At 44.5% G+C, this 61,287-nt stretch overlaps 2 protein-coding genes across 2 annotated transcripts; both read right to left on the minus strand.

Annotated features, from left to right (window-relative positions):
- Nucleotides 1-12,843: 12,843 nt before the first annotated feature.
- LOC124703565 (GDP-L-galactose phosphorylase 2-like) lies at nucleotides 12,844-16,221 on the minus strand. The gene is made up of 6 exons (XM_047235776.1): nucleotides 15,981-16,221; nucleotides 15,555-15,658; nucleotides 14,284-14,589; nucleotides 14,015-14,200; nucleotides 13,617-13,877; nucleotides 12,844-13,358 (listed from the first exon to the last, which is right to left on the minus strand). Exons 1-6 carry the CDS (start codon nucleotides 16,090-16,092, stop codon nucleotides 13,026-13,028), a joined length of 1,302 nt encoding a protein of 433 aa, XP_047091732.1. The 5' UTR covers nucleotides 16,093-16,221; the 3' UTR covers nucleotides 12,844-13,025.
- A 17,114-nt stretch (nucleotides 16,222-33,335) lies between these two features.
- LOC124703566 (phosphatidylinositol 4-kinase beta 2-like) lies at nucleotides 33,336-49,639 on the minus strand. Its single transcript, XM_047235777.1, has 16 exons — nucleotides 47,906-49,639; nucleotides 47,299-47,487; nucleotides 47,131-47,179; nucleotides 46,304-46,436; nucleotides 45,629-46,109; nucleotides 45,306-45,386; nucleotides 45,104-45,226; nucleotides 43,523-43,592; nucleotides 42,177-42,274; nucleotides 41,986-42,090; nucleotides 41,142-41,195; nucleotides 35,030-35,173; nucleotides 34,873-34,926; nucleotides 34,717-34,791; nucleotides 34,121-34,204; nucleotides 33,336-34,052 (listed from the first exon to the last, which is right to left on the minus strand). Exons 1-16 carry the CDS (start codon nucleotides 49,637-49,639, stop codon nucleotides 33,951-33,953), a joined length of 3,576 nt encoding a protein of 1,191 aa, XP_047091733.1. The 3' UTR covers nucleotides 33,336-33,950.
- Nucleotides 49,640-61,287: the final 11,648 nt, after the last annotated feature.

Consider the following 61,287-nt stretch of genomic DNA (forward strand, 5'->3'; position numbering starts at 1 on the left):
AAGTTACAAAGTCCGGGAAGGTTTCTAACTCATCCCGTAAGATTACAAATAAGACTTTCTATTACAACTCTAGCTTTCCTTAATAATATCTTGGGCTTCCGAATCTTCTTATTCTTCGGGTAATGGGCCTTCAGTAAACCCCGGGTACTATCTTCGGCAGGCCCATTTGGGATGCCTATGTCACTTGGAAAGGAAAATATATCACTATGGATACATTTGGTAAGATCAATTTTACCAACTCAAATACTTCGAAAGAAAAACATTATCTAAGTCAAGTGCTTAGAAGGAAAATGATTGACAAGGACAATCGAAACTTTCTTTGGCGATTGCACGTGGCTACCCGCTCTTCTTTTTACATCCACTTTATTATTCAAACTAGGCTTGTTCTGTGGATTCTTCTCTGATTTGACTATAGTTGTGTGGTCAATAACCCGCTTTGCTTACAGTTCTTGGCCTGCTTGCGCCATTGCCGGGACTTCCAATCGGAAAATCTTCTGTTGGCAAGCTCGCGTCCAAGAGTTGTTTGCTACACAATAATATGTAATTGAAATGATCCATGTGATAAAATCACATGAGTCTCAAATGGCTTAAGGCAACATACCATTAAGGAGAGTGCGGCAACACTCACCAATGGCACAAGCAAAAGATTAGTTAGGAACTAGTGATACGAAAATGTACTCAAATAACTCATTTTTTTGAATAATATGGACTGGGATAATGTGATTTGAAAGATGTGAATGTGTCTAAATTATTTTGATAGATGGGCTTGACTATAGGTGTGACGCCCCCGGAACCGGTACCATGAGGATTCCAGCGATCCCGCCAAAATCCGCACGATATCGATTCAGAGACGCCCTCCAACACGACGTACGCGACGAATCACACACGTGATGCCAGAGGAATTAACACGAGCGGTAACATTACAACAGGATTACCATAGAGCCCACAAGAAACAGATATATTACAATAACGACTCCAACGAGTCAAGATACAAATATACAATACAAAGATCCGAATCATACAGAAGATCGAATACGTCCGAGTACGGACAAGATACAAATTGGACTAAGAGTCCTGAAGATAACCAGTGGCGTCCATAACCCTGCCCATACCAAGCCGGAAGGGTAACCTTGCTAACGTCGTCATCTTGTACATGTCGAAGTCGGGCCATCGGTTGCCGACAAAAGGGAGGAAACAGAAGAGAAAGAGAAAAGGCGAGAGTAAGTACCAAGGAACGAACTACGGCACGTACTTACCGAGACTAGAAATGGCTATGCTCGCCGGGCGAATATATCACCTGGGGCTATATGGTAGGTTTAGCGGCAGCAAAACTATAACCAATAGAGACACGCTACAACATCCGTCTACTCAGAGAAGATAAGAGAGCGCACAAGGTAACAGATAAATACTACACAAACATAACCCAGCCGATTACACATATCCTCTTCAACAAAGCGAAGAGGCAATGTAAAAGGCACTCAACGGTGGACAAGTTTTATTAGGTATCGGTTGTAGTAATGATATATTACTAAGCAAGTTATTATCAGATTATTAGCAACAAGATAACGGTGTAAGTTGTTCTATGATCAAGATATACAATTCCAAGTCGTCCATAACCGCGGACACGGCTTATCGATAAGATGTACACCCTGCAGGGGTTGCCCAAATGTAACCATACACATGCTCGAACCCACTTACTACAGGTGAAGTCTCACATCAAGACCGTTTCCAATGCAAGAGAAAGTTTAATGGGAGCCACCCAACTAAGCTACCCGTGACGAAGTTCGGCCGTACTCCAATACGGACCCAGAGGTTTGCGACATAGTCCAGGCGGGCACTAACGACCAGGCACGGGATAAGTCTATCCGCGATATGAGTACAGTACATAATATAAACACCCGAAGGCAACAGGAAGTAAATCGTGCATCGTGCATATGGGCAAATAAAACCAAGGTTGTGGCTCCCAATAAACAAACTCGAGGAAAGGTAGTGGGTGATTGGGGTCCCACTCCCCCATGTACGGGTAGAGCGCTCAATCTCGGAACAGATAACAAGAATTCAGGTCCTAGGGGACATTAGCAAGTCAAAGTTCCGATGCTTTCGCAAAGGGGCTCACAGATGCGTCTGCTTACAATTTTAGTTGTTAACAATTAAGTAAAGCATGTGTATCTCCAACAACTGATATAGCATGTGATAACCTCCCAACAACCCAACATATCCCGATAACAGATCGAGATAAACAACAGAGCCTAAACACGCGTACGACTCGCAAGGCTCAAACATCAAGCAATGGCTATGGGTAAGGAATGATACATATAGGATTATTATGGTAAACAAGTGGAATAGGACACGTGACTCGATAAAGAATCGCAACATAAGGATAGCAGTGAGAGGGAGAGCAAAATATAAAATAGGTGAAGAGGGAGGGCTCGCCTGTGGAAAGTTGCAGAAGAACTTGTCGGAGAACTCGTCGTATCTCACATCAACACTTCGTGATCCTATCCGGGAAGAAACAAATGCTGGACAAACAACGTATGCAAACTTACTACTACGAATGAAGAACCGGCATGATCAAGATACATGCATGCGTGACATGGCAACGATGATGCAATGCAACATATCCATATTAATCGGAGTCGAAACCCCGGACAAACAAAATTAGGTTGGAGTTGCATATCTACCGTCAAAGTTAAGTGTTCATTAGCATGGCATAACATGGCAGGGGTGAGCTACTTCAATATTAAACGGAGCGGGGAAACCTTAGGTGGATATCCGAAATACTCCGCATATATATGAGGTGAAATGCACAAACTATCACGGTACGACATGATGCGAGATGCAAACAGATGAATGGATGGCATAATCATGATCCTCATATTTTTCTGATCAATTTTCATATACAACATGTTTTATTCCGAGTTACAGATTAGAAGATAAATTTTGCAAGATTATAACATATTCTGCAATTTTCAGAAAACCAGGGAAAAGAGAGAAACGTTTTATACCGAAGAAGACCTAACCGCAGAGGCTGACGGCGGGCCAGAGATGAGCTGACAAGGCAGGGAAGCTGAGGTGGCTCCTGCAGAGGCTGACGTACGGGACCCACCTGTCAGATTCGGAAAAGAGACAAAAAGGTGGGAATTTTGCCTTTCCTGGTAATTGAACACAAGATCTGATGGAGTCAAGGAGCAGGAACAAACCACTGGGCTATTAATTTTGCAAGATTATAACATATTCTGCAATTTTCAGAAAACCAGAGAAAAGAGAGAAACGTTTTATACCGGAGAAGACCTAACCGCAGAGGCTGACGGCGGGCCAGAGATGAGCTGACAAGGCAGGGAAGCTGAGGTGGCTCCTGCAGAGGCTGACGTACGGGACCCACCTGTCAGATTCGGAAAAGAGACAAAAAGGTGGGAATTTTGCCTTTCCTGGTAATTGAACACAAGATCTGATGGAGTGGGAATTTTGCCTTTCCTGGTAATTGAACACAGATCTGATGGAGTCAAGGAGCAGGAACAAACCACTGGGCTACGATTCAGATCATGGTAAAAGAAAGGCCCGTGGCAACTAGAGCCAGTAGAGACGGAGCTCGAGGAATGCGGCGGCCATGGCGGACAAGATCTGGCGAGGATGAATCTCGCGACACGGGGCCAAACGGGACGAGCACGAGGGCGTCGGGGGTGCGCCTCGCCATGCTGAACCAGAAGGTGGCGGAGCCAACGCCAGGGGATCACCAGAGCCTTGCCGGCGGCGAGGTCCTGCGGAGAAAAATGGCAGTCAACGCCGGCAAGTCGACATAGAGCGGGATGAAGAGAGAGGAGAGGCTCGGGAGGACGGGGATGATACCAGGAGCGTGATGGTGTGCTCGAAAACGGAGGAGGAGGTCGGAGACGGCCGGAATTCGAAGGAGACGCCGATAGCCAGAGTGAGGAATCAGCGATTTTGCCATTGATTGGGGGAGCGCGAGGTCGATTCCTTCGGCACGGAGGAAGAGGCTGATGAGGCGCGTCGTTCGGTGGTCTTGGCTCGGCGAGGGAGCATCCGTGGCGACGCCAGGGTTGAGGTTACTGTAAGGAGGCCATGGTTTGGTGGTTCGTGCTCTTCTCTGTTTCCTTGAGTGAAGCGAAAGATGGTGGAGGGGGAGAGAGTGAAGTGGCGGCGGCAAGAGGGGAGATAGGCTAGGGTTTGCAGGGCAACTGATGGGGATTTAAGGGAGGGAAAAGGAGATGGAGGTGCGGTGGGTGCGGTGTGACGTTGGCCATGAGAGGCTCACGCCTCTCTCGTGCTCGTTCCAGGAAGATGACAGCCACGCAAAGATCTTTTCACCGAAGGGGTACGGGCCAGCGAGGAGGCAAGGTGGACTGGGCCTTGCTGGGCTGCTCGGGCCAAGAAGAAAGAGAAGCCAGGAAAGAGGAGGGCCTGGTGAGAGATGGTGAGATTTTTATTATATAAGAGATATGAGAGGGAAATAAAATATATAAGGTTTATGAAATAATTTTATTTAGTAAAAACATTGATGTTATGTGCATATGCCATGATGATGCATAAAATAAAAGAACAAGCAAAATCTATTATGGGTATTATCCCGGGCCGTTACAATAGGTTTCACTTTGCAAAATGAATCTTGTTTTAGAATAATTAAGGAAATGCATCTATAATGAAAATACTCAAATCCTCAATTTGAATAATTTCAAAATGAACAGTTGAAGTAGCTTAGGAATTGGTGTTGCTGGTTTGGTAAAATTATTATTATTATTTTACCAAGACTAAGGAATTATTTTAAAATGATTTAGGGATTTTGTTTTATGAAAAAAAAAACTTAAATTCTCATCTTTAAATTTGAATATTTGCAAACTAATATAAGAAAGTTTGGGCAGTGATGTTACTGGACATTAATGGGATCCATTTACAAAACGAATCACTTAATTTGGATTTATAACATTTGAACTATATAAACAAAATACTCAAATTCACATCTTTAAATTTGAATACTTAAAAATAGTTCAAATCTTAAATGTTATTGTTCCATTGTGTTCTACACATTTTTATGAAACCAAGGGTATATTATTTTCTAATTTTGGACGTGTAATTGTTTTTCTATATTTTTACAAGATTAAACATTGCGCGGTCTTTAAATAATTTCATCCAAAAAATCGTCAGAAAAAACTGCTCGTATGGAAAAAACTTTCTACATGAAAGTTGTACAGAATTGAATTACAAAATCAATGCAAGAAGAATCATCTAAAACGAAGCTCTAGAACTATAGATATGGAATTTCAAAGTTTAACATGAGCACCATGAGCTAGCACAGACTACATACACGAACCGATCGATCGGTCACAGACCATGCACGTGGGAAAAAAATAAAGGGGGATGGGATACATGGCAGAACATGATATCGCATGGACGCATGCTGCTGATGGTTCAGTTATTAATATAAGAAAACTGGTGGCAGTATGGTACTGATCGAACGACGTGGGACTATCTTACCAGCGGCTGGGGACGGTTACCGTGATCGTCCGTGGTCGATGGCTGCGCTGGAAACTTCACGCGGGCGGCGTTGCCTTGATCTTCAAGCTGGAAACTTCACGCGGACGGCGGCGGAGCACCGGCGGTCGAGGTGGGGGGCCTCCTGTACCGGCCGTAATCGGCGAAGGAGTGGCGGCAGCTGGCGGAGCACCGGCGGTCAAATTCGTCAGCCTGGCAGCGTCTCAGAAGTGAGACAGTGGCAAATGAGAGAGGGGATCATGGGAATCTATAATATCTATAAAGTTCATCCTCACTAAAGTGCATTTAATATTTGCAAGCTGAAATATGGTGTTGCCACATCTCCCCAATTAATTTTCTCCATCGGATTTCAAATGGACGGTCATTTGTTGTCCGGCCGGATGCAACCTGATTCCGTAGCATACTATTTTCGTCCCTATTATTCCCCGAGAAAAAAAATCAGGTACCATTCAGCCATGTTGCCTCGCCTTCCCCACCAAGCCATTCGCCGTTTCATATACGCTACGCATGTGGATTTCTCTGGAAGGTGGCGTCATATTCGGGACTCCACCACGCAGCCACTTTCACGGGAGCCGTTTCTACAGGAAGGGGCATAGAGGATGGATCATGGAGGAGGCCTAGCTATATCGACCACAGCAGGGACGTAGGTGCCCCATGTAGTCGGCAGACCAGCAAGGCAGGAGGACCTCCCCTCATGTCTCTTCTCTCCACCTGTCTCATGCCTTTCCCTCACACATGTACTACCCAATCTGAATCCTTTCATCTCTTTAGTTGTTGCTATTTCACAGGTGACAGGTCCTGATATCTCTATGTCTTCTACGTCTCCCGGCCTTCTTTTTGCGAATCCATGTCTCCGGCCAATCTGCATACGTGCTCCCTGGTACCTTTTCTGTTTGACAAATAGAGAATTTCAAGTACATAAGGTAATGTAACTAAGCACTTTTATATGAGTTTTGCAGATAATTCAAATTTACTTGGCTAATTCTGCCAGTCTAAGTTTCTTCCTGAAACAAACAGTTGGTACATTGGACTGATTTTTGCAACTTATGATGGAACAGCCAGTTGCTGCATTTTACTTATTTCTGCAGCCTACCAGCTTTTTATTCCATGAAATTTCTCGGAGTCCCTTTTTTCGGACCACTACATATTTCTTTCACTGTAGGAATGTAGGATTCACATGGTTACATGCTAACTGCAGCATTTGAGGAAAAATAATTGCAGGGACAATTCAGTTCACTTATGAATCCAGTTCTTTATGATCATATATCATGCCATCTCAACTTCTGAAGTCCTTTAAGGCATTGGTTCCATTAATTAGTCTGATCTGCCTATTGATCTCCTCGGACGTATTCCGCCGTTTTGATGTCTGCTATTTCTATGGTTCATGATGACGAGTATATCAAAGCATTGGTTAACAAGTATTATTAAGCATGTCAAAGTATCTTCACCTTATGAGATTCAGCATAAGAGATCATCCTGGTAGAATTGTCCAGGGGCATGTATTTGCTTGATTCTTCCGTACACTTACAAATTAACTTAGCTATGATGCACACACACTTCATGTATGAAATATTTGACCATGTTTGCATAACATAAGTGTATTTAGTATCTTCATTTTCCTGGTTGTCTTGCAATAAAATAGGCATTGTTCATCATGAAGCGGAATGCATAAGCATTTCCTAAAATTGTAGTGGATTAGCGTTCTTATTAATCTGCAACAACTATGTAGACATATTTTTGACACAACATTAAGAGTTTATCAGTGCTTCTTATGAATAAAAGCAATCCAGTTCTTACATTTTTTTTTGTTCCCGTAGGTACTCATGCTTTTAGTTGCTATTCCTACGTAGATCTATTTATATTATCTTTCTTTCAAATACTATGTGTCCCGCCGCAAAGCGCGGGGTATCAACTAGTTTATAGAGTGGAGCGGCTCGGGGGGGGGCGGCGTCGGAATCGTGGAGATCGTGGGCGAGTTTCGTGGTTGGAGGCGGCTGCGCTGCGTGACTTTTTTTTTTTTGAGATGTGCGCTGCGTGACTTGTTCGGCCTCTGGCCTCTCGCTCGCGAGCGTGCACGGTTCCGGGCTTGTCCAGCCCGGCCGGTCGTTCTTTTTTATTCTTAGTTTTTTTCCATTTTTTCTATAACTTATGCTTTAGGTCTTCAAATGGAATCAAATAAGTTTAAAAAAACCCTCAAAAATAACTTATGCTAGAGGTTGTTGATCTATATCACCTCTTTCAAATTCCTCAAAAATATGCAAGCATCATAGGAGGAGTGGCAGAGGAAGCAAACTCAGTAGAGTCAACAATGGAGGTCAATTTCGTCCATAAGAACCCTAAAAACCGTTCAGGAATAAGACGCTTTTATATGAGAACCAAATATGATCGTTTGGGGCAAAACCAAGCATCCCGTTCAAAGTTGACACCATGACCAGTCAAACCGACCCCCATGCCAACCTTCCTCGTCTCCAACCCAGTGTACCAGCTCCCGAACCGGCCTAGGCGCCGACATCTACCGAAAAGCTAATACATATTCATTTTGGTAAACGTCGGTGTAGAATTAAGTGAAGACCATATTTTTTGGCGCCAAGTTTGGTAATGGTCGGTACACCGTAATGGAAAAGCAAAATACCGGTACAAAGGCCGGTAACCCGGATTTTCCACCGACAAAATATTTTACTTACGAAAAAGGTGATATCTTTTGCATCTGAACTTCGATTTTAGAAAACTTGAGTCTTTTCGAAAGCTAAGAACAAGCTCTATCTAACAGACATTATTAACCCTAAGAAGGAGAAAGATAATAAATACCAAAAGTGGGGAGATGTTAAACTTACCAAGATGAAGAATTGGTACAACCTCCAACCCTAAAAACGCGATGCATACGAATTCTATTTTTTATGAACTTCGGCTTATTGAGAAGATAGAGAAAAGATCAAGAATCTCACACAGAGAAACACCAAGAAGAAACAAAATGGGTAGTTTCAAAGTATACAAAGTGTTGAGCTTACGACATCATCAATTTACTCAACTGAAAGCCTCTCTTGATAGTGCGACTGTCTATTAGTTACTCAACTGAAAGCTCCTCTTGATAGTGCGACTATCTATCAGTTACTCAACTGAAATCCTCTCTTGATAGTGTGACTATCTTTCCTATAACCCGGTATTCCAACAACCAACTTGAGACAAGTCAAAGAAAAACCTAGCAAGACCATATCTTTGCATTGCGCATTCCGCTTGATCTTGATGACAACGCTTCATGCTTCATTCAAGTCGGAGTGCTTCCTTTGAACATTGTTGCTTCAGTAAATCATATCTTCACATGTACATAATTACCAAATGGAAAAAAAATATTGAAGCATATGTTCTTCTTGAGATTCTCATTTTGAACTTGTGCTTCTCAACATTGATAACAATCACCACTTGATGCCATCCACTCATGGGCTATATGAATCTTTTTTTTATACATGCCCATGAAAAGATACATAACCCACATAGACAACACAAAGACACAAATATAATTGATTAGTTCACAAATCATAGTTTACAAAGCGTACCATACCACAAGATCACATGATCGCATGTGGTACATTCTTTATGATTCATGTGTTGACCAACTTGAATCCATCATTCACTCTTTGTATTGGTCAAACTTGTATATTCTCCTACTCTATCACAATATATTGATGCACATGAAGAATTCTCAATTTGATTCCATGCTCCAAGTCTTGGTCACCCATGGATCAACTCATGAGACATTATGACTTCAAGATAGAGTCATATCTTGAATTCTTTTCTCGGAATCTCACTCACGGGATCTTAATCATCCATAGGTTAACACATAAGATAGAGCATGGCTTGTTTGTGTTCCACACAAGGGCTCCATCTTCATTTCTTCTTCTCTAGCATATCATATTTTTCTCTTCAAATTGATGATCTACCTTGAATCCAACGCATGGAATACAAGCATTACCCATGGAATATTCATTATTCATTCATGTACCCCTAATGAAAACATCAGTCCATGGGGATTGTCATTAATTCCCATAACCGCACATAGGATGAAATACCCTTACACCGACCCTATAGATCAGCAACACAAGGTTAATTATTGTTGCGACCTTTTTTGCTGGTATTAGACCGCCTCTTGTGCAAAATATCCTTCAATATTTATGGGATTCGAGGGGATTATATCCAGGTGTATGTAAATCTAGATCTCCTCGCAAATCCGCAGTAATCCTACCCGATTTCGGATGGATATATATTAATCTGCCCCACAAAATCGTAACCAATTAATTAGCGTTTCTTGTATTCACTCACGATGTTAGTAGGGTTTTCATTATTCAAATGTTAATAAGATTTTCATTATTTATTTTTTATAATGTAGGTTGTAAATGGCCGAGGGTGTTCACATCAACGTTATTAGTGGTAGAGATTCCAATGACTAGTGTCTTGTTCAACGTAGAGTCAGACAACCAAAACTAATCAAACTTTATCTTCGATGTCCGCTTAATATTGCTTCATTCACTTATATACTAGCTGAATTATGTATTGCGGACTTGTGTATGTTTATGTTGGAATTATTAAAAAAATTGTCATGCTTGTGTATTTATATGTAGGTCCTTATCATAGAGGGAAAAAAGTTTGAGAGTTGATACAAGTGAAATATATCAATGAACTTTCATGTTTACTATAGATATCCATTGATATTTGCATGATATGTCCCAACATGTTATATATTGATTACAGGAATTTTCGAGAAAGTTCTCTTTTATTTGTTTCTAATGATGCATCACATAAAAACCTTATTCTACGTATTTTGGCGATACGCAGATCTTCCATATGTCAAATGGACCCAAACATTTTGCCACATAATTTTTTGGGGAAATACCATAGGATGAGACGAAGTGCCCGAGAAGGTCAACATGCCTGCTGGTGGGGCCCACGACATGGACAACACCCTAGGTCGTGCCATGGGGGCAAACAGTCGTCATATGACCCCTTTTGTCTCGTTTCTTGATGCCCACAACTTCGTCTTCACCTAAAATTAACTATATATACCCTTGATATTGTGGAGTCGCAAGGAGGAGGCCACAAAATAGAGAATACACGACAGATAGATGAAATGTCAGGGCAACAATCTAGAGTCGTCATATTCTTGGTGTCATGCTAGGGCAATCGATGGAGATCACTGCGCATTAATCCTTGAGCTATATTCGGGAGAGTAAATGGGCCATGTACCAAAGCCGACAAGACCCGCAGAGGAGCCAAGCTTATATTCAAAGTCGGATACAAATGCCAAGGTCATTTCATAGAAATTTATATCTAGATTGTCCATAGCTTGGGTGCTCCAGTTCGGTGCTGACATCACTCTAGCCCCAATTATATGTTCTATGCCAAATGAAGGTGGACTTGTATTTGGAGCTTCTTGGATCTAATATCCGAACAAATTGAACTTTCTGATAAATACTATACAACGATTCTTAATAAATAAAACTGCACAACGAGTTTTCAAGTTTATAATCCAACTAGTAATGCATCTGGGACTTTTGAATCACCTGATTCCGAACTACAGTTTGGAAAATATAGCCGTTCAAAGTTTCATTAATTCTCATATTGATTCTAGGAAAAACTGGGAACATGATGATTTTCTGAACGGGTCGACCGGGCGAATCCGATGCGGATGGCCGTGTTGCTTGCGCGGGCTGCCAGGCTGGGCCACACGGGCCGTTAGGAAGCCGCCGGAGGCCATGTGGTGCGGGTAGGCCAACGGAACTTTCAAAAAAAACCAATTCAAAATTTTATTTAGGTGTAGATATATGGTTTATGGATTGGGGAATTTCTTAGGTACCTCTAGGTAGGGTTTTGGCTAAATGCCCCAAAATGACACATAGCCATGATAAGTTTTTACTAAAATTTTAGAAGAGGTTCTAATGATCAAATGGATGAGATAAATGGTCACTGGAGTGACCAGGTTTGGACTACAGTAATAAAGTTCATAGATTATGATGATCTAATTAAGAAATGGTCCTATTCATGGGTGAGCTGAATTAACGCTATTCATGATGTTTGCAGTCTGTTAAAAAGATGTTTACAGCGGTTAGTATGTCAAGTTCTTGTGCTAATCTATTCTTACATGTAAAGCATCCCACGTCTACTTATCACATTACATGGTATACTACAGGTAATACAGTTAGGAGAAGCAAGAAACAGCTAGCTTTTTTTTTACCTTCAAGAAACTAGATTACTGAATTGCTATAATAATCTGATCAGTTTTCCAAGCAGATCACGGTTCATTGTCCTAAAAATATCTGAGCAACTAGATCCGTCATGGATTACAACGATCTGGATTAGTCTAAGAAGAACACATAAACACAACTAACTAATATACACATTTGTAACCATGACAATTCTAGGAGGAGTGAACAGTAAGGAATTGGTGGTAACGCAGCGTCAACAATAAGGACGACAAATCATGTTCGTTCCATTTTATGAATCAGTATATAAAATCTAAAACATGTTTATTTAAATATTTTTCATGGTAGGAAAATATCACTGAATCTCAAATATTTTTAATATAGCATGTGCATTTCTAAGAAATTCTGGTAATATTTTTTAAAAATCATACTTAAATTAGTTTTCTATTGTTATTATTGTGATTCTGTAACGAAGCACTGGCAGTGTACTAGTATTCTTTATTTCCCGTTCGAGGGAGTCCAGTTTCTCTTGCACATGACGAGAGATGTGTCGTGGGGCCAAACAATTAGTTCTTAGCACAAATCCTCCCAATCATTAGGCTGTTGCTTTCTTCCTTGATTTTCTGACAGAGATTTTGCAGTTAGAAGAACTTTATATCATTTTTTTAGAAGAAGTCCACCGATTAGTACAAAGAGATTTAAAAATTATAAATAAGTCTTTAGATCACTTAACAAAGAGTACGAGCACTAGAGCAAGCAAAGACACGCCGTCGTCCCAGATCCTCTCTCACCGGAGCTGGGCAACCCTTATGCTAATAATACTTGTTGCAGTAGAAACACCGCCTCATTTCATTGACACTTTAAAAAAAGAGAGAGGATGAAACCACTGAGGAGTATATCCTTTTGTCTGAACTACTTGTCTCTACTTGCTATGTATTTGTCTGAAGTTGTGTAATCGAATTTGAAAATTGATTTAACACCTCCTAAAATGCTTCAATCCCTACCAGTTATATGTTTCATCTCACCGGTGATTTTTGTCTGCAGTGGCCAGGTGCAAACGATAAACTTGACAGAAATAGCAAAGCTGGCAGTTCAGAGTGAAAACAAGGGACTGGCCATGAACATCTCGATGCGCTTAATGTAGAAACAAGCCAACCCACATACCTGTGCTTAATAATAATTGGCACAGTATGAACACCAGCAGCTAGCCAAAAAATAATACATCAGAGGCAAAAGTAGCAAGCAAGAGCAGCCACGGTACAATCACTGCTATCACCAGCAGCCACAGCTAGTTTGAACCAAGCGACCTAGCGTCCCGCGTTCTCACTGACGGACGAGGCAGCCTTCCGGTATGTGTGAAGAGGCTAGGGGGACAGATGATGAAGATGCGCAAGGAGACTCCTCAGTGGTTTCCTCCTCTTCACCAGATTCAGTGAGGCCAGTGGCCTGAAAGATGCAGTCCTTCACCTCCTCAAATCGCTCCTCCGACAGGGACACCTCAGCAAGAAGCCTCCAGGCCGAAACTTCTGATGCCTCCTCAAAGTCCGTCCTCCGTTTCAGAACAATGTGCCCGCTGATCTCCCATACCGCAGGGTTCACCTGAGTGTCCAACAGATCCTGGCTCACTTCACCGAGGGCTTGCTTCTCAGCATAGCACTGCATTTGCAACACAAAAGATTAAGAAACATAATCAGGGAGGGAACATACCATACATTTGGGTGAAACATCCAATACCATTACTCAGTTAATATGCCAGTGGTGGAATTTCATGGAGAGGACTAAGTATGTGATAATTTACAATAAATTAAACTACAGAAACTATTATCATGTTTCCAGAAAATCTACCTTGATAATTCATTTCTTGCTAGATAAATTATGGCTGAAAGAAGTGTGTGACTTTGCTGCAGAAATTACCTGAGGGAAGAGGAAGATCCTTCTACCAGAATCAGAGATGAGGACATTGAAAGGAACATTGTTGTCCTGGAGCCAAATGCAAGCGTTTGTAACCACATCAGCCAAATCCTTCAGTGTGTTGCCTCTCTCAAACACCAGCCCTCTCACTGGGAAATTCCTCAGTTTTGACACCTTCACTCCACTCTTCAGCACAGACTTAGCAAGGGGGATCTTCTTGGTAGGCGCCTTCTCAACAGGAAAAGGCACCGATAAATAGTATGCCTGTAGAGAAAAAGAAAGATCTTTGCGTTATCACCACAACTATTAACTTATGTTTATAGCATAGAAGCTATGAAAGGATCAAGTCTTTGATTAGAAATTCAGAACAAAACACATTATTTTCTGGCATGATGAAGTACCTGGAAGTGGAGGTGATTGATAGTGGCAAAGGCACCCAAGCTGTTGTAACCAAGTCTAAAGTACGGGCTTGCAGCCTCAGCTGCCATGTGCAGTGCAAGCACAAAGCTTTCATGATCAATTCGCTGAGGCAGACGGTCAAGCACCCGAGGAATGAGAAGCACATGACCATACTCGATAGGGCTCACCTGCAACCCATTAAAAGTACTAGTGTTAGCAATAGAGATACATAATCTGGAATATAAGTAAATTCTGGTTGAGAGATATGTACATTGATTGCAACTACGTTGGGAACATGGTCACTCTCAGTGCTTGGGGCATTTGCAAGGAAATAGCTGTCGTCGCCACCACCATTCTCAAAGCGGAACAAAACCTCCTCCTGGCCAACCTTGGTGAAGTTGAACTTGGCAGAATCGAAAGGCTGGAGCACACAGTCAACACGGAACTCGGTCGGGCGCTTCTTGAGGTGGCGGCCTTCATTGAGCTGTGCAACAAACCCAAGCTCGCCAGGAATCACCTTGGTCTCACAGGCTGTGACATCATATCGGAATAGGCCTCGGGCCACCCTGTCCTCCCACTAATGAAAACAAAGTCAAAACACAAAGTTTAATAAAGAAACAAGAACTATATAACAGAAAACCTAAAATAACAAGATACTCAATATGAGATGTTTCAATGACTCTTTTTAAGACAAATTTTCTAGTATTTTCTCCAAGTCAATAATTGTTATCTTTTGAGCAACAGAGCAAACAAAAGCATTGTATTCTAAAGTCGACCCTAAAACTTTTTTTTTTTTGTAATAACCAACTCCTAGTGCTAAGAACGAATAATTAGAAGCAATCATGCTAGAATAGAAGCTCTCGCAAAGATAAAGAGAGTGCACTATCATAGAAAAAAGTCACAAGTTCATCTCAGTAAATTTTGGTTTATTCTCTATTTGCCCTGAACCCCAAGTAGAAATGCGATTGTGTTTTTGGTTTCAGGAACTACCTCATTCTAGGATTGGTAGGTTCATCATTGACTCATCTCGTAGTTTTGGTGGGTAGAACATTTCTCATGTTTCCTACTAACCTAATGCTTAAGAGGGATGAGTTGGAAATGAACCAACTCATTATATTCCTCAAACAATAATGGCACAAATTTCTGATAAAGAAAATTAATCATTACAAGCTTGTATTATGTCTACAACAACGGTATAAGGTTTCACTTAAACAGGATGTATGTCATATTCAAATACACCAGATTCAGCTATTTAATTGATCACCTGAATCTAATTAAAAAGCAAAGCAAGATAGCTACCAAACTAAGTATTTCAACTACCAAAGAAAATCTAAGCATATTTATGAAAATCATGTACGATAATACAGTCCTAACAATAAAGCCGCAAGCCATGAGTTATAACAACAAACTTCTCTGACCTTCACAGGAAACCAAAAGCTACCGAAATGCTGATAGTACTTCTTTTAGCAGAAGAACTATCAAGTATCTGAATTCTTTCATCAGTGAAATTGAGTATGCAAACTTTGCCAGTATTTTCCTTACCTGGGCGAGGAGCAGAGAATTGAGGAAGAAGTCAGTAGGGAGCCCATCCTCCTGAGCAGGCTTCTTTGGGTTGGCCTTAAAAGCGTATAAGGGAAGCTTGGAAGCTGCAAGTGATAAACATATAAAATGCTTAATTAACCAAAGGTGCTTAAACCTGCAACTTTCTGTCAGCAGAAATTAAATGTTTCAGAACTTTGTTTGAGTTGTCTAATAAAAAAATATCGCATGCCAAATTATATCTTATTGTAGCTGAAGAAGCTCATGTTCTCATTCATGTAACCAGTACTAACTTGCGGTATAACTGTACTAGAAGAAAACGAAGAAATTGCAGCAGAGGAACCAAACTGAACTTGGAATTGGACTAATTCAGTTGCAAAACTAGATACTATGAAAATTTCCCTAGGCCGGATAGGGCGCAATACGCACCAGGCAAGCAGCAGTCCCCGAGGCAGTTCCTGCCGCAGCCCCCGGCTCCTCCTTCCTCCTGGTAGTTGGAGAGCACCGTGGGCACCCTCTTAATCGTGAGCTTCACCTCCATCGATCTCCTCCAAAACTTTCTAGCGTGTGTAGGGAATATCGTTAGCGACGACCTACTCCTAGCGCGGGTTGCCGCTAGCTAGGGCGCGATCAGGCGAGGAGGAGGAGGCGACCGCCGCCGGCGAGGAAGAGGAGGTCGGAGGGGCTGCCCCCGGCGGAGGGGAGTGCGCCGCGTCCGCCGTGCGGCTCCACCTGCGCAGCGGGGGCGCCGCGCCCGGGCTCTGCCGCGGCAGCCGTGATGCCTGCCCGGAGGGACAACAACCCGGATGGCGCGCGGGGGAGGGGCCGAGCGTCCGGGAAGATTACGGAGGGCTCCGGCCAAGGGAGGGGGAGGGAAGGGGGGAACTTCCCTGCCCGGCTGCCCGCCTTCCTTCCTGGACGACGGCGGACGTGAGGGGACGGCGGCGGGTTGGTTTGTGGCTGGGCTGCGTCGGCGTGGCAGCGGAGGCGAGGGTGGGGGCGGCCTTAAATAGAGGAGCGGGAAGGGAAAGGGTTTGTGTTGTGCGGTGGACGCCGCGGGTGTGTGGCGCTGCTTTCGCCGCCCGCCATCGCGCGGCTGGTTTTGCTGCTTGGGCCGTCCACCGCTCGACCTCCGCCACAACACCGAGCGCCGCAGCTGACTCGGACATGAACATATGGTCCCGGATCTCAAAAGAAACTCCGATATTCTCTTAAAATAATTTGCTCAATTTTTTGTACATACTAGATGTATATATAATTAAAATGCGTATATATGTACTTTTATACTCGTGAGGAACCGAGGCATAGCTCGGTGGCTGGGGTGGGATGATACATAGTAGTATTTTGTTAATTTGTTCGTCTCTTTTGCTACTTCTTGAGTGACCGAGAAAAAGCTCAGTGTGCGGGTCGACAATTGAATAGAGGACGGGATGAAGAGGGAGAAGGTGGAGTCCTCGTGGTGAGGTGACGACGTGTCAAGATGCAAACGATCCGGTCGGTTCAGACCTGTTGCTGGACCTTGGAACCGAGGAGAGAAATTGCAGGTCCAGGTTCGCCCCGCACCTCCTTTCCTAGGGTAAGGGATAATCCTAGGTTCGGCCCTATCCTTAATTAGCACCAGGTTCGGCTCTATCCTCTCTACCTTCCGGCCTGCCGGCGAGACCTACGTGTGCGCGGCGGCGCGTTGCGGCGTAAGGCAGCTTGCTCTGCTCCAGCGATGGGTTGGGGGCGACATGAAGAGAGGCGGGAATGATGGCGTGTAACTCACACGTTCGTTGGGAACCCCAAGAGGAAGGTATGATGCGCACAGCAGCAAGTTTTCCCTCAGAAAGAAACCAAGGTTTATCGAACCAGGAGGAGCCAAGAAGCACGTTGAAGGTTGATGGCGGCGGGATGTAGTGCGGCGCAACACCGGAGATTCCGGCGCCAACGTGGAACCCGCACAACACAACCAAAGTACTTTGCCCCAACGAAACGGTGAGGTTGTCAATCTCACCGGCTTGTCTGTAACAAAGGATTAACCGTATTGTGTGGAAGATGATTGTTTGCAAGAAAACGAGTAAAGAACAAGTATTGCGACAGATTTGTATTTCAGTATAAAAGAATAGGACCGGGGTCCACAGTTCACTAGAGGTGTCTCTCCCATAAGATAAAAGCATATTGGGTGAACAAATTACAGTCGGGCAATTGACAAATAGAGAGGGCATAACAATGCACATACATGTCATGATAAGTATAGTGAGATTTAATTGGGCATTACGACAAAGTACATAGACCGCCATCCAACTGCATCTATGCCTAAAAAGTCCACCTTCGAGGTTATCATCCGAACCCCTTCCGGTATTAAGTTGCAAAGCAACGGACAATTGCATTAAGTATGGTGCGTAATGTAATCGACAACTACATCCTTAGACATAGCATCAATGTTTTATCCCTAGTGGCAACGACACAACACAACCTTAGAACTTTCCGTCACTCTGTCCCGGTATCAATGCAGGCATGAACCCACTATCGAGCATAAATACTCCCTCTTGGAGTTAAGAGCAAAAACTTGGCCAGAGCCTCTACTAATAATGGAGAGCATGCAAGATCATAAACAACAGATAGGTAATAACTTGATAATTAACATAACATGGTATTCTCTATCCATCGGATCTCGACAAACACAACATATAGCATTACAGATAGATGATCTTGATCATGTTAGGCAGCTCACAAGATCCAACAATGAAGCACAATGAGGAGAAGACAACCATCTAGCTACTGCTATGGACCCATAGTCCAGGGGGGAACTACTCACTCATCACTCCGGAGGCGACCATGGCGGTGAAGAGTCCTCCGGGAGATGAATCCCCTCTCCGGCGGGGTGCCGGAGGAGAGCTCCGAATCCCCCGAGATGGGATTGGCGGCGGCGGCGTCTGCGGAAGGTTTTCCGTATCGTGGTTCTTCGTATCGGGGGTTTCGCGACGGAGGCTATAAGTAGGCGGAAGGGCGAGTCGGAGGGCTGACGAGGGGCCCACACCATAGGGCGGCGTGGGCCCCCTCCGGCCGCGCGGCCCTATGGTGGCGGCGCCTCGTCGCCCCACTTCGTATCCCTTTCGGTCTTCGGAAGCTTCGTGGCAAAATAGGACCACAGGCGTTGATTTCGTCCAATTCCAAGAATATTTCGTTACTAGGATTTACTGAAACCAAAAACAGCGAGAAAATAGCAAGCGGCTCTTCGGCATCTTGTTAATAGGTTAGTTCCAGAAAATGCACGAATATGACATAAAGTGTGCATAAAACATGTAGGTATCATCAATAATATGGCATGGAACATAAGAAATTATCGATACGTCGGAGACGTATCGGCATCCCCAAGCTTAGTTCTGCTCGTCCCGAGCAGGTAAAACGATAACAAAGATAATTTCTGAAGTGACATGCCATCATAACCTTGATCATACTATTTGTAAACATATGTAATGAATGCAGCGATCAAAACAATGGTAATAACATGAGTAAACAAGTGAATCATAAAGCAAAGACTTTTCATGAATAGTACTTCAAGACAAGCATCAATAAGTCTTGCATAAGAGTTAACTCATAAAGCAATAAATCAAAGTAAAGGTATTGAAGCAACACAAAGGAAGATTAAGTTTCAGCGGTTGCTTTCAACTTGTAACATGTATATCTCATGGATAATTGTCAACATAGAGTAATATAACAAGTGCAATATGCAAGTATGTAGGAATCAATGCACGAGTTCACACAAGTGTTTGCTTCTTGAGGTGGAGAGAGATAGGTGAAGCTGACTCAACATAAAAGTAAAAAGAATGGTCCTTCAAAGAGGAAAGCATTGATTGCTATATTTGTGCTAGAGCTTTTATTTTGAAAACATGAAACAATTTTGTCAACGGTAGTAATAAAGCATATGAGTTATGTAAATTATATCTTACAAGTTGCAAGTCTCATGCATAGTATACTAATAGTGCCCGCACCTTGTCCTAATTAGCTTGGACTACCGGATCATCGCAATACACATGTTTTAACCAAGTGTCACAATGGGGTACCTCCATGCCGCTCTGTACAAAGGTCTAAGGAGAAAGCTCGCATTTTGGATTTCTCGCTTTTGATTATTCTCAACTTAGATATCCATACCGGGACAACATGGACAACGAGATAATGGACTCCTCTTAAATGCATAAGCATGTGGCAACAATTATTATTCTCATATGAGATTGAGGATATATGTCCAAAACTGAAACTTCCACCATGAATCATGGCTTTAGTTAGCGGCCCAATGTTCTTCTCTAACAATATGCATGCTCCAACCATTAAGGTGGTAGATCTCTCTTACTTCGGACAAGACGGACATGCATAGCAACTCACATGATATTCAACAAAGAATAGTTGATGGCGTTCCCGAAGCATGGTTATCGCACAACAAGCAACTTAATAAGAGATAAAGTGCATAAGTACATATTCAATACCACAATAGTTTTTAAGCTATTTGTCCCATGAGCTATATATTGCAAAGATGAATGATGGAATTTTAAAGGTAGCACTCAAGCAATTTACTTTGGAATGGCGGATAAATACCATGTAGTAGGTAGGCATGGTGGACACAAATGGCATAGTGGTTGGCTCAAGTATTTTGGATGCATGAGAAGTATTCCCTCTCGATACAAGATTTGGGCTAGCAAGGTTATTTGAAACAAACACAAGGATGAACGGTGCAGCAAAACTCACATAAAAGACATATTGTAAACATTATAAGACTCTACACCGTCTCCCTTGTTGTTCAAAACTCAATACTAGATATTATCTAGACTCTAGAGAAACCAAATATGCAAACCAAATTAGCAAGCTCTAAGTGTTTCTTCATTAATGGGTGCAAAGTATATGATGCAAGAGCTTAATCATGAGCACAACAATTGCCAAGTATCAAATTATCCAAGACATTTTAGAGTTACTACATGTAGCATTTTCCAATTCCAACCATATAACAATTTAACGAAGAAGAAAACTTCGCCATGAATACTATGAGTAGAGCCTAAGGACATACTTGTCCATATGCTACAACGGAGCGTGTCTCTCTCCCACAAAGTGAATGCTAGGATCCATTTTATTCAAACAAAACAAAAACAAAAACAAACCGACGCTCCAAGCAAAGTGCATAAGATGTGACGGAATAAAAATATAGTTTCGGGGGAGGAACTCGATAATGTTGTCGATGAAGAAGGGGATGCCTTGGGCATCCCCAAGCTTATACGCTTGAGTCTTCTTAGAATATGCAGGGGTGAACCACCGGGGCATCCCCAAGCTTAGAGCTTTCACTCTCCTTGATCATATTGCATCATACTCCTCTCTTGATCCTTGAAAACTTCCTCCACACCAAACTCGAAACAACTCATTAGAGGGTTAGTGCACAATAAAAATTAACATGTTCAGAGGTGACACAATCATTCTTATCACTTCTGGACATTGCATAAAGCCACTGGACATTAATGGATCAAAGAAATTCATCCAACATAGCAAAAGAGGCAATGCGAAATAAAAGGCAGAATCTGTCAAAACAGAACAGTCCGTAAAGATGGATTTTATTAGGGCACCAGACTTTCTCAAATGAAAATGCCCAAATTGAATGAAACTTGCGTACATATCTGAGGATCACTCACGTAAATTGGCTTAATTTTCTGAGTTACCTACAGAGAATTAGACCCAGATTCGTGACAGCAAAGAAATTTGTTTACTGCGCGAGTAATCCAAATCTAGTATTTACTTTACTATCAAAGACTTTACTTGGCACAACAAAACATAAAACTAAGATAAGGAGAGGTTGCTACAGTAGTAAACAACTTCCAAGACTCAAATATAAAACAAAAATACTGTAGTAAAAACATGGGTTGTCTCCCATAAGAGCTTTTCTTTAACGCCTTTCAGCTAGGCGCAGAAAGTGTAAATCAAGTATTATCAAAGGGTGGTGCATCTACAGCGGGGTTTGGAGTTTTCTCAACCATGCATAGTATATTGGATACATAAGTTTCAGCGTCTCCCTTTTCATTAGTCTTGGGCTTGCTACTCTCATCGAACAAATTTTCAGGAACAAGCCAAGCATAGTTATTTTCTAGTGCATCATTCATAGCTAGGAGTTTACATGGTATTGGTGCTTTGATCTCCCCACCATCATTAGCATTATTAGTGTATTTTATTCTATACATATCCATTTTTTCAAGTGTTCTTTTAAAGTCGGTATAAAAGCCAAGCCTCTTATGCTTAATAAAAACTTTTCTAGCTTCTATAGCTATATCTTCAAATTCTCGCACTAAGACTTTTAGAACAAAATCTCTCTTCTCTCCCCGCTCCATATCGGAAAGTGTAAGAAACATGTGTTGTATCATGGGGTTGAGACTAATAAATCTAGCTTCCATCATGCGTACCAAACAAACGAGAGGCATCTTCATAAGTAGGGACAGCTTTTGCAAGTGGTATATCTTTAAGATCTTCATGCATACTAACATGGGTGAAAAATTCTTCTATATTATCTCTTCCAATTATAGACCCTTGTCCCACAGGTATATCTTTTACAGTAAAATTAAGAGGAAACATGTTGAAATAAGTAAAGCAAATGCAGGTAACTAATTTTTTTGTGTTTTTGATATAGAGTGCAAGACAGTAAATAAAGTAAAGCTAGCAACTAATTTTTTTGTGTTTTGATATAATGCAGCAAACAAAGTAGTAAATAAAATAAAGCAAGACAAAAACAAAGTAAAGAGATTGGGAAGTGGAGACTCCCCTTGCAGCGTTTCTTGATCTCCCGACAACGGCGCCGGAAAAAGAGCTTGATGGCGTGTAACTCACACGTTCGTTGGGAACCCCAAGAGGAAGGTATGATGCGCACGGCAGCAAGTTTTCCCTCGGAAAGAAACCAAGGTTTATCGAACCAGGAGGAGCCAAGAAGCACGTTGAAGGTTGATGGCGGCGGGATGTAGTGCGGCGCAACACCGGAGATTCCGGCGCCAACGTGGAACCTGCACAACACAACCAAAGTACTTTGCCCCAACGAAACGGTGAGGTTGTCAATCTCACCGGCTTGCTGTAACAAAGGATTAACCGTATTGTGTGGAAGATGATTGTTTGCAAGAAAACGAGTAAAGAACAAGTATTGCGACAGATTTGTATTTCGAGTATAAAAGAATAGGACCGGGGTCCACAGTTCACTAGAGGTGTCTCTCCCATAAGATAAAAGCATGTTGGGTGAACAAATTACGGTCGGGCAATTGACAAATAGAGAGGGCATAACAATGCACATACATGTCATGATAAGTATAGTGAGATTTAATTGGGCATTACGACAAAGTACATAGACCGCCATCCAATCGCATCTATGCCTAAAAAGTCCACCTTCGAGGTTATCATCCGAACCCCTTCCGGTATTAAGTTGCAAAGCAACGAGACAATTGCATTAAGTATGGTGCGTAATGTAATCGACAACTACATCCTTAGACATAGCATCAATGTTTTATCCCTAGTGGCAACGAGCACAACACAACCTTAGAACTTTCATCGTCATCGTCCCGGTATCAATGCGGGCATGAACCCACTATCGAGCATAAATACTCCCTCTTGGAGTTAAGAGCAAAAACTTGGCCGAGCCTCTACTAATAACGGAGAGCATGCAAGATCATAAACAACACATAGGTAATAACTTGATAATTAACATAACATGGTATTCTCTATCCATCGGATCCCGACAAACACAACATATAGCATTACAGATAGATGATCTTGATCATGTTAGGCAGCTCACAAGATCCAACAATGAAGCACAATGAGGAAAAGACAACCATCTAGCTACTGCTATGGACCACCCATAGTCCAGGGGTGAACTACTCACTCATCACTCCGGAGGCGACCATGGCGGTGAAGAGTCCTTCGGGAGATGAATCCCCTCTCCGGCAGGGTGCCGGAGGAGATCTCCAGAATCCCCCGAGATGGGATTGGCGGCGGCGGCGTCTCTGGAAGGTTTTCCGTATCGTGGTTCTTCGTATCGGGGGTTTCGCGACGGAGGCTATAAGTAGGCGGAAGGGTAGAGTCGGAGGGCTGACGAGGGGCCCACACCATAGGGCGGCGCGGGCCCCCCTCTGGCCGCGCGGCCCTATGGTGGCGGCGCCTCGTCGCCCCACTTCGTATCCCTTTCGGTCTTCTGGAAGCTTCGTGGCAAAATAGGACCTTGGGCGTTGATTTCGTCCAATTCCGAGAATATTTCGTTACTAGGATTTCTGAAACCAAAAACAGCAGAAACGACGAAGCGGCTCTTCGGCATCTTGTTAATAGGTTAGTTCCAGAAAATGCACGAATATGACATAAAGTGTGCATAAAACATGTAGGTATCATCAATAATATGGCATGGAACATAAGAAATTATCGATACGTCGGAGACGTATCAAGCTACACCACAAAGATTTCTAACTCCCACGTCAACTACACGCCAGCATATTTTCTGGCGCCGTTGCCGGGGAGATCAAGACACGCTGCAAGAGGAGTCTCCACAATCCAATCTCTTTACTTTGTTTTTGTCTTGCTTTATTTTATTTACTACTTTGTTTGCTGCATTATATCAAAACACACAAAAATTAGTTGCTAGCTTTACTTTATTTACTGTCTTGCACTCTATATCAAAAACACACAAAAATTAGTTACTTGCATTTTACTATTGTTACCATGTCTAGTTCTGCACTTGTTACTTCTTCGCCTGAGGAATTAGTCTTCACTTTTAAACAAGGGGATGAGGAGAGTTTTAAAGATGCTTGGTCCAGAATTTTTACTTCTTATCGTAAAGCTGAACCTCAAATGACTCTAAGTTTGCTTCTTAGTAATTTTTATTTTGGTCTTATGATTCGCTATAGATATGCCTTGGATGCTCTAGTGGGAGGAGATTTCCTTCATTGCAATGGGGATCAAGCTTTTAATGCCATAAAGAAGTTGGTTGCATCACATGATTCAGCTAATAACTTTGATTCAGCCCTTATTAGCATTTATAATAGATTAAACACTCTTGAGACAAGTGCATCTCGCTTGAATGAAAATTATGGATATGTTCGTAACCGTCTTGATCAAGTTTTATTGAACTCTGAACCTTCATTATGGGATCCTACTATTAAAATTGTTATAGGTGACCAAACTCTTCATGTTGATTGTGATATTATGACTGAATTTTGCCTAATGCCTAAGAGTATTCATAAATCTTTGAAACTTTGGGAATTACGTTGAAGGGGGAGAAGGAATAACTCTTATTGATAACTCTGTTATAATTCCTAAAGGAATAGCTGCGGGTGTGCATACAACCATTCTTGGGAGAACAATATCCATTGATTATCTTGTTATTGAATGTGCGAGGAACGGGACAAATCACACTCGGAAGATCCTGCTTGAAACTATTGGGAGCAGTCATAGATATGGGAGAAGGTACCCTAAAATTCACCTCTACACCTGGGGGTAGACATATATTCCCTAAACCAAAGAGTAAGAAAAAGAACAAGAAAGGTAAGGGTAAAACCCAAGGTAATGCCGATGCCTCATCTCTTGATAATACTTGATATACACTTTCTGCGCCTAGCTGAAAGGCGTTAAAGAAAAGCGCTTATGGGAGACAACCCATGTTTTTACTACAGTATTTTTGTTTTATATTTGAGTTTTGGAAGTTGTTTACTACTGTAGCAACCTCTCCTTATATTAGTTTTGTGTTTTGTTGTGCCAAGTAAAGTCTTTGATAGTAAAGTGAATACTAGATTTGGATTACTGCGCAGTTACAGATTTCTTTGCTGTCACGAATTTCGACCTGCCTCCCTGTAGGTAGCTCAGAAAATTAAGACAATTTACGTGCGTGATCCTCGGATATGTACGCAACTTTCATTCAATTTGGGAATTTTCATTTGAGCAAGTCTGGTGCCTCAATAAAATCCATCTTTACGGACTGTTCTGTTTTGACAGATTCTGCCTTTTATTTCGCATTGCCTCTTTTGCTATGTTGGATGAATTTCTTTGATCCATTAATGTCCAGTAGCTTTATGCAATGTCCAGAAGTGTTAAGAATGATTGTGTCACCTCTGAACATGTTAATTTTTATTGTACACTAACCCTCTAATGAGTTGTTTCGAGTTTGGTGTGGAGGAAGTTTTCAAGGATCAAGAGAGGAGAATGATGCAATATGATCAAGGAGAGTGAAAGCTCTAAGCTTGGGGATGCCCCGGTGGTTCACCCCTGCATATTTTAAGAAGACTCAAGCGTCTAAGCTTGGGGATGCCCAAGGCATCCCCTTCTTCATCGACAACATTATCGGGTTCCTCCCTGAAACTATATTTTTATTCCGTCACATCTTATGTGCTTTGCTTGGAGCGTCGGTTTGTTTTTGTTTTTGTTTTTGTTTGAATAAATGGATCCTAGCATTCATTGTGTGGGAGAGATACACGCTCCGCTGTTGCATATGGACAAGTATGTCCTTAGGCTTTACTCATAGTATTCATGGCGAAGGTTGAATCTTCTTCGTTAAATTATTATATAGTTGGAATCGGGAAATGCTACATGTAGTAATTCTAAAATGTCTTGAATAATTTGATACTTGGCAATTGTTGTGCTCATGTTTAAGCTCTTGCATCATATACTTTGCACCTATTAATGAAGAAACACATAGAGCTTGCTAAAATTTGGTTTGCATATTTGGTCTCTCTAAAAGTCTAGATAATATCTAGTATTGAGTTTGAACAACAAGGAAGACGGTGTAGAGTCTTATAATGTTTACAATATGTCTTTTATGTGAGTTTTGCTGCACCGGTTCATCCTTGTGTTTGTTTCAAATAACCTTGCTAGCCTAAACTCGTATCGAGAGGGAATACTTCTCATGCATCCAAAATCCTTGAGCCAACCACTATGCCATTTGTGTCCACCATACCTACCTACTACATGGTATTTCTCCGCCATTCCAAAGTAAATTGCTTGAGTGCTACCTTTAAAATTTCTATCCTTCACCTTTACAATATATAGCTCATGGGACAAATAGCTTAAAAACTATTGTGGTATTGAATATGCACTTATGCACTTTATCTCTTATTAAGTTGCTTGTTGTGCGATAACCATGTTCCTGGGGACACCATCAACTACTCTTTGTTGAATATCATGTGAGTTGCTATGCATGTCCGTCTTGTCTGAAGTAAGAGAGATCTACCACCTTAATGGTTGGAGCATGCATATTGTTAGAGAAGAACATTGGGCCGCTAACTAAAGCCATGAATCATGGTGGAAGTTTCAGTTTTGGACACATATCCTCAATCTCATATGAGAATACTAATTGTTGCTACATGCTTATGCATTAAAGAGGAGTCCATTATCTGTTGTCCATGTTGTCCCGGTATGGATGTCTAAGTTGAGAATAATCAAAAGCGAGAAATCCAAAATGCGAGCTTTCTCCTTAGACCTTTGTACAGGCGGCATGGAGGTACCCCTTTGTGACACTTGGTTAAAACATGTGTATTGCGATGATCCGGTAGTCCAAGCTAATTAGGACAAGGTGCGGGCACTATTAGTATACTATGCATGAGGCTTGCAACTTGTAAGATATAATTTACATAATACATGTGCTTTATTACTACCGTTGACAAAATTGTTTCTTGTTTTCAAAATAAAAGCTCTAGCACAAATATAGCAATCGATGCTTTTCCTCTTTGAAGGACCTTTCTTTTACTTTTATGTTGAGTCAGTTCACCTATCTCTCTCCACCTCAAGAAGCAAACACTTGTGTGAACTGTGCATTGATTCCTACATACTTGCATATTGCACTTGTTATATTACTCTGTATTGACAATTATCCATGAGATATAAATGTTATAAGTTGAAAGCAACCGCTGAAACTTAATCTTCCTTTGTGTTGCTTCAATACCTTTACTTTGATTTATTGCTTTATGAGTTAACTCTTATGCAAGACTTATTGATGTTTGTCTTTAAGTGCTATTCATGAAAAGTCTTTGCTTTATGATTCATTTGTTTACTCATGTCATTACCATTGTTTTGATCGCTGCATTCATTACATATGTTTACAATAGTATGATCAAGGTTATGATGGCATGTCACTCCAGAAATTATCTTTGTTATCGTTTACCTGCTCGGGACGAGCGAGAACTAAGCTTGGGGATGCGATACGTCTCCGACGTATCGATAATTTCTTATGTTCCATGCCACATTATTGATGATATCTACATGTTTTATACACATTATATGTCGTATTTATGCATTTTCCGGCACTAACCTATTAACGAGATGTCGAAGAGCCAGTTGCTGTTTTCTGCTGTTTTTTGTTTCAGAAATCCTAGTAAAGAAATATTCTCGGAATTGGACGAAATCAACGCCCAGGGGCCTATTTTTCCACGAAGCTTCCAGAAGTCCGAAGGAGAGTCGAAGTGGGGCCACGAGGTGGCGACACACCGGGCGGCGCGGCCCGGGCCCCGGCCGCGCCGGCCCGTGGTGTGGGCCCCTCGCGTCGCCCCCTTACCCGCCCTTCCGCCTACAAATAGCCTTCGTCGCGAAACCCCCGATACCGAGAGCCACGATACGGAAAACCTTCCAGAGACGCCGCCGCCGCCAATCCCATCTCGGGGGATTCTGGAGATCACCTCCGGCATCCTGCCGGAGAGGGGATTCATCTCCCGGAGGACTCTTCACCGCCATGGTCGCCTCGGAGTGATGAGTGAGTAGTTCACCCCTGGACTATGGGTCCATAGCGGTAGCTAGATGGTTGTCTTCTCCTCATGTGCTTCATTGTCGGATCTTGTGAGCTGCCTAACATGATCAAGATCATCTATCCGTAATTCTATATGTTGTGTTTGTCGGGATCCGATGGATAGAGAATACTATGTTATGTTGATTATCAATCTATTACTTATGTGTTGTTTATGATCTTGCATGCTCTCCGTTATTAGTAGAGGCTCCGGCCAAGTTTTTCTCTTAACTCCAAGAGGGAGTATTTATGCTCGATAGTGGGTTCATGCCTCCATTAAATGCGGGACGATGTGAGAAAGTTCTAAGGTTGTGGATGTGCTTGTTGCCACTAGGGATAAAACATTGATGCTATGTCCGAGGATGTAGTTATTGATTACATTACGCACCATACTTAATGCAATTGTCCGTTGTTTTGCAACTTAATACTGGAAGGGGTTCGGATGATAACCTGAAGGTGGACTTTTTAGGCATAGATGCATGTCTGGATAGCGGTCTATGTACTTTGTCGTAATGCCCAATTAAATCTCACAATATTCATCATGTCATGTATGTGCATTGTTATGCCCTCTCTATTTGTCAATTGCCCGACTGTAATTTGTTCACCCAACATGCTATCTTATGGGAGAGACACCTCTAGTGAACTGTGGACCCCGGTCCATTCTTTTATACTGAATACAATCTGCAATACTTGTTCTTTACTGTTCTCTGCAAACAATCATCATCCACACTATACATCTAATCCTTTGTTACAGCAAGCCGGTGAGATTGACAACCTCACTGTTTCGTTGGGGCAAAGTACTTTGGTTGTGTTGTGCAGGTTCCACGTTGGCGCCGGAATCTCCGGTGTTGCGCCGCACTACATCCCGCCGCCATCAACCTTCAACGTGCTTCTTGGCTCCTCCTGGTTCGATAAACCTTGGTTTCTTTCTGAGGGAAAACTTGCTGCTGTGCGCATCATACCTTCCTCTTGGGGTTCCCAACGAACGTGTGAGTTACACGCCATCAAGGCCGGCACGGGGAAAAGCTGGTACTGGGAAAGGGTGGCGGGGGACGGCGTGCTTCGCAAGCTTGGGCCGCTCCCTAGCTTCAAGCAGCTCCGGCGGCCGGCGGATTCACTTGCTCCGGTGGAGGGGATAGCTTGGAGACGAAAGGGTAAAGGAGGAGGATGCTGTCGGGGAACAGCGTGCCCAAGACGAGTTGGTGACGGCAGCTTGCGTTCTCCAGCGGCGGCGGCCGTTTGCCCTCTGTTGAGAGGAAAGGTGATGCGGTTCTACCCTAGGTACGAACGGATCAGGTCCAAGTTGGACCTTAGCTTTTGCGGGCCGCCCTTGGCCCGATTGGTAAAAAATTTAAGGTCCGATCCAACGGGTCAGCGGGCCGAACCGGACCCCTTGCATATATAACGACGTGGTTTGCTGCAGGAGAGACTACGACGAGGAATGGAACTAGCCGTCAGTGAGCAAAAAACTTAAGAAGAGGATGGGGTGTGCCGACGCCAGAGAAGATGTCGGGTGGTGCCGAACTTCGAGGGATGGTCGGGTGCAGCACAGGACCGTGGGAGGAGGAGCTTGTGTAGAGGAGTGGCGAGGTGTGCGGTAGCATGCCAACCGCATGCGGGAGGCCGACGGTGATTGCGGGAGCACTAGCTAGAGAAGGAGAACACATGTAGGGCGGTGGTGACCGAGCGCTAGTTTAATTCTCGGTCACCCGAGCGCTAGCAGGGGCCTTTGTTCATCAGGTGAAAATGGTTGGGCCTTACAAATATTTTCATAGATATCTACAAAAGCATTTATATTGCTGTAACTATATTTTGTATCTAATGAAGAATGTAGATAGCAATACATGTGAAAGGTTTTTTCTTGAGATCGCCGTGGTCCAACTTTAATTTTCTATATTCCTAACGACTCGCATATAATGACCAGTAAGTTTTTAATTTTTCTGATTTTTTAATGTTTTTAGGTTGAATTAAAATTTGCTTCATATTTACAAGTCCTGCCATATTCCTACAAGAGGTTGGGGATTTTAAGAAATTTTCCAAAGGCAAGCATATGGTGCAATGGCATCCTACAAGTTTGTTCTAGAGTTCAAACAAATGTTAAATCAACTTCAGCGTTGTATCAATCATACATAGCGTCGACTGATATTGATTGGTCGACTAAGAATTATATGAGCGGGTGTGCTCCATTTATCAGACCCATAAATAACACAAATTTTCTGACCGAAGCAATGAAAAGGGACGAGGCGGGTGTGCCCCTGGTTTTTAAAATGACTTTTAAACATAGTTTAAAATATTAAAAAATCTAAACAAAAAACTGACAAGCAGATCTCGATATTATATGTGCTCATAAAGTCACTTTGCGGAAAACCGATATTATTTCTGTCGTGTGCAAAAAAAACAAAATTTGGTGCTTAAAAAAACTTTTCACAAGACATTTCTTTATCTTTTTCACACATGACACACAAAAATATCAATTTTCTGTGAAACTTGGCGTGCATACATATAATGTTTGACATATGCGCGCCAAAAAAAATTTCAGATTTCTTTTCTTTTTTATATTTTGAAATATTTTCTCGGGTACCAGGAGCATATATATGCTCCCAAGTTCAAAAGTGGTTTTCGAATAAAATGTTCCTTTTCAAAGCAAACCCAAGTTAAGGACTCGTGGTGCCTCCTTCTATCTCTGTCAGAAGGTATATTCGTCCTGTATGAGAACTAGCAAAAGTGCCCGTGCGTTGCATCGGGTGATAAAAAAAACCTCAACCACTACATGGTAAAAAAATATATGATGACAATTCTCATATACCTTGTGCCATCATCAACGAAATTGGTCAAATTTTCTCCTATTCGTGACAAACATGATTAAAAAACAATGAATCATGAGCTTAAAAATTAGCTTTTAGAATTACCTTGTCACTACACAAATATTAGCTTAAAATTGATTGACCCGCCTAACTGAATTCCGGTGTGCTGCCGTAGATTTTTTAGATCTTATAATTTAAGCCCCGACAATACCTATGCTGAAAGTCCCGACATAACTTTTGTCAACTTGTGATCCGCGGAATTAAACCATATCTTTACGTAATATCTATTTTTGACATATGCACTACTTTGATATTATACACTGAAAATAGTATAATAATATGTTTAAAAAATCAACAATAAATAAAATGAATTACGGATACTCAGTTTGTGTACATTTGTAATTTTATAGCGAGTAGAATAGTAGTTAGGTCTATTCGGGTTACAACCTTACAGATATGGAAAATTATTAAATCACCATTTTTTTAATTTCTTCGCTTCTACTCATGATCTGTTTCAGCAATGAAGAACCGAAAGGGCTAATGTGCTTTTCTTTGTCGTGCTACACTGCTATAAGTAGTCTAGTACGGCATATGCAGGCGTCGCTGACGACGGGCCGACATGTATCAATTCTCAATCCTAGACACAGCGATAATTACCTCCTGGCCATGCGCTCCATCCGTCGGCTGTGTATCGCGCTCACCGCTGCGCTCCATGCTAAGCGATCAAATTCAAGCCCCAATTCCCCTTTTTCTTGGCGATGGCGCCCGTGCTCGACCGTCCTCCTTCTGCATCGCGCGATGGCGCCGCCTGACGCATGCTCCGGCCCCGGCCACGCATCCACGCCACCATCCTCTCCCCGTACGAAAGCACCACCGGCGCTGGCCTGGGCGGGCTGTGTCCGGAGCTTCCCCTTCTCGTTCCCATCGCTCCTCACCTCACGAGCGCGCCACTCCGCCGCGGCTCCGCTGTAGCCGCCTCCCTTCAATCGAGGGACCAACCACCCTTCCTTTGCCCCTCTCCGGCTGATGTGCCGCCGCATCTGCTTCCTCCCTCTCTTTGTTTCCTTTCAGTACTGCTCTCGCCCGCTATTTTTCGGCAACCCAGGCGCCATCATCGACCGCCGCCGGCTCGTGGCCAAGCTCCCCCCTCTTTCATCCGGTACTTTCTCTGAAGGTCGATTTATATTTCTACCAGGGACCAATCAATGGTGCTCCTTATTGTTGATTCACCTCGCTGACATTCCAGCTGAATTAGATGTATATAAACCGGTAGTATTCATAATAAGGGAGCGGTATGGGACTATTCAACCCGATTCATCAATCAATTGACTGCAATGGAATTAACTCGACCCCTCCAAGCGCGGAATTGGCTCGTGGCCCATTGCTTGATGCCGGTATGGCCCGTCGCCCTGCAGTCGGTTGCTTGCCCCTGCGGACGGATTGATCGAGATGTGAGAAAAAAACAAAACGAAACGGTATGGAATGGCATGGTGCGTATTATGTACCGCGGTGGGAGGGCAAAACCGTCCAAAAAAAGCGTTGACGAAACTTTTTGGCAGAAACACGAACCAAACCACGGAAACGTTAGCCCCTTTATTATTAGGTATAGATATCAAAGCGCCTTTTGGGAATCTCTAGGATCAATAATCCGTAGAAAGCCACCAAAATGTGCGTTCAGAAGCACCACCTTGCAATGCAACCCTACAGGCTACAGCAGTACAGTACGCAGAAGAGCGTTCGTCCAAGTATAACGAGAGATGACAAAGCAGCAGACGTGGCAGTTTCTCCAGCTTTCTCTTCGCAGGCACCCCTGTGCGGCTGCAATGGCCCTGCCTTGTTTCATGGTTTTGATCGTCACATCCCTTTCTCATCCCATGCCCTGTCGCTGCTAGTTTTCTTGTGAACTGTCCGCAGATGACCAGGGTCACAGGTTCGTGTGGCCGCTGCTCACTTAGTTTGGTCGCATCAACCAGATGCGTCCTTGTCAATGAAAAACACACGGGGTTTGATTCACAACACAAAGGTTTCTCCAAATAAAAACCAGAAACATGTTTCACCCAAAAAGGCAAACGATGAACATAGATACGTAATTCTGGCAATACCAGTAAGTCACGAAAGACTGCAAGTTTTAAGGATACACTTGTCCTACCACTAGGCATATTAAGCAACTTCTGACACCAACACCAACAGGAGTCCTGCCGCTCAATAAAACAGTAAAACAGAAGACAGAAAAAAAGGGGGACAACAAGCTCCTATTGTATGGACCCTGTACAGTAAAGGGTAATTTACATCATCGTCTACTTCGATGCTATTGGGATGTCATAGGGCAAGACAACAACCACGCAAACACAACCCTTGCCGCTGCTGCCCCAGGTAACTCCCAGCTTCCATGTCTATAATTTCCACTTCGCTCCATGTATGGATCCAACATCTCCTAGATCCTGCCCAGGCTACCCTCAATCAACTGTCTGTACAGCAATGCAGCTCCAGTTCCAAACCCCAATATGCTTAAAAGCTTCACCAGTAGCAAACCTCCTAGTTTAACTATTAAGCTCTAACTAGCTAACTGCCGATGACTATACACTTTCTCAACCTTCTGAATGGAGAGTGAAATAACACGCAAGCACAATGCAGGCAATGCTTGTGTTACACAGGAGACTAGTCCCCACATGCGAGATGCAAAACACATTGCCCCGTTACCTGGTTTTTCCACTCATACCAATCATGGTGGGCATAGCACGCTAGATCAGCCCCAAACTGATCTGTTCGTTCCAAGGATTTGCTTGATGACACAAGCAGATAGGTTTCTCAATGAGTCAATTGCTCAGTGCTCCCTCCTGGTGTACATCACAAAATCCCATTTAATACTCTCTGGTAGTAGTCATACTGCCGAGTGCGCCACGCATCCATGCTGCTACTGATCAATGAGAGTACCAGAGACACACATTGCTGCAACCATCATAAGATCATAGTAAGAACCCACTGGAAATGATAGAAACGAGAAACAATTTACTAACCTCTTCAGTGAGGCTCAAGTGGAACCTCTTTCTCAAGTTCAGTATAGTGCGAGTACCACCTTTAAAGCATGGGAAGCCGGAGTCCTGATCAAAGAAATACACATGTAAGATGATTTTTGACATGATGGTTTCCCTCCCGTTGCCTTGCAAACGAAACAGTTGTACATTTCACATAATTCAGATGAATACCACCACCTGATTACTGAAGTTACAAGATTTACAATATACCAATTTTACAGCATCCCAGATAACTATTTATTGTTCATACAAGATAGCTGCAAGTTTAAATGTAACAGAAAGCACAGCGGCTTCAATGTAGCAGGGCATACTACAAGGCTTTGCAAGGAACCAGAAAGAGAGTTCAGAAATAAATAAGTGAACTTCATAAATCTAATGGAGACTCAGGGTTTGGTGGCCCGAAATTGACTAGGCGATAATCTTGGTAGCTTTGGCTAATAAATAAAATGCATGTGAAAAAGGATATGCTCTAACAATTCATAAAATTGATGAGGCATGTATGCAAGTAAATCTGATTTTCCAGATGAATGTCATCTAGATAGACGCGAAAACATCTGCAAGTTTTATGTAGACGTTACCTGCAACATTTCCACAAGAAGTATAACACGCTCTGCATGCTTCCGGCAAGTAAGAAACCCTTGAATGCATAGCACCTGAAGAACTAAAATTAGTTTACCTATATTGGCCAATAGAATTTAGAGAATCCAGATATAGTCGTAGTATCAGTCAGATACCTTGAAATAGTCAAAGAACTCGCTGGGTGTTCCCTCAGCGTCAGAATCCATCACCTAGCATTGTCCCCAGAACAAACTTAGACTCTATCAAAATACAATGCAAAACCTACATCTAAGATATATATAAGTTAAAATAAGTTACAAGCTTCTATCGTACTTCAAGGAGCTCCCTCGTCAGCTTAAATGGCGCACTCTCAAAATTTACCCCTCCAGGAGAGTTGGAAAGCATGAATCCAAAATCAATATGAATAATATGTCCTTCCTCATCTATCAAGAGATTTCCATTATGACGATCCTTGATCTGCAAATTCAAAAAAAAAAGCCTCAGTGATTAGTACTCCACATTGTGTCAAAAGGAGAGAAGTAGAAGGTTCTTGATCTGAGATTAGTCCCACATAAGGAAAGGCAAAACAGCCATGTGCTTGGAAAAACAAGAACAGCAACGAAGTGTCTTTCGTGTCAGAGATATTAAAAGGCAGACGTCCAGTTACTTTCCAAGCATCAGATGCTTGTTGCAACACTTCAGTTGAAACATTGCATTCGTTATATGGAAATGATTTGCATTGCAACATTATACATGAATTAACATAGCAACCATCCAATGGATCAGATTTCCATCTGCTACCACACAATTAAAAGCTTGAGAAGATATTATATTCAGTTGGTGAGCACTGTCACCTTTTATATTCTGTGGGCCACACAAGACATTACAGAAAGCAAGGGGATTACATGTCAAAATAATGGATTTAATCTAGCAGGGCATCTATCCTTAGGTAGCTAACTGAACAGCACAATACAAGAGGACAGTGATCAGGCTACACCACTTGCTGACTGTATCAGCCAGGATCAGGTGGAAATTGGTATCAAGAAAACTTAAACAGGCCTTAACGTGATGACATAAACTTCTTATTACTAAACAACATGAATGAGTCGTTCCTAAGGATTAATAATAATTACATATTTGGATCTACTTTGCTGATTACTGCTGCACTGGTGGCATATGATAACATTGTAAATTCAAATCGACAGAACATGCCAAGTGTTGGGTAATCTAGCCTTTCCTCAGTTTTTTAGGTGTCAATAAGCATAGTGTCTCTGTCAGTAGTTTCAGTTAGTTCAGTTAGCGTCAGTTAGCGACGTTTGGGTCTTAGCCGTCGGTGACCAAGTCTTGGGATGGCAGGAGTTTGTTAGCTGACCGGTTCCAACGTCAGGTAGTGGTCTCTACCCTCAACAGCACGATCAAGTCGTGGGATGGCACGATTTAGTAGGATCGTGGAGCGGGGTTTTAGCTCGCGTTGTTGAGTTTGTACTTCAGAATAAAAGGAAGAAGTAAAACCAGAAAAGCCGTACGTTGTACGCGGCAACAACTCTTGTCTCTGCTCGTTTGTGTTCTTGTGTTTGATCGAGTAGGAGATTAGGGTCACAAGTGGTATCAGAGCCTAACCCCATGGTTGGGACTCCGCCGCCGGCACCTCAAGCGCCGGCAGATGCAGCGGCTGCAAGCGCCGCAGCAGCCAGGAGCCCTCTTCGCACGCGCTCGCAAAGCCGTGGACGAAGCAGGGGAAGGAGGAGCGGTGGCGGCGAGGTGGTTGTGCGGGAGACGATCGTGCGGGACGGTGGCAGCGGCGGCTCCACGTCCTGGCCGACACTCACCAAGACCAACTACACGGAGTGGGCAATCCTGATGCGCGTCAAGCTCCAGGCCGCGGGCCTGTGGGAGGCTGTCGACGCGGACGACGCACCGGAGCGGCAGGAAAGGCGGCGCTCGGCGCCATCCCGAGCTCGGTGCCATCGGAGATGGTGCAGCTCCTCGCTGCAAAGGACAACGCCAAGGTCGCCCGGGACACGATCAAGACGATGCGCGTCGGCGTCGATCGCGTCCGCGAGGCGCGCCGCCGAAGCTCCGAAAGGACTTCGACAACCCGGCGTTCGGGAGCGGGGAGAACGCCGAGGACTTCTCCATCCGCGTCTCCAGCCTCGTTGCTGAGCTGCGGTCCTCGGGCGACACCACCTCCGAGGCCGGACGGCGTGTCCAAGATCCTGCGCGTCGCCCCCAAAAGGTACGCTCGGATGGCTTGCTCGATCGAAACCTTGCTTGACCCGAAGGAGCTCACGATCGAGGAGCCGAGCGGCCGGCCGTCGGCGTCCGAGGGACGCGGCGAGCCGAAGGCCGACGGCGGCGACCGCTCGCTTCTCACGGAGGAGGAGTGGCGGGCACGCGCTGCCGAACGCCAACCCGGCGGTGGTTCCGGCGGGAAGCAGCAGCGCAAGGACCATCGTCAAGGTGGTGGGAAGGACGGAGCCCACAGCGGCCCATCCAAGGACGACAAATGTCGTTACTGCGGCAAGAAGGGCCACTGGGCTCGCGATTGTCGCAAGAAGAAGAGGGACCAGAGTGCGCAAGCACACCTGATCCAAGGGGAAGACGAGGGCGACCCCGTCATGCTGCTGGCCGAAGTGGTGCTCGATCCAGCACCCGCCGCCCCTGTGCTACCAAGTGCCACGATGGCACTGGCGGTGGAGGCGCCGCCAGCTGCTCATGTCGCGCCCGCTGCACCGGCACGCGAGCTGGTCTTCCTCAACGAGGAGAAGGCCAAGGTCATCCCAAGCAACGACGGCGGCGCCGCCGATCCGTGTGGTTCTCGGACACTGGAGCGTCCAATCACATGACGGGTGATCGATCAGCTTTCATGGAGGCCGGACGAGGCGGTGCGCGGCAGCGTCAAGTTTGGGGACGGCTCCGTCGTTCGAGATCATGGGGCGCGGGACAATTGCCTTCTCCATCGACGGAGGAGAGCACCGCGTCTTCTCGGATGTCTACTACATCCCGCGGCTCGGGAGCAGCGTCGTGAGCCTCGGCCAGGCCGGACGAGCTCGCCCGCGACATACGGATCAGGCACGGGACGCTCACGATCCACGACGGGCGCGGCAACCTCATCGTCAAGGTCCGGCGCGCGCCGAACAGGCTGTACAAGCTGACCCCTGCGACTCGTGGTGGGCACCCGCCTCGCCGCACGCCACGACACGGCGTCTTGGCGGTGGCACGAGCGCTCGGCCACATCCACCTCGATGCCTTGCGGAAGATGGGGCGCGAGGGCATGGTGCGCGGGCTGCCGGCGGTCGAACCAACGGGGAGCTGTGCCGGGCATGTCTCGCCGGCAGCGGCGGCGCACGCCCTTCCCGCAGCGGGCAAAGTTCGGGGCGGAGGAGCCACTTGAGCCGGTGCACGCAGACCTGTGCGGAGCCATCTCCCTCCCACTCCGGCCGGGCGGCGCTACTTCCTTCTCCTCGTCGACGATTACAGCCGCTACATGTGGCTCACGTTGTTGGCCACGAAGGACGAAGCAGCAACTGCCCTCAAGCGCTTCCAAGCCGAAGCGCAGACGGAGGGGCGCTGCAGGCTCCGGACGCTGCGCACGGACCGCGGCGGAGAATTCACCTCGGCGGCGCTCGCTGCTCAGTTCGCGGACACTGGTGTCAAGCGACACTTGACGGCACCATACGCGCCGCAGCAGAACGGCGTGGTGGAGCGTCGCAACCAAACCGTGGTGGGCATGGCGAGATCGATGATGAAGGCCAAGGGTATGCCAAACTACTTCTGGGGAGAGGCGGTGAGCACAGCGGTGTATGTGCTGAACCGCGCCTTCACCCGCTCAGTAGACGGCATGACCCCGTACGAGGCTTGGCACGGGACGAAGCCCTCCGTCGAGCACCTCCGCGTCTTCGGCTGCGTCGCGCATGTCAAGAACGCTCGCCCGCTCCTTCGCAAGCTGGACGATCGCAGCACGCCGATGGTGTTCATCGGCTACGAGCCTGGATCAAAGGCGTACAGGGTGTACGATCCCACCACTCGACGCGTGCATGTGACACGCGACGCCGTCTTTGACGAGCTGGCGAGCTGGAAGTGGGAGGAGAAGGACGGCACGCCAAGCACATCGCAGGACTTCGTGGTGGAGTACGTGGTCACCACGGAGTCGCTGCCATCTGCGCCGCCGGAGCCGGCGCACGCTTCGGAGGAGCACAGCGGAGGCGAGCACCCCTACAACTGGGAGGACCCAGGAACTCCGGCCACGCCTCCACAAGCTCAAGAGGCACACGAGCACCCCGTTGAGCTCGCCACGCCTCCCCTGGTAGCTGATCCGGAGCTCCTCGACGCGGCGGACGGTGGCGAGCCGCACGGGTATCGCCGCGTCACCGATCTGGCCGGGACCGGGGCTCGTAGCCCCCGGACTCGCCGAGCGCCTCTCGCTCGCCACGCCGGAGGAGCCGTCGTGCGTAGCGCGAGGCGCCGAAGGAGGAGTGCTGGACCAAGGCCATGGCGGAGGAGCTCACCTCCGTCGAGGAGAACGAGACGTGGGCGCTCGTTGATCTTCCAAGAGGCCACCGCCCAATTGGGCTCAAGTGGGTGTACAAGGTCAAGAAGAACGAGCATGGCCAGATCCTCGAAGCACAAGGCCCGGATCGTGGCAAAGGGCTACGTCCGTGAAGGAAGGGATCGATTTCGACGAGGTTTTCGCGCCCGTCGCTCGTCTCGACTCCGTCCGCCTCCTTCTCGCCGTCGCCGCACGGCGAAGTGGGAAGTGCACCACCTCGACGTGAAATCTGCCTTTCTCAACGGCGAGATCAAGGAGGAGGTGTACGTGACACAGCCGCCCGGGTTCGTTCGACACGGACAGGAAGGCAAGGTGCTTCGCCCGAACAAGGCGCTGTACGGGCTGCGACGGAGCTCCACGCACTTGGAACGCGAAGCTGGATCACAGCCTCGCCTCGCTCGGCTTCGTCAAGTGTCCGTCAGAGCACGCCGTGTACACAAGGGAGAAGCACGGCCAGCGGCTGCTCCTTGGCGTGTACGTCGACGACCTCATCGTCACGGGCACGGCCACGACGGAGATCAAGGCCTTCAAGGAGGAGATGGCCAAGCTCTTCAAAATGAGCGACTTGGGCCTGCTCTCCTACTACCTGGGCATTGAGGTAAAGCAGGCGCCAGGACACATCCAGCTGAGCCAGGCCGCGTATGCGCAGAAGCTGCTCGATCGCATGGGCATGGGCGAGTGCAACCCTGCGGCCACGCCCATGGAGCCGCGGCTGAAGCTGAGCAAGAAGGGCAGCGGTAAGGCAGTGGATTCCACTCTCTACCGCAGCGTCGTCGGCGGCCTGCGCTACTTGGTGCACACACGCCCCGACCTATGCTTCGCGGTGAACTACCTCAGCAAGTTCATGGAGGCACCCACCGGCGAACACTGGAGCGCAGTCAAGCACCTGCTCCGCTACGTAGCTGGCACCAAGACTCTTGGGTGCGTCTACGCACGCCGAGGAAGGAGAAGAAGCCCGGCTCGTCGGCTACAGCGATGCCGATTGGGCTGGCGACGTCGACGACAGGAAGAGCACAAGTGGGATGCTGTTCTTCTACGGCAAGTGTCCCATCTCCTGGCAAGCAACCAAGCAGAAGATCGTCGTGCTCTCGACCTGCGAGGCTGAGTACGTCGCTGCCACCGGAGCGGCGTGTCAGGGCATCTGGCTCAAGCGGCTGCTGGGTGAGCTGCTTGGCCACGGCGACGGCATCACTGAACTGCGCGTCGACAACAAGTCAGCGATCGCGCTGGCCAAGAACCCGGTCTTTCACGACCGAAGCAAGCACATCCAGATTCGCTATCACTTCATTCGTCAATGTGTGGAGAATGGCGACATCGACATTCAGTTCATCCGGACTGAGGCACAGCTCTCAGACATCATGACCAAGTCACTTGGGCGAGTGCGACTCCAGGAGCTGCGCCAGCACATTGGTATGGTCAAGGTGACTGAAGTCTAGATTAGGAGGAGATTGTTGGGTAATCTAGCCTTTCCTCAGTTTTTTAGGTGTCAATAAGCATAGTGTCTCTGTCAGTAGTTTCAGTTAGTTCAGTTAGCGTCAGTTAGCGACGTTTGGGTCTTAGCCGTCGGTGACCAAGTCTTGGGATGGCAGGAGTTTGTTAGCTGACCGGTTCCAACGTCAGGTAGTGGTCTCTACCCTCAACAGCACGATCAAGTCGTGGGATGGCACGATTTAGTAGGATCGTGGAGCGGGGTTTTAGCTCGCGTTGTTGAGTTTGTACTTCAGAATAAAAGGAAGAAGTAAAACCAGAAAAGCCGTACGTTGTACGCGGCAACAACTCTTGTCTCTGCTCGTTTGTGTTCTTGTGTTTGATCGAGTAGGAGATTAGGGCCACACCAAGTAGCATTTCTAATTTAAAAATACACCCAGATTACTAACAAGTACTTGATTTTAGTACCTGAAGCAAGTAGCTCAGTATTGAATATCCTGCCATGCTTTCCACGAAATTCCTCTGTGAACAACAGAAAATATGAAGAGCGAGTTCAATTAAACTGACAGTAGTATGAAGTATGTGTGAGCTCTTTAACCTTGACAACACAATCAAGCTGCGATTTCTTATTGGGATTTCGGAATATTTAAACATGTAGGATATGCTTATGAATCAACTACTGTTACATATGCTGACTTATCATCATGAGATAGCTCTGAGACATGCAATATTGCAATGCCCAAGGCAGGACATTTAATTTAAGATAATGCAACATTTCAGATAAGAGCAAATCCCATGGAGTGGACTGTGGATACAAGTTGAGAAGGGCAGTTACGCATCACAAGTCAAGTAGTCAGTTATAGCCCCCCATTTCATGCAAGAAGCTATATGCTGACTTATTGGGATTTCGGAATATTTAAACATGTAGGATATGCTTATGAATCAACTACTGTTACATATGCTGACTTATCATCATGAGATAGCTCTGAGACATGCAATATTGCAATGCCCAAGGCAGGACATTTAATTTAAGATAATGCAACATTTCAGATAAGAACAAATCCCATGGAGTGGACTGTGGATACAAGTTGAGAAGGGCGGTTACGCATCACAAGTCAAGTAGTCAGTTATAGCCCCCCATTTCATGCAAGAAGCTATATGGATTTGCACTTATCAAAGTGTTCAATTAAAAAATCAATTGTGACTACAAAATGAGGAATAAATTACTAGAATTGTAGGAAGGGAATGGCAAACTGAATTGAAAAATTAACTTGCTGTGCTGATATGATAGTCAAACAAAGTATCATTTCACCTGTGCAAGTTTGAAGTTTGGAGAATTTTCTTCATACTTGGCTACATAATAGTCACGGAGACTCAAGATATTGGGAAACCTACTCTTGATAGAATGAATTGATGCCTGCAGTAACAGAAACAATGCTAGAGCTAAGATCTTTCAGTGTTAAGATACATTCAGAGAACTAACTAGGTAGCAAACATAATTACCGTATCTGGAATAGTCTCAATTAGCGCTGTATATGCAGATGTAACGATAACTTCATAAGGCCGTAACCAAAGTGGTAAGCCAGCTTCTTGATATATATCTGTTGATAGAAAGATTTTTTAAGACCATGAGTGAGTTGAACACATCCTAATGGAAATAACACATTCTTTAGGAAAATTGATTAATATAATTCCTTTGGAATCCAGAACATAAGAAATGCAATAGACAGTACTCCCTCCGTTAGGGATTATAAGGCCCCGAGAGCTTTTTGAAAATGTTAAGAATTATAAGGCCTATCTCATTTATTAGCCTTTCTCATCCAATACATGCCCTCATTTTTCTCTCTCTTCTACCATGCATGCAAAACTATTGGTCCATGCACTAATTAATGAGAGAAGTAATGGGCTTTCTTGGTCTTAGCAAATTGGCCCTCAGGCCTTATAATCCTAAGAGCAAGTACAATAAATCCTAGTCAGCTGACTATAAGGATTAAAATAATATATTGTTGCTTAGTTGGAAGAGAGAGAAGAGGAGAGAGAAGATGAGTGGGCTCTTATGCAAGAGCCAGCTCTAGCACGTGCTCCTAGGCACTTTGTGAGAGTGAATGGTGGGCCATACAAAAATAAAGTAGTACAATTTTATAGCTCACTATTGTACATATTGGCTATAGAATGACTATAGATGACATGGCACTTGACTTATAGCCAACGCTTGGCTCTACTATTGAACTTGCTCTAACAGAGGGAGTACATGAGAAAAGTAATTGCTCATTCCAGTAAAATCTTAACATTGTAGACACACCACAAGATGTTAACATTACACCAAAATACAAAGCATTGATGATACCACTTTGGAGCGTCAATCATTTGCAAGAGATCATACTATTTTTTATGGCAAAAATCACCTATTTGAGTAATAATAAAATCCATTTGTGTTGTGTGATTCCTTGAATATGTTTTTTTGTATATATTCCCTTCCTGTGGACTAGCATATACTTGTGTGATTCCATTTGTATATGTTTTTTTGTATATATTCCCTTCCTGTGGACCACTTTGTATATGTTGTGTGATTCCTTGAATATGTTTTTTTGTATCATGATTAAGGATGTTGAACTAGCATATACTTCAGCAAATAGCATAATTACATGCTGCATGTCTGACATGTGCATGCTTCAGGTCTGACATATACAGTAGTAGAATTGACTAAATGAAACAGAATCTAAGCATAAAAACCACAACAATCAATGCAGCCGACGATCTTGAGCAAAAAAGGGACAACCGTCAAAATAAGGATAAAAACTGATTAGCAATTACTATCATGATGCCATTTTAGTTGTTTTACACTTTACCATAAAAGTGTGCAACAAGCTGTACAGCTAAGTGCTCCTGGCGGCAATCATCCCCACTCTTGACAATAATCTGCAATAGGTGGAAGTGTTTCAGAAGAATGGCAATAACTCGGGACATATCAGAGTAAGATATCCTACAAGGCACAATCAGTCAAATCTCAAGCATGACAACAATCATGAGCAGAGTTGAAACAATACTCATAACTGCCTATAGTTCTACCATTAGTTCCTTCAGGTTAGGGAATAAAGATTAGACCAGCCGATTTAACAAACATATCAGTTTATCCGACTTTATACTTATTTAATGACAGAAGTTAGTTGAGGCCTCAAATTAGTTCTTCAACTGTAAATGTCAGTCGCAGAGATAAGCAGAAGAGCTCATACCACACAAAGTTAATTGTAAACCTTCATATATTATAAACAAATAATAGATCAAACAAGTAACCAATACGTTTCTTGCTATGATCCCCAAAAGTGACTTTCTGAACATTCAGTTACAACAACACCAAAGCATTTTTCCCAAGCAAGTTGGGATAGGCTAGAATTCTGAACATTCAGTTAAACCGTAAAATAATCATAAACGTATTAATACAGGTTCTCTCCTAATCCTGTTTGGACTGGTGAAGCTTATTAAAAGCCAGAAAGTTATGCTGAAAATTAGAAGTGCAGAGTGTCCATCTCTCGGGATGGGAATGGGGCGGGTCGACCCGCTGGGTCCCTGGCCCGACCCAAAAAATCAAGGCCTTTGGGCCACTTGGGCTGGCCTCATACAAAATTTGGGTCAGCAGGGCCGGCCCTAAGTGACCCATTGGGTTAGCGGGGCCGACCCATATACTAGGCTTTGGATTCTCGGTAGAAGTCTGTTAGCTCAAATAATTTGTTCCTTTCTACCTACGTACACCTGCTAAAAAAAATCTACTACCGTACACAGCTTGTGAGACTTTTTTTTGATTTATTCATTTGTTCTTGTTCTCTTATGTCTGATTGCAGTTGGTTCGTAACGCCTTTTTTTCCGTGAGATATATCACGCCTTTGACTCTGTACATCGCCAGATCGATCAAGTCGATCCATCTAGCTAGCTTATATATACAAATTAGTCATTTGTTGCATGCGTACACCAGTCAGCCGACCCATCAGCTAGCTCCGTGTCAAATAAAAACCAGCTAAACACCTTGGTACACATACTGCACTTAATCAGATCAATATGTGTGTGCAAATCCTGTAAACAAGGTGGAAAGAAATATACGCAACCTAAGCTTCGGGTCGACCCGCGATACCCATCGGGTCAGCAAGGCCATTAACGTTTTTAGAATGGGCCGACCCATGGCCTCGCAAATTGGCCTCGAGGCCAACAGGGCCAGGTCCAGGGCCAGGTCCGGGTCGGCCCATTCCCATCCTGATCCATCTCAGCCAGAGGGGTAAGGCTTGTATTCAAAAATAAGGTAATCTTCAGAAAAAATGACATTCAGGAGACTAAATTTAAATAATCTAAAAAACAAATCTCATGAGGCTAGTATATGCAATAATATTGTAATGTGTCAATAATCCAATAGCAGAACAGTTGTGCAACGTGTGGCTTACGGAACGCAAATCCCAGCCAGGTAATTTTCCATGAACAGAAGAGCGGCGTATTCTCTCTTTCTTGACAGTCCAGAGTTCACCAGCCAAAGCATCAGTCGGTTTAGGATCTCCACCATCAGCCGCCTATTGGAAAATTGAGTTACTAGCTTAAGGAAGATGTCCAAAAATAAGAGATGGTGGAGGGAAAAATATCGTGAATCACCTTAGGATCTAAATTTTGACTGCTTTGACCAACTCCTTTCAGTGGAAGACCAGGTGGGGCTTCTCCTTTTAATGCTGCAGCCTAGTCAAGGAAACCAATTCAACAAACAGTAGTACAAAAGGTCCCTTAAAATCACTTTGTATTGTGCATTGAGTCTAGTACTTTCTACTCTCAATTATCTAAACGACAAGTCTCAAAATTAATTGTTTAAATATTTAGAAGACTGCAAACCTCAAAAACGAAAACAGCAAAGTGGAAATGGAATACAAGAGATATTTAGCAATGACACCAGAGCTAAAAACAATTTCATGTGTGAGTCGCACCTTGACTTCCTCCATTGCAATAGTACTTGGAACACGGCGATGGTCCTTCTTACGTATCGGTTCATTGTCATCTACATCTTCCATGTTAACTCCTGGAACTGCAGACAGAGTAACCTTTACCCACTCGATAGGCTGATCAACAACAGCCTGGGAATCTCCCGATAGATCACGTGACTCTATCGTAGCTTGCCGTGTCTTACGCCCCGACTCAGACATTGCAATGCTTCTTGAGTGGCCAATTTTCTCGATAGAGAAACTAACATTTACGAACTTCACTTTAGCCTCCCGTAGTTGAGACATGGCTTGGTCAATAGCCTGAGAGGTAGAGTTCAGCATTCTGTCTGTTTCATAACTTTGTGGTTCATGTCGACTCCACAAAGGATATGCCCATGGCGGCGGCTTTGGCAACTGAACATCTCCATTAGCCAACGGTATCCCACCTTTTGATAGTTTGTTCGCATCTGAGGACCCTTTGGAGTGACTAGAATAACAGAACAAAAGATGCTATCAGAATGATATCTAAATGAACCTCCAATACAAATAAAGTGACAAATGTCATTAGCTTTACTATTAAACAATATTTTGGTACAATCTCAACTGTGGAATCTGATCAGTTTAGACTACTATATAGACACTGAGCAGGTTCGATGCTAAAATGTAACCAAATCCACATACCCTGGTGTTTCTGCTTTCAAAACTTCAACACATATAAGATAAGGAGCTTTCTCCCTAGAATTCAGAAGAACAGATTCATCCTCAGGTATATGAACCACTCGATATATGCCCTTCCCCATTGGAAAGCATACTCCTGTGCATAGAAAGAACAAAGGAAAAAAAGAGCCTCAGGACTCTGCTTTGCAATATCAATGGAGCCTTAATTAAGAAAATAGCTTCATGTTCGCTTGGTTTAATTTGCACCGATATTGTATAGTAAAGGAAGGACCACAGAAAAGGCAGATTCAAATCACAAGTTATAACAATACATACTTTTCATTACACAGGGACATTGCTTGATGTACTATGTCACTGCCTATATTTCAATATTGTGTGTGTTTTAACAGGTTTGACAGATTTAGCAAATACATACAACAATACCACACACAAAATACGAAACCATGATTACTCATGCACCAAAAATGCAAGAGAACAAGTCGACTCGATAGAATATGCAGATGATATATTAACATACTTTATCATTGATTATCCTTTCAAAACTACTAACAGTGAATGGCAAGACTACAGAAGCACAAGTACACAACTGCAGCAAATATTTATGTACAAAGAAAGGTGACCATAACTAAAACTGCAGCCAGAAAACCAATAGAAAAGTAAAGGGCAGTCCATATGTGATATCTCATGTAGCTTCCAACTGAAGATTAAAAAGTAATCTCAAAGGGGATGAAGCACCGAAATTTTGATCTTGAAAAGGTTAGGATAGATATATTTAAGAAAAATACAGTAACCTATGGGACAAATATCTCAAATAAGATAGCAGAAATCACCTCCATTTTTCTCACTGGAAGCAATATGTGAATTGATCTCTGTAAGTGACTGGCACAGAAAAGAACCAACAAGGGATAAATTAGAATGCGAAGAAAAGAAACTGTAACTGTTGTAACAATAAGAATAAAAAAGATAGCTGAAAGGGCAGCCTAATGTACTTGGTTTACCTCTCGCAAGGCAATCTTACGATCTTCCACGGGAAATATGTCGACAAGACCATAAGATGTATCACATAGTGATTGAACAAGCTCCAACGAAGCGTAGTAAGAGCCTTTTCGAAGCTCTGCTATCACATTGTTTGGTAAAGGTGGTTTTCCACTTTGTCTGTCACTGTTTCCTATGGAGTCAGGGTGTTTCTGAAACACATATACTACAGTTAGTAAGGCAAGCATACTTGCAAAAGGATGGCAATAATAATTATAATCTCAAAATATGTACAAACACCATAATCATATGTTCAGGACACAGCAAACAAAAGCACCTCAAAACAACCTTATTTATATCACAGACACTATGGATGAAGAAATTGAATAAACGTAAGAAATCCAAAACCAAGCTCCAACATACTGACCACAAGAGAGTTGCAAATCAAACTACTAATGACAAATGTGTAATATTTATGACAACTAGCGATACAATGTCACCTTACACCAAGAAGTAATAAACATATCTTTGTGCAGTCCGAAGCAGTGGTTATTCAGTATGATGATGAATAATTCTGAGACACTGAAAGTTTCAAATCTAAGAAAGAATGGTTAAGAGTAGTTGTCTTGCCTCTTTCAATAGTTTTGAGCCAAGAATCTCAGAGTCTTCTTTATCACGGAACAAACGCTTAAAAAAGCTCTCTGAACCTGGGCTACCCTCGGAAATGCCGTTTGGCTGGCTACCTTCTGTATGCCCACTCTTAGCATCCTCTGGGTGCACCCGAAACAACCTGCGGAATGACAAGAACTCTGAGTTTTCCTCCTCCTCGATACCACTGGTGCTCTTACCATCATCAACATTTTTATCAAGCCCTTCGATTTTCCTGTCGTCGTGTTTGTCCTTAAATAGTTTCCGGAAGAAATTCTCCTTATCACCTTCCTCACACTTATCATCCTCGTTCCTGTCATGAGCAGCTCCCTTCTTTTCTTCATTCTTATCCTTGAAAATTCTGCGGAAGAAACTATCGTCCTCTATGCTCTTATTGCCTTTGTCATCGTCCTCTTTCTTGCTACTAGGAGTGGTGCCTTCCTTTTTCTCATCATTCTTCTCCTTAAAAAGTTGGCGGAAGAAACCATCCTTCTTGTCATCTTCGGTGTTCACACCAACCTTTTCCTGATCATCATTTTGCTTCATACTGCCACCATCTTTCCTCTCTTCATTCTTGTCTTTGAACATCTTGCGGAAGAAGCCTTCTTTATCGTCATCCTCCAAACTCTTACCCTCATCCCCATGCTTTGCTGGCGTGCTTTCTCTCCTCTCGTCATTCTTATCCTTGAACATCTTGCGAAAGAAGCCCTCCTTCTCGTCATCGTCGCCGGGTCTGTCCTCCTTGTCACGGAAGAATCGCTTCAACAAACCATCGGAGCTAGGTGTGAGCTCCACGTCCTCGTCCTTGCTGTCCCTAAGCAACCTACGGAAGAAACCATCCTTATCCCCTTCGTCCTCGTCATTCTCCTTGCTATCCTTGAGCAACCTTTTAAAGAATCCTTCCTTGTCTCCATCATAATCTTCCTTGTCTTTGCTGTCTCTGAGCAGCCTCTTGAAGAAGCCATCCTTATCCTGCTCCTCGTCCTTCTCAATGGAGCGCCTGAAGAAGACCTTGGGCCCAAAGCTCAATCTCCTAAGCAGCTTGTTGTCCTCGGATGACGGTGTGACAGGCTGCTTCCCAGCGTCATCGGCGTTGGCAGACACATTGGTCCCGCTTGCAGGTGGGCTTAGGCCGAGAGAGGGCGAGGAGGCGAGGGACATGAGCCGCTGCTTGGAGGAGCGTATCCTGCTGAGCATGGGATTGGCGCGCGGGCTGGCGACAGGGGACAGCGGCGCAGGCCGGACCAGCGGCGGCCACTCGCCCTGCACGGTCGCCGCAGCCTGGCACTGCTCCTGCACCTTGTCAACCCCATCGAGGTCGTCGGTCTCCTCCAGCTCGAGCTCGGCGGCCAGGATCCAGTGCACCTTGAGGGCGATGCGCATGGACTTGGCGCAGGTGTCGATGACGAAGCGGTCGAGGGAGGGGCTGGGCTTGTGCACGAGCATGTAGCAGACCTGGAAGAGGTAGGCCTCGAGTCCGGCGAGCGGGAGCGTGTACATGCGGTTGCAGAGGTAGTCGCGCACCCCGGCGTGGTCGTGCTTGTAGAGGTAGCTGACGGCGATCCACTCGCAGAAGAAGGCGGAGTCGAAGAAGCGGACGAGCCAGCCGCTGCTCCCCACGGGCGGGGTGGCGTCCCCGGCGGCGGCGGCGGTGATCTCGCGCGGCGACTCCTCGGGCCCGAAGCTGAGGCCCCGCAGCCCGAGAAGCCGCACCATGGCTGCTCGTTCGCCCCCCTCGGAGTCGGAGTCGGAGACCAGCCGTCACTGACGTCCTCCGCCAGCCGCCGCCACCATCGCAGTTCGATCCAGAGCCTCAACGGCTTACCAAATCTCAATCCACAGCTCGCTCGGGGCTGTACCCCCAATCCAAACCCTAGCTGACCTCCGAGCGGACGCTGCGATCGCGCAGCTGGGTGGGAAGAGCTGCAAACCCTAGCTCTTCCGGGATCGAAGCCCGGCGGCAGGAGATCTTGGAATTTGGGGGGTCAATTGGGAGCGTGGCGAGGGATCTTGGAATTGGGGAGGACTCGGGGGGTGGGGGTGGTTGATTCGATTTGAAATGTCGCAGCGTTTTCGTCGCTGTCTCTGGGGACTCTGGTTTGAATTTTCTTTTTTTCTTTTTCTTTCGGTTTTCTTCTCCGGCGTGGTGGCGAAGGTGTGGGGAATGGGGATGCGGAGAGGCCGGAGCAGGTGGGGGCGGCGATGGCCGCGTGCGAATCCTCTGCGCTGTTGTCACTTTGTTGCACAACCTGTGCCCTTCTCTTACAAGGCGCTCTAAAAATCGGCGTGCTAAACCTTGCTTCCCGTGCTTTAAACGGATAGCGCGTGCTGCGCTGAAATTTGCCTCGCCGGATGCTCCATTTTGCACAGCGCGCGGTAAAAGAGCTCCTCCGTCGGGCGCTCCATTATGCAGCGCGCAGCGCGGCGCAAACAAACACACGCAAGTATGCATCAAAGAATATCAAACAACCATATAAGTTCGCAAATAAAATGTACCATACAAATACAACAAATTGTTCACAACAAATACAACAAGTACATGAAATTGTTCACAGCAAATACAACAAGTTTAAGGACCAACATACAACAATACAATATAGTTTTGAGACAACACAACACATAGTTTTCAAACAAATACAACAAATATGCAACTATTGTTGTCCATGCCAATTCCACCATTCTTCCATGAGATCTTTTTGGGCTCATCATGTGTGTCGTTGGAGCGAATGGCATGGTACGAGGCAATGAACTAGGCAATCCTATGTGCGGACCTCCTCACTTGCACCGGAACCCCCATCAACTCGTAGTGGCTATGATCCACATCTTTCCCACGATCATCCTCTATAATCATGGGGATGCGAAGAGGCCGGAGCAGGTGGGGGCGGCGATGGCCGCCTGCCAATCCTATGCGCTGTTATCACTTTGTTGCACAACTTGTGCCCTTCTCTTAGAGCTGTAAAACGCGAACCGTAAACAGTCAAGTTTAGTTCGCGGAAAACGTGATTTTGGTGCGCAGCGCAGCTACCATAAAACACGAACCGGAAACAGTCAAGTTTAGTTCGCGAAAAACGTGGGAAACAGCATATTTCCCGTGGACTGTAAAATGAAATCATAACATTTCATCGTCACATCACACACTAATCGTCCAAATTACAGTATTCTGAATTACAACCCAAATAAACAATGGTTCAACTCAAATCAAATAGTTTTACAAATCAAATAGGGAATGCAATGAAATGGGCACATCATTTATTGCCTTTGAGCATCCATTGGTGCTCGATCAGTGAGATCCTAGTGGAGTTGTTCATGTGTGCTTGCATCTTCAATTTTTCTATGGGTCTCAAGAAAAGCATGAATGTGATCGGGGTTTCTCTGAGGTTGCACACGGGTTCCAACATTGTCATAGAAAAACTCTAAGTCTAACCCTCTCTCATCTTCGATGATTATGTTGTGGAAAATCACACAATAAGTCATGATGTTCCGTAGAGTATTTTTTGTCCCAACGAGACCACGCACTTTAGCAAACCGTGCTTGCAAAACACCGAATGCCCTTTCAATGTCTTCCGGCATGCTTCTTGAGCTTTGGCGAAATGAGCTTCTTTTATGTTCTCTGATGGTCTTCACAAATACAGCCCATGTCGGGTAGCTACCATCGGCAAGATAATACCCCATGGTGTAGTCATGGTCATTAACTTTGTAGTTGCAAGTCGGTGGCTCATCATGGGATAATTTGGTGAACAAAGGGGATATATGCAAGACATTGATTCGTTGAGTGATCCCAGCAAGCCAAAGAAACAATGCCAAATCCATAAATCTTTCGATGCCACCACCTCAAGAACAATGGTGGGATCATGGCTCTTGCCACAATATTGCCAATGCCCATGCCTTCAGACAATTCTTCCACCTCCAATGCATACAATCTACACTTCCTAGCATCCCCGACCAACCTCTCTTCTCATTATGTGCAAGCAACCTTTACACATCTTCATCGTTTGGGGCTCGAAGATATTTCAGGCCAAACACCTAGATCACCATCTTGTCAAACATCCTAACACTAGCATGTAGGGGTTCGTATCATAGAAAACAAAAAATTCCTACCGCAAGAACGAACAACAAGCCAAGATCTAATCTATTAGATGGTAGCAACGAGATGGGATCAACATACCCTCAAAGATCGCTAATCGTTTAACAAGATGGATCTCGTGGATGATGTAACTGATCACTTACCGCTCTCAGGAGAGAGTAGAAGATCCCGACGGTGCCGCAATCGGGCTGCACCTCCGCACTCGGTCACAAGTACGGTGTTGATGAAGACGTCATTCTCCCTGTTCCAGCGGGCAGTGGAAGTAGTAGATCCTTCTCGGAATCCCGGCAGCATGACGGCGTGGTGACGATGGTGGTGGAGATCTCCTGCAGGGCTTTGTCGTTGTCGTGCGGGAGAGAGGTGGAGGATGGTGGGGTGCTAGGGTTTAGGGAGAGAGGGGGTGCGGCCAGGGCAGCCTTGGTGTGGCCAGCCAGCCCCCTCTCCTCCTCATTATATAGGTGGAACACCCAAGGGTTCAAACCAACTCCTCCTAGGAGTCCTAGTGCAAACCTTCCATAAAATCAAATAGTAAACCTACTCAAAGGTGGACTTGGGGTGGGACTTTCCCCCCTTTCCTTCTTGTTTGGCTATCCAAGGTGGTGGAGTCCACCATGGACTCCACCTTCCCCTTTAGTTAGTCGGCTAGGGTTGCTGGAGTTCCTCCAGGACTACACCTTCCTTAGTGAATATTTTGGACAGCCCTAGAACCTTCTAGAACCTTCCAAACCTCCGATAAAAAATCACCAGATTATTCCCAAACTTGGAATTCGACTTTCCATATATGAATCTTATTCTCCGGACCATTACGGACCTCCTCGTGATGTCCTAGATCCCATCCGAGACTCCGAACAATATTCGGTCTCCATTCCATATTCCATATTCCATATCTATACCTAATAATAAAGAAAATAAGGCTTCTTGTTCGTCCGTTTTTTTCTGCCCCCAATTTTCATCCAAATTACAGAACTTGCCACCGGCAAGTCAAAAAAACGGTTCGTTTTCTGTCGTGTTCCCTGCTTCGTCCGTGCCTCCTGCTCGCTCGCGTTGGCCAGCCGAAACCAGCGGAACACCGAATCACTCAGCCGTTGGGCCTTCTCGCATCGCGAAACTGCCAGGCCTTCTCCGAAATTTGCCTTATGGGCTGCAAACCACAAGTCGAGTGGTAACCAATTGACCAAGCGCACGGTTCTGACTAGAAAAGAGGTTCCTTTCAGAATTAGTACTCCCTAGAAGACACAAGACGCGTGTATATTTACGGTTGAATTGTACCACCTGAGAATAAATTAATTCCTCATGTACTGTCTGATGATGGGCAAGGATTAAACGGGACAATGTGTCATGTGTTAGGCTGCTGCCGCATGACTAAAAGGAGGACGCTGCTGCCTGTAACCCCTTGAACATAGGGAATCTGTAAGAATTGATCAGTTGCCGGCCCGCGTCGTCCGTTCTTGATCCCCATCTATCTCCCAAACTCACTGAGACGAGTGCGACTAATCCGATTCACTCTGCACACGTCATCTATATTTCCTCACACGGGAGTCGCCGAGTCACCGCAACAGTGCCACTACAATCGCTCGCGTCTATAGTTTGCCGAAGAGACCTGCGACATGTATGTCATTGAAAATTACTCTCCCCCCTTCACGAATAAGTGTATGTTTTCTATTTTTAAAATCAATTTTTTTAATATTTGACTAAACTTTTACACAAAATTAGCAACATACTTGATATCAAATTAATATATTATTTAACTACATGTCCAAATAAATGTAGCGGTATTAATAGTGTCATAAATATTGCTACTTTTTCTATAAAGTTATTTAAAGTTATTAAGATTTGACTTAACACATGTCAAAAGGTACAGTTATTGAAGCCCTCAACTAAATTGGTTACTATTTTTCTATAGAATTTTATTGACCAAAAAGTGAGCATGTTTTGAAATATTGCTGGATATAAGGACAATTGTCAAAAGAGGACTTCAATTAATGTTTGCTCCTATATTCAAGCTCTACTACGACATGACCAATGTGGAGAGCAACCACGTGGGCTAGACCATGTCGATGGTGACCATCGAGTTGGTGATGCAAATAAGGTTGCGTCGAGGATGGTATTTAGATTCAATCGGGCAATGATCGCCAAGGGCGCTCCTCTCCTCGGAACATAATGATTTCCACTTCCCCTCCTCTCATAAGGGAGGAGCCAAGGGTTGCTTCAGTAGTGAGGTACTTAGTGGCAAAACTAAACCCGTAGCAACGCACGGGCATTTTTACTAGTCTACTTAAATAATATTGAACCTTAAGTGTGTCACCATACGGTTCATGAACTTATGCAGGCATGATCGAGACACCTCTCCGATTAATAACCAATAGAGGGACCTGGAGATCCATAATGGCTCTCACATATTCAACGATGACTTCGTGATCGAAAGAACCATTAACATACGATACAAATTCCCTTTATCGCGCGATACTTTACTTATCTGAGGTTCGATCATCGGTATCTCTATACCTAGTTCAACCTCGTTACCGATAAGTACTCTTTACTCGTACTGTGATATGACATCTCTTTTGACCTAGTCACATGCTTGCAAGCTAATTGGATGACATTTCACCGAGAGGGTCCAGAGTATATCTATCTCTCATTTGGATGGACAAATCTCACTCTTGATCCATGTGCTTCAACCCATACTTTCCGAATACTTAATACCACCTTTATAACCACCCAATTATGAAGTGGTGTTTGATGTCATCAAAGCATCCATCCGGTGCAGGTGATTAACATGATCTTATGGCCGAAGGATTAGCAAAATAAACTTAATGACTTGATCATATGATATGCTTACTATGGGTGTGTGTCCATCACATCATTCTCTTAATGATATGATCTTGTTATTAATAACATCCAATGTTCATGATCAAGAAACCATGATCATCTATTAATCAACAAGCTACTTTTACAAGAGGCTTACTAGGAACTCTTTTATGTTTACAAAACACACAAGTATTAATTTTCCGGTTAATACAATTACAGCATGGGATGTAAATATTTATCATAAACACACATATATAATAATAATCACTTTATTATTGCCTCTTGGGCATATCTCCAACAGTCTCCCACTTGCACGAGAGTCAGTAATGTAGATTACATGGTAATATACCTAACACCCATAGCGTTCTGGTGTAGGTCATGTTTTGCTCTAGGGAGAGGTTTAGTCAACGGATCTGCTACATCCAGATCTGTGTGTACTTTGCAAATCTTTATGTCACCATCTTCGACATACTCGCAAATAGAATGAAAACGTATCTTGATATGCTTCAGCTTCTTGTGTGACCTTGGCTCATGTGCATTGACTATGGCACCCATGTTGTCACAATAGATGGTCATCGGGTGTGCGCACTAGGAACCACACCAAGCTCAGTAATGAAACTTTTCATCCATATCGCCTTTGATGAAGCCTCCAAAGCAGCTATGCATTCTAATTCAGTTGACGATTTCGCCACAACGCTTTGTTTGGCACTCCTCCAGCTCACGGCTGCACCATTCAAAATAAATATGTATCCAGATTGTGACTTAGAGTCATCCGGATTAGTGTTCCAACTAGAATCGGTGTAACTGGTTACAGCGAGCTCTTGGTCACCTCCATAACAAAGAAAAATATCATTAGTCTTTTTCAAGTACTTCAGGATATTCTTGAGCGATGTACAGTGTTCCATTCCAGGATCACTTTGATATATGCTGGTCAAACTAACAGCATGTGCGATATCCTGTCTCGTACATAGCATGGCATACATGATAGTGTTGGAGATATTCCCAAGAGGCAATGATAAAGTGGTTATTATTATATCTTTGTATTTATGATAATAGTTTGCATCTCATGCTATAATTGTATTAACCGGAAAATTTAATACATGTGTGTTCTGTAAACATAAAAGAGTCCCAGTAAGCCTCTTGTTAAACAAGCTTGTTGATTAATAGATGATCACAGTTTCATGATCATCAACATTGGATGTTATTAATAACAAGTTCATATCATTAGGTAAATGATGTGATGGACATACACCCATAGTAAGCGTAGCATATGATCAATTCTTTTAGTTCTTTGTGCTTCAAGCTTTAATATGCATAGTAACTTAATCCTACGACCATGAGATCTTGTTAATCACCTACACCGGATGGATGCTTTGATGACACCAAACACTACTGCGTAAATGGATTGTTATAAAGGTAACATTAAGTGTTCGGAAAGTATAGGGTTGAGGCACTTGTATCAATAGTGGGATTTGTCCATCCTAATGACGGATAGATATAATCTGGGCCCTCTCGGTTGAATGATATCTAATTAGCTTTTAAGCATGTGACTGGTTCACAAGGGATATCATATCACGGAACGAGTAAAGAGTATTTATCGGTGACGAGGTTGAACTAGGTATGGAGATACCGACGATCAAACTTCGGATAAGTAAAATATCGTGAGACAAAGGGAATTGTTATTTTATGTGAATGGTTCTTTCGATCACGAAGTCATCGTTGAATATGTGGGAGCTATTATGGATCTCCAGGTCCCGCTATTAGTTATTGATTGGAGAGGAGTCTCGTCATGTCCGCATAGTTCTCGAACCGTAGGGTGACACACTTAAGGTTTGATGCCGTTTTAAGTAGATATGGAATATGGAATGGAGTTCAAATGTTGTTCGGAGTCTCGGATGGGATCCAGGACATCACGAGGAGTTCCGGAATGGTCCGGAGAATAAGATTCATATATAGGAAGTCACTTTCCAAGTTTGGAAATGATCCGGTGCATTTATGGAAGGCGCTAGAATGTTCTAGAACCTTCCGGAAGAAATCATCATGGAAGGTGGTGTCCCGGGTGGACTCCACCAACCCTAACCGACCGACCAAAGGGGAAGGTGGAGTCCATGGTGGACTCCACCATCATGGCCGGCCATAGGGGAAGGAAAGGGAGGAGTCCCACTTCCCCTAGGTTTCACCAATATTGAAGTTTTTGAGTTGGACTCTTAATCGGAATTTTGGAAAATCCTACGGGGTTCCACCTATATAATGAGGGGGAGAGGAAGGGGGCCGACCACCACACCAGCCACACCACCCAAGGGCACCAAGGCCGGCACCCCGGGTGCCCCCTCTCCCCAAACCCTAGCCACTCCCCTCCTCCCGATACTCCCACGGTGCTTAGGCGAAGCGCTGCCGGAGATCTCCACCACCACCGCCACCATGCAGTCGTGCTGGTGGGATTCCGAGGAGGATCTACTACATCCGCTACCCGCTGGAACAGGGAGAAGGACGTCGTTATCAACACCGAACGTGTGACCGAGTGCGGAGGTGCTGCCCGACTGTGGCACCGTCAAGATCTTCTGCGCACTTTTGCAAGCGGCAAGTGAACGACTACATCAACCACGAGATCTAATCTCGTTAATGCTTAGCGATCTTCAAGGGTATGATGATCTTCATCTCGTTGCTTCCATCTACTAGATTAGATATTGGCTTGTTATTCGTTCTTGCGGTAGGAATTTTTTATTTTCTATGCTACGAATCCCTACAGTGGTATCAGAGTCGTGTCTATGCATAGATTGGTTGCATGAGTAGAACATAATGGTTTTGTGGGCGTTGACGCTTTTGTTGTCTTTTGTTATGTGTACTTTGCATCTTGCGGTATGGTGGGATGAAGCTTCGGATTTATGTTTCATGAAATAGATATACCCATATCTACTCAGATCATCTGTGAAGGTTAGAACATAACGATAACCACCGCGCGATGCTACACTCATTGGTCCGCACACATCGGTATGTATGATTTCCAATAAGTCGGTAGCTCGCTCCATCATACCAGAAAATGGAGTCTTAGTCATTTTTCCCATTAGACATGCTTCGCATCTATCAAGTGACTCAAAGTCAAGTGATTCAAGTAATCCATCAAGTATGGAGTTTCTTCATGCACTTCACTCCAATATGACCAAGACGACAAGTGCCACATATAAGTAGAATTATCATTCAATTTAATTCGCTTAGCATCAATGTTATGTATATGCGTATCACTACTATCGAGATCTAACGAAAATAAGCCATTCTTTTGTGGTGCTCGACCATAAAAGATATTATTCATAAAAATAGAACAACCATTATTCTCGGACTTGAATGAATAACCGTCTTGCATTAAACAAGATCCAGATATAATGTTCATGCTCAACGCGGGTACAAAATAACAATTATTTAGGCTTAAAACTAATCCCGAAGGTAGATGTAGAGGAAGTGTGCCGACAGACGATCACATCGACTTTGGATCCATTTCCAACGCGCATTGTCACTTCATCTTTCAGTAGTCTTCGTTTATTCTTTAGTTCCTGTTTCGAGTTACGTATATGAGCAACCGAACCAGTATCAAATACCCGGTACTAGAACGAGAACCGATTGAGATAAACATCTATAACATGTATATCGGATATACCTTCTTTCTTCTTCTTGACAAGGCCGCTCTTCGGATCAGCCGGATACTTGGAGCAATTACGCTTCCAAGTGTCCCTTCTCCTTGCGAGTAATAGCACTCGAAGCATCGTGCTTAGGGCCGTTCTTAGGTTTCATAGGAGGCGTGGCGGCTTTCTTGCCACCCTTCTTGAATTTTCCCTTAGACTTGCCCTGTTTCTTGAAACTAGTGGTCTTGTTGACCATCAACACTTGGTGCTCTTTCTTGATCTCAATCTCAAGCAGCTTTTAGCATGCCAAAGAGTTCGAGTAACTCCTTGTTCATGTTCCGCATATTGTAGTTCATCACAAAGTTCTTGTAACTTGGTGGCGGTGATTGAAGGACACGATTAATCCCCGATCCGTTAAGAATCACTATTCCCAAGTCACCGAGTTTCTTCGCATGCCCGGTCATGGCGAGCATGTGCTCACTAATGGAGCTGCCTTCTTCCATCATACAACTGAAGAAATGTTTCGATGCTTCATAGCATTCCACGGCCGCATGAGTCTCGAAAATAGTCTTCAATTCTTTCATCAACTCATGAGGATCGTGGTGCTCAAAACGTTTTTGAAGATCGGATTCCAGCATCGCACAGGATGGCACACCGAACTTGAGAGTACCGAGTTTTCCGAGTCTCGTAAACAGCTTTTACTTCATCGGTTTCAGCTTCGCAGGAGGGTCACCTAGCGGTGCATCAAGCACATATTGCAGATTTCCGACAGAGAGGAAGATCCTCACATGACGGAACCAGTCGGTGAAGTTGCTACCGTTGCTCTTAAGCTTTTCTTTCTCTAGGAACTGGTTAAAATTGATTGGGGACGCCATCTCTACAACATATATTTGCAATAGTTTAGACTAAGTTTATGACAAATTGAGTTCAAATTTTAATTCAATATAATTAAAAATCTAGGTGAACTCCCACTCAAAACAATATCCCTCGCATTGTCTTAGTGATCACACGAACCAAATCCACCACACCATAGTCCGATCATCACGAGACAAGGTGTAATTTCAATGGCGAACACTCAAAGTGTTCATCATATCAATCATATGATTCATGCTCTACCTTTCGGTATCACGTGTTCCGAGACCATGTCCGTACATGCTAGGCTCGTCAAGGCCACCTTAGTATCCGCATGTGCAAATCGGCTTGCACCCGTTGTATGCACTTGTTGATTCTATCACACCCGATCATCACGAGATGCTTCGAAACGACAAGTCTTGGCAACGGTGCTACTAAGGATGAACACTTTATTATCTTGAGATTTTAGTGAGGGATCATCTTATAATGCTACCGTCGCGATCTAAGCAAAATAAGATGCATAAAAGGATTAACATCACATGCAGTTCATATGTGATATGATATGGCCCTTTTGTCTTTGCGCCTTTGATCTTCATCTCCAAAGCACGGACATGATCTCCATCATCTTCGGGCATGATCTCCATCATTGTCGGCGTAGCGTCAAGGTCAATGGCGCCGTCTTCATGATTGTCCTCCATGTAGCAACTATTACAACTTCTTTGAAATACTACTCAACATGAAATTTAAAGACAACCATAAGGCTCCTCGCCGGTTGCCACAATACAATAATGATCATCTCATACATATTCATCATCACATTATGGCCATATCACATCACCAAACCCTGCAAAAACAAGTTAGACGCTCTCTAATTTGGTTTGCATATTTTACGTGGTTTAGGGTTTTCGATATAGATCTAATCTACCTACGAACATGAACCACAACGTTGATACTAATGTTGTCAATAGAAGAGTAAATTGAATCTTTACTATAGTAGGAGAGACAGACACCCGCAAAGCCTCTTATGCAATACAAGTTGCATGTCGAACGAGGAACAAGTCTCATGAACGCGGTCATGTAAAGTTAGTCCGAGCCGCTTCATCCCACTATGCCATAAAGATGCAAAGTACTCAACTAAAGACAACAAGAGCATCAACGCCCACAAAACCATTGTGTTCTACTCGTGCAACCATCTATGCATAGACACGGCTCTGATACCACCGTAGGATAACGTAGCATAGAAAACAAAAATTTTCCTACCGCAAACACGCAATCCAAGCCAAGATGCAATCTAGAAGACGGTAGCAACGAGGGGGTATCGAGTCTCACCCTTGAAGAGATTCCAAAGCCTACAAGATGAGGCTCTTGTTGCTGCGGTAGACGTTCACTTGCCGCTTGCAAAAGCGCGTAGAAGATCTTGATCACGATCGGTTCCGGCGCCACGAACGGGCAGCACCTCCGTACTCGGTCACACGTTCGGTTGTTGATGAAGACGACGTCCACCTCCCTGTTCCAGCGGGCAGCGGAAGTAGTAGCTCCTCTTGAATCCGACAACACGACGGCGTGGTGTCGGTGGCGGTGTAGAAGTCCGGCGGAGCTTCGCTAAGCTATGCGGGATGTGGAGGAGCCGGCGGCTAGGGTTTGGGGAGAGGGAGGCGCCGGCCACTATGGGGTGCGGCCACCTTGGTGGTTCTTGGGTGGCCGGCCCCCTCCCCTTGGCCCCTCATTATATAGGTGGAACCCCAAGAGGTGGTGTCCAAGTCTTCGAATAAGACCCGAACCAAAACCTTCCATAGGAGGGGGCAATCCTAGCCCAACTAGGACTCCCACCCAAAGGTGGGATTCCCACCTCCCATGTGGGGTGGCCGGCTCCCTAAGGGGGAGTCCACTTGGGACTCCTCCCCCACTAGGGTTGGCCGGCCATGGAGGTGGAGTCCCTTGTGGACTCCACCTTCCTTGGTGGTTTCTTCCGGACTTTTCTAGAACCTTCTAGAACCTTCCAT

This window comes from Lolium rigidum, chromosome 3 (assembly GCF_022539505.1).
Source record: "Lolium rigidum isolate FL_2022 chromosome 3, APGP_CSIRO_Lrig_0.1, whole genome shotgun sequence".
NCBI lineage: Eukaryota > Viridiplantae > Streptophyta > Magnoliopsida > Poales > Poaceae > Lolium > Lolium rigidum.

Excerpts from the sequence above, each read along its gene's own strand:
- LOC124703565 (XM_047235776.1), bottom strand. The coding sequence starts at position 16,092 with ATGGAGGTGAAGCTCACGATTAAGAGGGTGCCCACGGTGCTCTCCAAC. Across the intron at positions 15,659-15,980 it reads CGGGGACTGCTGCTTGCCTG|CTTCCAAGCTTCCCTTATAC; the intron begins GTGCGTATTGCG and ends TATCACTTGCAG. Across the intron at positions 13,359-13,616 it reads GGATCTTCCTCTTCCCTCAG|TGCTATGCTGAGAAGCAAGC; the intron begins GTAATTTCTGCA and ends TTGCAAATGCAG.
- LOC124703566 (XM_047235777.1), bottom strand. The coding sequence starts at position 49,639 with ATGGTGCGGCTTCTCGGGCTGCGGGGCCTCAGCTTCGGGCCCGAGGAG. Across the intron at positions 46,110-46,303 it reads TTGAAAGCAGAAACACCAGG|TCACTCCAAAGGGTCCTCAG; the intron begins GTATGTGGATTT and ends CTGTTATTCTAG. Across the intron at positions 34,205-34,716 it reads TTCTTGTGGAAATGTTGCAG|GACTCCGGCTTCCCATGCTT; the intron begins GTAACGTCTACA and ends TTCTTTGATCAG.